The sequence below is a fragment of the Oryza glaberrima genome, chromosome 9 (assembly GCF_000147395.1).
Source record: "Oryza glaberrima chromosome 9, OglaRS2, whole genome shotgun sequence".
Lineage (NCBI taxonomy): Eukaryota > Viridiplantae > Streptophyta > Magnoliopsida > Poales > Poaceae > Oryza > Oryza glaberrima.
Window position 1 is genome coordinate 15,983,972 of NC_068334.1, and position 66,629 is coordinate 16,050,600.

The following is a 66,629-nucleotide window of genomic DNA, read 5'->3' on the forward strand; positions in this document are numbered from 1 at the left end:
AGTGTGTCACATTAATCATTGTGAAACAGATAAGTTGGCAACTGGTAATTGGGCAACATATCCCATGCACACAGGTCTTCACGTGTACATACGTGCACACCAATTAAAAAATGTCACCAAAAAATTTAGAAAAAATCATACACATATTTTCAATTGTATTACACCTAGGGTTAAAATCTTAACATCAAATTCATTATATTTTAGCCGTAACAAAAAAAACAAACAAATCTGACAGTTTTAAGGTTGCAATTTTATCAGAATTTTATCTTTTTTGTTATTCTCTATGTAGAATGAATTTGAAGATGCGACTTTGCACATAGATGTAATACTATTGAAAGTACATGTATGAATTTTCCTAGAATTTTTTGTGATAATTTTTAGTTGGTGTACACGGTGTGTACACGCGAGGGCTTGTGTGTATAGGATACGCTCCCTGGTAATTGATGGTTAGTACATCCCAATTGAATGCTAATGGCTGAAAAGTCTGCTGCTTGTGCCAAGTCTTCTAATTAGAAATCTAATCTTCTTGCTTTGCTTGAAAAATCATTACATCGGTTGATTTTACTGCGGAGAAATCAAGCAACCTTTCCATGGTTGTTGCTCCCGCAGCCCGGGCCACTGCCCGCCCAAGCCGGGCGGTGAATCCGCCGCTGCGCGTCTCCATCTCCTGACTCTGATGGAAGTATGGAACTAATCCCGGTGACGGCCGTTTCGTTGGCTGCTGCACATGGCCTCGCCTTGCTTACAAACCCTCCCGTTGTTTCAATCAACGTTCATTTCGAACTTTGTCGACCTACTGCTATTGGTACTTCTGCTGGCTGAAACGCTGAACTTGTGTACTACCTTCCTCCCTAAATATTTGATGTTGGTTAGTTCGATTTTGAGCCTTCTTTAAACAACTTAAAACTCATCTAGACCTCGAGGAGAATGTGACATTTTTTTCACCTTATGATATATTAGAGTATAAACTTATAGGATGTAAATCTTTGGGTTATTAACCTTCTTGCGTTTGTTCGGTCGAATTATGACTTCTGAACTGAGATCCTTTTGTATCTGTTCCTTTGGTTCAGATTTCAGAGTAGTATGACTTGTAGGATCGCTACTGGATATAATTTTTTTTAGATAAATATGACAAGAACTTCGATAGGCGAAATAAGCACACGCTCGCGACACAGATCTCTAAATCTCCTACCCTAGCTTGCGTTGATTGGAAGGGACGGAGAGTTTGAATAATATTGCATCATTGCAAGCTCCCCTCGTTTCCATACCCAAATTCTCTGCTCCATGGCCAAACCACCATAATTTAGTACATGAGATGATGAGAATGAGGTGTATACACCCCATTAATCCAGCAGTTCGCTCAAGCACAAGCAAAGCCCTCATGTCTTCAGGGTCAGTGTCGAGTCCTACACTCGTGCATGGACACGGTATAAAACACAAACCCAAGAAGCCTTGTATCTCACTACATTCTACATCCCGTTCAAGGTAGTAGGGTAGTAGTAGCATTTGCTGCCGTGATACGCTCTCTGCTGCTCCAGAGAATGGCAAGCATGGCGGTGTTCTTGCTCGTCTTGCTGGCAGCGCTTGTTTCCGTGGATGTCGCCGCGGCGCATTCCGGTGGCGGCTTCGGCTTCAAGGCGACGCTTACCCACGTCGACGCGAACGCCGGGTACACGAAGGCGCAGCTGCTGTCCCGCGCCGTCGCGCGGAGCAGAGCCCGCGTGGCGGCGCTGCAGTCGCTGGCGACGGCGGCGGACGCGATCACCGCGGCACGCATCCTGCTGCGGTTCAGCGAGGGGGAGTACCTGATGGACGTGGGCATCGGCTCGCCGCCGCGGTACTTCTCGGCCATGATCGACACCGGCAGCGACCTCATCTGGACGCAGTGCGCGCCGTGCCTGCTCTGCGTGGAGCAGCCGACGCCCTACTTCGAGCCGGCGAAGTCGACGTCGTACGCGTCGCTGCCGTGCTCGTCCGCGATGTGCAACGCGCTCTACTCCCCGCTCTGCTTCCAGAACGCGTGCGTCTACCAGGCGTTCTACGGCGACAGCGCGTCGTCCGCGGGCGTCCTCGCCAACGAGACGTTCACGTTCGGCACCAACTCAACGCGTGTCGCCGTGCCGAGGGTCTCGTTCGGCTGCGGCAACATGAACGCCGGCACGCTCTTCAACGGCTCCGGCATGGTCGGCTTTGGCCGGGGCGCGCTGTCGCTGGTGAGCCAGCTCGGTTCGCCCAGGTTCTCCTACTGCCTCACCTCCTTCATGTCGCCGGCGACGAGCCGGCTCTACTTCGGTGCGTACGCCACGCTCAACAGCACCAACACGAGCAGCAGCGGGCCGGTGCAGTCCACGCCGTTCATCGTCAACCCGGCGCTGCCGACCATGTACTTCCTGAACATGACCGGCATCAGCGTCGCCGGCGACCTGCTGCCGATCGACCCGTCGGTGTTCGCCATCAACGAGACCGACGGCACAGGCGGGGTCATCATCGACTCCGGCACGACCGTCACGTTCCTGGCGCAGCCGGCGTACGCGATGGTGCAGGGGGCGTTCGTGGCGTGGGTCGGGCTGCCCAGGGCGAACGCCACGCCGTCGGACACCTTCGACACGTGCTTCAAGTGGCCGCCGCCGCCGCGCCGGATGGTGACGCTGCCGGAGATGGTGCTCCACTTCGACGGGGCGGACATGGAGCTGCCGCTGGAGAACTACATGGTGATGGACGGCGGCACCGGCAACCTGTGCCTGGCGATGCTGCCGTCGGACGACGGCTCCATCATCGGGAGCTTCCAGCACCAGAACTTCCACATGCTCTACGACCTCGAGAACAGCCTCCTCTCCTTCGTCCCTGCGCCGTGCAACCTCAGCTAGCTAGTCTCAAATTTCTTTGTGTCGATTTGGTTCATGATCTGTGTGTATCATGTAATGGAGGGTTTGGTTTATTAGGATGTTAATTTGGTTGTGTCCTCTCAGCCACAGTTGGATTAGTGGACTAATAATTAAGGAGCTCATTTGATTAGTGTGTGTATGTCTTCTCCATGAAATTTCATTGCATTAGACCATTAGGTATGTGTATGTACACTAAAAAAATCAACCATTAGGGAAAGGGTTTTCTATTGGTTTCTCATGTTCGAGATTCTGCGTTTCTCGAGGCCCAGCTAGCTCTCAGCTTAGTACTGTAATCCTTCAGTTTCATTTTGATTTTTTTCTATTTAATTTTTATTAACTTAATTAAGTTTATACATATAAAAGTTTAGTAACATTTAATCACCAAATTAATTTCATTAAATAAAAAATAAATATATCATGATGATATATTTGTTTTGTGTAAAAAATTTCATTATATTTTTTATAAATTTAATTAATTTTTTTTAAAAAATTAACTAGAAAAAAAGTTAAAACGTGGAGGGAGTATCTCACGAGAAAGAAAAAGCTAGCTCTCTAGTCCCACCTTTCAGCTACAAAGGCTAGGAAAAAGTACACCCTAAGGTCTCTCAACTTGTCATCGAATTACAAAATCATCCTCCAACCATAAAACCGGATACAACACGTCCCCCAACTTATAAAACCGGTGCAAATTAGATCCCTAGATGGTTTTGACTCCGGTTTTATCCAACGTGGCAGCTGACTCAGCTTGGGACCCACATGTCAGCCCTTATTCCCTTTCCCTCTTCCTCTATCCTCTTCTTCTCTCTTCCTCTCTCCTTCTTCCCCTCCCCACGTAAGGCAGCCGGTCCGTGGGGGAGCGCGGGAGACCGGCGGCCGGCGACGGGCGATGGGCGACGAGGCGGCGGCGGCGGCGCCGCATGGCCTCCCGCGCCCGCCCTCCCACGCCGCCGCCGTCGGGGGAGGAGCTGGGCGCGGCCGTCGGGGGCGGAGCGGGGCTCGGCCGGCGGGGCGGAGCTGGGCACGGGCCGCAGCCGGCGGTGGAGGAGCTGAGCGGCGGCGCCGTGGGAGGGCGGGCGCCCGATGGCCTTGATGACGTCCTCTGGCCAGCGGCATGCCCATCGGCTCCACCCTCACGAATATGGTGGCCTTTGTCGACGACGACTTCGAAGTCTACACCGTACCTAGGCCCACTTCGACCTCCCGCTGCAGTCCACCACCTCACCGTCGCTCGACGGCGACACCGACGACGAGTAAGACGATACGGCCGGCAGTGGCGCATCCTGCTTCCCGGACCACCCCCTCCAGTTTAGGCGGCGGCGGCGACGCCTCTGCAATTCGTGGCCGAGCCGGTGACGACGAGGTTGTGCTCGTCCGCCGCCCTCTTGTCTTCCCCTTTGGCTTCAACTCATGCGGCCCCGCCGACACCGACACGCATGACCTCATCGCTCGCCTCTTCGCCAAGGACCCCGCCGCCTGCCTCGGCTCCCCCGGCGGCGGCGGCGTGGGAGGGCGGGCGTGGGAGGCCGTGCGGCGCTGCCGCCGCCTCGTCGCCCATCGCCCGTCGCTGGCCGCCGGGCTCCCGCACTCCCCCACCGGGCGGCTGCCCTGCGTGGGGAGGGGAAGGAGAGAGAGGAAGAGAGAAGAAGAGGAGGGAGGAAGAGAGGGGAGGGGAATAAGGGGCTGACATGTCCCACGCTGAGTCAGCTGCCACATTGGATAAAACCGGGGTCAAAAATGCTTAGGGATCTAATTTGCACCGGTTTTATAAGTTGAGGGATGCGTTGTATCCGGTTTTACGGTTGGAAGATGATTTTGTAATTCGATGACAAGTTGAGGGACCTTGGGTGTACTTTTTCCCAAAGGCTATTGTGCCAACATGCCGCTAGAGCCTCTAATCTTGATGGGCCTATATGGGCCGCAGTAGATGGGAGCCCAGGACTCACCGAAAATCTGTTTCGTAGCGGCCACGAACTCCAATTTCCATCGTGTGATTTATCTCCTTTTCTTTCGCCATTTTTTTTTGGGGTATGCGTAGCGGCTGCGTTTCCTCCTCCCTGTATAAAAGGCGGTGACCGCAGATGCATTCCATATCCACATTACCGCCTCCATTTTTGCACCGGCCGCCACTAATCTGCGGGAGAGAGCGTTCGTTCGTTCGCCGGCGAGAGGGAGAGTGGCAAGATGCAGATCTTCGTGAAGACGCTCACCGGGAAGACGATCACGCTGGAGGTGGAGAGCAGCGACACCATCGACAACGTCAAGGCCAAGATCCAGGACAAGGAAGGTATGCGCATTGGTCGCAATTTCTCCATCCGTTCAACTGTTGTTCTTCTTGTTGTTGCCATGTTATTGCTGATTGCTCCGTTGATCCGTACGTTCACACACCGTGCAGGTGCATATATCGCGTTTAGGCAACATATAGTGCTAGAAATCATGTCCTTTGCCCTGGTAGCGTGTAAACTGTAAGGTTTTCTCATTTTGTTTCGTGCAGTGCCCAAGTATATATATCGCACGTGAGTAGTAAGTGATAGATCGATCTGTTCATGTAGCGGTGTGTTTGTTACTGAGAAAATTAAGCAATATTATATAGCATTCTGGTTAGTCGTCTTCGTTGCGTGTTCCCTGTTGCCTTATTTAGGGCATGTTTAGTTCCCAAACAAAATTTTTCACGCTGCTACATCGAATGTTTGGACACATGCATGCAGTATTACATGTAAAAAAATCAATTACACAGTTCGCCAGGAAATTGCAAGATGAATCTTTTAAGTCTAACTGCGCCATGATTTGACAATGTGGTGCTACAGTAAACATTTACTAATGACAGATTAATTAACAAGATGAATCTTTTAAGTCTAACTGCGCCATGATTTGACAATGTGGTGCTACAGTAAACATTTACTAGCTTAATAAATTCGTCTCGCAGTTTTCTGGCGGAATCTGTAATTTGATTTATTATTAGACTACGTTTAATACTTTAAATGTGTGTCTGTATATCCAATGTAATATGCAGGGGCAAAAAAAATTTTTTTTGCCAACTAATCAGGCCCTTAGTCGCTACTATTTATTTGAAACAGTGCAGATCAGCAGATCGGTCTTGTAACGGAAGAAACCAATGCTTTTCTGCACATCTAAACTGTATCTGGAGAGTTTTTTGTACTTTTGACAGTTCTAGTTTCTAGGATTATAATTGTATTACGCTTCGATTTCATGATCGCATTTTGTCTAAATTTAAAATTCTCATAACACCAAATCTGCCTGTTAGGTATCCCGCTGGACCAGCAGCGTCTCATCTTCGCGGGGAAGCAGCTCGAGGATGGCCGCACCCTGGCCGACTACAACATTCAGAAGGAGTCGACGCTTCACCTGGTGCTCCGCCTCCGCGGTGGCAGCAGGGGCGGCTACCCCAAGGGGATCGAGCCCAACCTCCGCGAGCTCGCGCAGAAGTACAACGAGAACAAGCTGGTTTGCCGCAGGTACATTTGCTTCGCGTCGCGCGCACTCGACCGATCGATTCATGTGCATTTACGCTTGAATCGAATGCTTTCATAAGATTGATCCTTGTGTGCTGAATCCGACGCACTGTCTTCTCCTGCAGGTGCTATGCACGCCTTCCCCTCAGGTCCACCAACTGCCGCAAGAAGAAGTGTGGCCACAGCAATGAGGTAAACCTTCATTTGCTAGGTTGCCACTTGCCATTGTTCATGTTCTTTGTTTTGATCTGCTGTTGATGACTTTATCTTATCAAGTCATATATCGGCACTTCTCACTGTGTGTTGGAATAGTTGTGATTGGCTTGATCAGTACGCTCTTGCGATGCTATGCTTTACTGTGCTCCAGTTGTGTTGCACACATCTGATGTTTCTTTTCTTCGTCTGATTTTTCAGATAAGGGCAAAGAAGAGGTTTATGTCCAAGCTTTCGAAGTGAACCACTGGAAAGCTCCGTCGTGGATCAGTTCAATCGACCGCCTTGCAGCTTTTATACCTTCTTATTAGTTACTTTGTCTCTTCATGGAGAGATGCTTATGAGATTTTGCTTTCAAGTTTCTGTTACTGGATTTTGGACAAATCTCTATGAATAAAGTTTTGGTATAAAATTTTATTTACTGCCCAGCTAAATTCTTTTGGGCTTATGTGAACGAGCATCCATACTTATCATGTTGAAAGTATGTATTCTTAAATTAACAATGGAATAACAATTAGTATAAGCACTTTCTATTTTATCAGACTAGATGAATGGCCAAAATTATTCATTCTCAAAAGTAGGATCGGTTTGTGCATTGAGGAATGCACACCTAACTGGGCCGTCCTGTGCTCGTGCAACGCAAACCCTCAGGCTTCAGCCCATTATTCTCATTGTTCCTAGCACCTGAGGAGCCGCTGCCAATTTGGCCCGTCTAGCAGGCAAATAAACCTCCAAATGCCAATCCTAGTGTGTAAGCAAGGACAAATAATTTTCGAATTCCTTTTTTCGTACAAAGAAAAAGAAATTAATCAAACATCTACATCTGGTATATAGAGACTATGGTGGTGTTTAAATCTCCTGAAGATGAAGATAAAGATCAAGTGTTTCATGCAAAACGAGGTAATAATAACATGTGATTAATTAAGTTTTAATTATTACAAACTTGAAAAATGGATTAATATGATATTTTAGAGCAACTTTTATATAGAAAATTTTCACACAAAACGTATCGTTTAGCAGTTTGAAAAGCGTGCCACGATAATCTAAAATTTCATCCTCTGCTACGAGCAGAAACGAACAGGGCTATGTACAATATAAACTTGCATTAGGTCGTTAATTGGTGAACGGGATGTACTGAAACATGTAAGAGAAGTATCCGCTGGTGCCTGATCAGTTATTCAAAACTTCTTTTTTTTTTTTGTTTCACCCATCTCAACAACACCAAGTGCCCACCCGTTTTGCAAGTTACAGCCCTCTGTACTATCTGAAAGTTCTTTTGAACTGAAACTTCTGGACCTCTTAACCTGACGCTTGCTTGTGTCAAAGAGTCAAAGACCTTGCATGGATAGCTATTAAGCTCATAGCTGGTGGCCGGCCGGTGCCGTTCTTAACTTGTTAATCTCTCGTTGGTCGCCGCCGTGCACCCGAGTACCTCACTTGCGTCGTGACTAATCCTCCAAAAAATTGCATGCAGCAGAGCACATTCTTGGCTACGTTACATCAACATCACACCAAGCAACATTCCATTATGCAAAGGAAGGCATAATTCTGATGGCAAGCTTAGCCCAAGTAGTGGTGCAGATGAAATGGGACGGCATTTTTGAACTCGTACCCACATATGCTTTATGTCTAGTGCTCCAAATTCAGTAGTCTGCAAGCCAGGCATATCGTGATTAGATCAGAGAAACGTACAGTAGATGACCCCATTTAACCTGGACATGTCATCTCCAATCAATTTACTAGAGTCAACTGCATGCTCGGATGAAAAAAAAAAATCCCCTTCGATTATTGTTACTTTTGTGTGTGTGCTGATGAAAGATTTAGATTAGGTCCGAATTAGATCCCCGGACATCACTCTTCAGAGCGTCTAGCTAGCTTCAGAATATATTTGGCCTTGCAGCAGGAATCCCAGCATTGCTCTTTTCACCGGGAGGCCTAAAATTTTGCAGGATTCGCCTCAGAATTCGGCGGTCACATCAAGAATTTCTAGCCGCGATCGCTGTGGCCTCGCCGGTGAGTTACAGGTCGCCAACACGGCGATGCCCCAAGAGCATTGGTGCGAAAGACTGCCGTGCAGAAAAGGAATTTTATAAAGCCTCATGGCCCCTTTTCCTTTCGCCGTTGCTTTCGTGCACAGCTTTCGCCCCCGATGCGTTCGCGACGGAACGGTGCAAGAATATTTCGAAGCCTTTTGTCAATGACAAAATCGTAGAATCTCTTTTGGTTCTATCTATCTATATATATAGGTCACTCGGTTGCACGAGCTGATTAACGGGGCGTTTTGGTTAGGAGATAATTAGACATGCGGGGGGTTTCGGTGGTGCTCGTGCTGATAGCTTGTTGGCTGTGTGGCTGTCCGGTGGCCGGCGAGGCAGCCTTCGCCGGCGACATCCGTGTCGACCTGACGCATGTCGACGCCGGGAAGGAGCTGCCGAAGCGCGAGCTGATCCGGCGAGCCATGCAGCGGAGCAAGGCGAGGGCGGCGGCGCTGTCCGTGGTGAGGAACGGCGGCGGGTTCTACGGCAGCATCGCGCAGGCGCGGGAGCGGGAGCGGGAGCCTGGCATGGCGGTGCGCGCGTCGGGCGACCTCGAGTACGTGCTCGACCTCGCCGTCGGCACGCCGCCGCAGCCCATCACGGCGCTGCTGGACACCGGCAGCGACCTCATCTGGACGCAGTGCGACACGTGCACGGCCTGCCTCCGGCAGCCCGACCCGCTCTTCTCCCCCCGGATGTCGTCGTCGTACGAGCCCATGCGGTGCGCCGGCCAGCTCTGCGGCGACATCCTGCACCACAGCTGCGTGAGGCCCGACACCTGCACCTACCGGTACAGCTACGGCGACGGCACGACGACGCTGGGGTACTATGCCACCGAGCGGTTCACCTTCGCGTCGTCGTCCGGCGAGACGCAGTCCGTGCCGCTCGGGTTCGGCTGCGGCACGATGAACGTCGGCAGCCTGAACAACGCCTCCGGGATCGTCGGCTTCGGCCGCGACCCGCTGTCGCTCGTGTCGCAGCTCTCCATCCGGCGATTCTCCTACTGCCTCACGCCGTACGCCAGCAGCAGGAAGAGCACCCTCCAGTTCGGGTCCCTCGCCGACGTCGGCCTCTACGACGACGCCACGGGCCCCGTCCAGACCACGCCGATCCTGCAGAGCGCCCAGAACCCGACCTTCTACTACGTCGCGTTCACCGGCGTCACGGTCGGCGCGAGGCGGCTGCGGATCCCGGCGTCGGCGTTCGCGCTGCGCCCCGACGGCTCCGGCGGGGTGATCATCGACTCCGGCACGGCGCTCACGCTGTTCCCGGCGGCGGTGCTCGCCGAGGTGGTGCGCGCCTTCCGGTCGCAGCTGAGGCTGCCGTTCGCCAACGGGAGCAGCCCCGACGACGGCGTGTGCTTCGCGGCGCCGGCCGTGGCGGCGGGCGGCGGGAGGATGGCGCGGCAGGTGGCGGTGCCGAGGATGGTGTTCCACTTCCAGGGCGCCGACCTCGACCTGCCGCGGGAGAACTACGTCCTGGAGGATCACCGGAGAGGGCACCTGTGCGTCCTCCTCGGCGACTCCGGCGACGACGGCGCGACGATCGGCAACTTCGTGCAGCAGGACATGCGCGTGGTGTACGACCTGGAGCGGGAGACGTTGTCGTTCGCCCCGGTGGAGTGCTGAGAGGGCACCACGTGTCAACTGAAAATCACTGTAGTTATTTTTTTTTTCTTTCTACTCCTAGTTGACTCTTTTTCCTGGGCCGTACGATATGCAGACCGAATCGTGGAGCGGTACTGGTGTCCTATACGAACGACGAGCGAGCACACAACAATAAATGTAGCCCCTTGAAAACACGTTTAATACAGGGGTTAATCATAAAATTTTAAACCCCAAAAATTTGAATTCAAATCATGGTTACTGGGTGAACCATCCGTTTCATATACTCGGCAATTTTAACTTTGATCTAGTTTGATCACTTCTATTTTATAAATAAACTGGAAATATTTAAAAATATATTATATTATTGGAGTATGATATATGATAAATATAAAAATATACACTACATCTTGTTAATTATAATCAAATGATTTAAATATAACATTGCTCAAACTAGAGCAAACGCAAGTTAAAATTATCAAATATTATAAAACGGAGAGAGAGTACTTGCTTGCTCGAATAATAGCTATTGTGATTACTCAATTTAATTTTCTTTGGGGTTTCACATCATTTGCCCACGACCTTTTATTGCCCAACGCTGAAGGAGAATATGAGTTTAGTTTTCGAAAATTTTAACGGGTTTTTAAATCTAGGCCTTTCATTTCTTTTTGCCAATAAACTACAATGATAATATCAACTCAAACTCGTAGTAGAATCAAGGGATAATTATTTCTACTAGTGATAGAATTTATATCGCTAGTAAAATTACTAGACCATCGTAAGATACAACTAATCCGTAGTTAAATATATGACACTATTGATTTTATTTTTTTTTCAATTCTGAACACTATTTTTCTACTAGAATATATAATATACTAATAAAAATATAATTGGAAAAATATTTATAAAGAAAAATCTATCCATTTGATTTTTAAGTTTTCAAACTAAATATTTTGAGCTATTAATGGTCAAGTTTTTGACCAAATAAAATTAACTGCAACACATTTAAATATGAAGAGATTATGATTTTGATGTATGATTAGTCAGGCGGCTCAGGTCTCAGGCGAAGAACTTGGAACTCTGATGGAGACATGAAGCCCAAGGCTTAAAAAAAAAACATACAACTGACCAGAACGGTGTTAGGACATCACTCAAGTTTGTATTGCAAAAATCATAGTATGATTGTAGCATATATTTTCGCCAGACGATTGTAGCATATATTTTCGGTCTCCGCATGTACTTAAAATGGTCGCCACAACAAGTTCAGATACGGACTAATCAGATTTCATACTGACGAATGAATTAATTTAATGTAACCATTTTTCTTTCTGTACTATGACAATCAACATGTGTACTACCCACATTCCCCTGAAGAATGTATACCCACGTCTTCAATGTTCCATCCTAATAAAGAAAAAGGGAGGTGGTGTCTAAGTTCAGTTTATCGTTCTGCCAATTCCTTCATCAGGTGTATGTATATGTTTCTATCTCTTCTAATTCTTTTCCCACTGCGATTTGCAAAGCTCTGAACTTCAAGGAGACGGATACTGTCTGCACAAACGTATGATTATATGAACCCATCTCTTAGTCTGTGAAGCTGTGAAAGCTTGTTAGCATCTCGTCAGAATGAAGCGCTCCAAATTGCATCATCTCCTTCACTGCATCTCGAGTGCACATACTTCAACCTTTCAACTGGATTGCAGACCCCACTACACTTCCAGTCGAATGATGCAACACAAATATTTCCTGCTTGCGCTTTCCATTCGCAGTCTGCAAGTTTCACAAAGCACATATTAGCAATTAGTACCGTAGTGAATTAGTGATATTCAGAAACAGAGCAACTGAAGAAAACTGACCTGGTGGTGTTCCACAGCACATGTCTCTGTCGTCGATGTGCTCCACGTCTAAACCGATAAACCATGCGCCAAGTGAAACGTCTTCGTTTGCATATTTGTGCAATATAGGCCTGGTTATATGGTGGGACACAAGAGTATCAGTAACAATTCAGTAAAATGAATATTTTGTCTGAAGAATCATGTGCAGCCATTCTCTAGGCTTACCGGTTGATCGAGATGTATGTGGCAAGGTCCTTTGAGATGGCATATATCTGCCCAGTGGCATGGCGGAAATACTTGTTCCCGTCTTCGCCAAACTTCCAGAACTCAGGCTCGTGGTATTTCACATTTCTGATAAAAAGATGCAGGGAAAAATGAATATTAGCATCTAGAGATTTCATACGATGGAGCTTCCAGAAGTACTTTTATGTTGTTTCCAGAATATTTACTTGTCAGCAAGAACTGGTCCTGATTTCATGCACCCAATATAAACCCGGGGTTTCAATTTATGCCGACCAAGGGTTGTGATCAGCATTCCTGCATCACTCCCATCAGTTAATTACTGAATAACAAATCTCTCATCAAGGTCAAAGGCTAAATAATAAAGCTTACCAAGGTTGACATGAACATCATCATCCACCTTGACATAGAAATCAGCATCCCATAATGCCACAGCAGTGGAAAAGAATATCTTGGTCTTTGCAGATAGCTCGTGATACCCTTCAACATGGTCCTACATACATGTGTGGTTGCAGCAGAATAAACATTAGTATGGACTACAGCCCCAATCACAGTAAAACAGATTTTGGTTTAACAGAAATAGGTAAAGAATGATGTGCTTCTACTTTTGGTGGATGTCACCATACCAGCCTAAGAAAATCATGATGAGCGGCATCCTCTGCGTCTATTTCTTTATCAAGCACATTGTTTGACGTAGCACTGTAATACATAAAAAGTAGTTAGTATTAGTTGATGCATTCGTATTCATTATGCTGAGAAATAAGTAGTAAAATCCCATGAACCTCTAGCAAGAATTTTGAAATCAATTATGTGCAGTATGAGCTGTTGTATGCACATTTTGCATTTCCTAATAAACAATATAAGTTTTTAATGGTCCCTGTGAAATTTCAAATCCAGCCATTAGTTCACTGTTTGTTTATGAAGTTACTAGAGCTCAAAGCTACTCAATGAAAAATCTGTCTTTTCGAGTTTGAGCAAAATGACTAACTACAGTCTAATCTGGGAATCACAAGTCCAGTACTTTTTTTTTCGCCCCTAAAACGGAAAGGTTACTACAGAGATGTCTAGAAAATCTTTGTTTGTATCACGAATAATGAAACAAACTGCAGATGATGTTACCTATGTCCTATCATAAACCGAATGATGATTCCCTTCTCCTCTTCCAATTTCTTGAGTTCCTCACCTGAAAATAAGAGTGGGAGATATGAAATTAGTCTTACAAGCAATGAGTACAGGAGCACAGCAAAATACAAACAATTGTCGCCTAACAAAATGATTCATTCATCGGAAAGGCTCAAATTTAAAAGAAATTGTGCAGGTGACAAAGGTACAACTGCATTTGTTTTATATTAGAAGGCTTATATGATGATAAATATTCCTATTTGACTAGATATCTGCATGATCATTTTCTATATTTCCTTGTTAGCTGCATGATCATTTTCTGAAAGCAGGTTAGGTGCACGATCGTTCTACTTTGATCAAATGCACAAATCTTCTGCATGGCTTCTAACTATGAATAAGAAATCCAGTAAAGTTAGTAAAGCATGCAAATAGCCATGTCTCATTGCAGTACTATGTGTTGCATTGAAAAGTATGAACCTTGAGGCATCCAGGTCTGCCGAACAGAATCCCGACGCTTCCTGCTACTGAATGCAGTGTTGATCCCAATCACTACAAAAGCTTTCTTCCTTTGCTGGCTTATACCATTTCCATTGCCAAGTAGCTCGAGTGTGCTGCGCTTACCTGCCAGCTCCATTTGTAGAGTGGCAATGGACTTATCTAGATATCTGAACAGAAAACGCTATCCAAATTAGTCTCAATAGAATAATCCAAATCTGCAAATAGGTAAGGAAGAACATTTTTTTCAGGATGCATGTAACGTACTGTATGGCTTCATGAGTCTTTGTTACTTCGCTCATCACGTCTCTGTCGTCCGTTGGTTTCTGAATTAAAGGTTGTTAGAAAAGAATTTGAATTAAGTCCTTCTTTCAAAAAAGAGAGAGAATAAGTCAGAAGAGGAGACTCAAGAGAGGAGTTTCATATTCAGATAGCCAACTCTACTCTGCATTGCATTCATGTAAAACAGCTGGCTTCAACCTTATGTTCTTTCTTTTTTTTCATTTTAAAAAACTTGCCTTTTCCTTTTCTTTTTATTACAAACCAGGTACTACCATGTAAAAGAGGTGCAATCAAGGGGTGCCTTGCGAGTGCTTAATTGTTGAAACAGCTGTTTCTGCATGATAATACGGCCAAACTTTTACAGGAAAAGGTATTATTTTTAATTAAGACACTCATGGATCATGACACTACAAAGTTACAAACAACAATGTCTGAAAAAACAAGATGATCAATTGTTCGATAATGGGGATATTTCCGGGGATAACAAGATTGCAATATGGTAGGGGAAAAAAATCGTCTAGAAAAAACAGAGAGAGGTAGAAGCAAAGGCAAAGACTTATGGTTCATAGTCCCATAGGTTAGGTTAGTCAGCCTTACCGGCTTGGCAACAAAATCTTCATCAAGGATCTGCAGCTTCCTGTCCTGCACCCGGCGCTGCGCCGCCAACGGTTTCTGCCACTCCGGCACCGATCCAAACCTGATCACCGGAAACATCCAAACATCAGTCGCACCAAAGCAGAGCACTCTCTCCCATGTCGCTCGCGCGCACGGCCGCATGGCGACAGCAAAACACAAGAAACCTGAAACCCCAACACGGGGGACGGCTGAACTGAACTAATCAAGGCTAGGGGATCGACTCGATCACTCACTGGTCGGAGAACAGCATGCCGAGGCCGAAGCTGAACGCGCAGAGGAGTATCCACCTCGGCGGCAGCCTCCTGTCCGCGGCCGCGCCGCCGTTCTTGGGCTTCATCCTCTTCTCCCTCGTCTCTCTGTCTCTCTCTCTCCCGTCTGTGTAGGGAGCTCGTCGTCCTATGCCGCTATGCGTTCTGGTATGAGGAGAAAGGAAGGATTTATGGATGGAAGGTTCGAAGTAACCGAAGCTGCTGTGGAGGGAAACAAAGAAGAGGAGAGACGACTAGTTTAATGGCCTCAGAAAATGCTACGTTCACACTTCACAATGAAGTGTATGAACAAAGGACGGCTGTTTTTTTTTTCCCCTTTCCTTTGTCAATTGGCAGGCGGCGACGGACGATTACTTTGGAAGTTGGGATAGCGAACTCAAACAATTGCACCGTATGGAGAAGTGAGTTAACGAAATTCCTACTGTGGATAATTCAAGTCAAACATGTTTATTTTTTTATCATTAATTTTAGAAATTTCTATAGTTTAAAAACATGTAAATTATATATATGCAAGTATTTTTCGTAATGAATATAAAAATATAAATCTCATGATGTTAAACTCATATGAGTTTGTAATAATTGATGGTCAAGTTTTTATTGTTGGACTTAAGACAAATTTAAAATGACAAGTAATTTGAAGCGAATGTAATAGGTAGTTGGTAATTAATGAATTTCCTTTCACATAGTGAAATATGCACTTTTGTAATTCCTTCTAAAACAAAAAATGTGATAGCCAATCACAATTTTCCTTAATTATTATAACTATTATGCAAAATCCAACGCCTCGATGGTACGGTTGTATCACAAGATTTAGAGGATGTTAGGTTAGTGATTAATTTTATGACAACTCAATTTGCTATAAGTTTTGCCGTCGTTCAAAAAAAATTGGTACAAGTGAAACAAGTCACATAAAAGTGTGGTCAATAATGTTTTAAGTACAAATGTCGTAAAACTTTTGCTAGAAAATAAAAGTTGGACAAGTTTGGTTTTAGGGTAGCGAGTCATAACTAAGTTTCACTTAGCGACTCTTTATAAAAAAAACAATTTGTATGTTGTCGCTACTAATTTTTGCACGTTCGCGAAAAAAAAATGTTGTCGCTACTAATAAGTCACATGTTGTGAAGATTTTGTACAATTTAATGACAGTTTTTTCTTGGGATAAAACTTATCACTACTATCCAGGGTTCACCAAACCGTTTTAAGTGGGATTACCGTTACCGCACGGTTTAGTGGTTAAAAAACCGTGGCCGTGAGGTATAACGCAGTTTCAAAAACTAAGAAGATTATCGCACATAATAACCGCGTGATAATCATACGGTTTTATAAACCTGCTACTAGCAGGTAGCAGCTCTGTGTGTTACTAGCAGTACCAGGTTAACAGCAAAAGCTCCGTGGCTAAAACGAACTGTCGATGGCGGAAGGGCGCACTGGAAACAGGCCAACCCGGGAGTGCGCCCCGCCCACCCCGTCCGCACTCCGCACCAAGGGATGAATTAGGGGGAGTTCGGCCGTTTTGTCTCCGCGCGCGGGGGTCCCGTATCAGCAGAAGAATATCGCGGCGTTCGATTCGATCAATCGATCGCGGTCGCGGTCGGGAGTACGCGGCACGGGGAGAGGTCGTCGAGGCCGTGGAGTCCACGCGAGTCGGACATGTGGCGCGGACGCGGTAGTCGCCGTGACACGCCCACGCCCCGCCCCTGCCCGCCTTTTTGTTTTTCTGCCTTCGGCGACTGTGCGCACGCCCGACCTGGCTGCGGCTGCCTGCCTGCCTGTCTCTGTCGAGCGTACGAGCCCTCGAAGGCGTCGCCGCCCCGACCTGGCGGAAGTAGCCGGCGATGCGTTTCTTCCTCGCGAGAGCTAAGGATTTCTCCTCCCCGCAACGTGCTTGTCGCGGATTCGTCTCTTTGGGACGAAATGCTAATTTGGAACGTAACTCCGCTTCGTCTCAAAATAAACCAATATAAAACAGAATATGATATACTCCTTTCATCCTAAAATATAAAGAATTTTATATAGATATGATGCATCACAGAATCAATCTTTTAAGCTTTAAGTAAAACCGGGTAAAATAAGAACTATCACGAAGCTATAAATTTAGATGGGTATTACAAAACTATAAATTTAGCATTAAAATTGTTATGAACCCATAAATGCATAGCATCGTAAAACTACATATTTAGTGTAAATTTTATTACGAAACTATATTGATTATAACTCAAACACAATACTAATACTAATACTATGAATCTTAACTCAAATATACTCTCTCTCTCTCTCTCTGTTTCATATTATAAGACGTTTATTTTTTTTAAATCAAACTTTTTTGAGTTCATTAAAAGTATAGCAACATTTACAACAATCAATTAATTTTATTAAATCTAGCATTAAATATATTTTAATAATATGTTTGTTTTGTATTACAAATGTTGCTATGTTTTATACTTCCTCCGTTTCACAATGTAAGTCATTCTAGCATTTCCCACATTCATATTGATGTTAATGAATCTAGATAAATATATATGTCTAGATTCATCAACATCGATATGAATGTGAGAAATGCTAGAATGACTTATATTGTGAAACGGATGGAGTAGTAACTTGTCAAAACATCTTATAGTGGGAAACGGAGGAAGTAATAGTTTTGTGATAATTATATTACTAAATCTATAGTTTATGGTACTTTGTGTTGGGCGTATAGTTTCATGGTAAATTCGATGTTAAATCTTTAACTTTAATTAGTTCTGAAAAAAAATTCTGTAGTTATACAAAATATATTCATTAGGAATCCTCCTACATGCCGCGGCTGTTGGTAGTGAAGTAGTGAACCACTGAACCCTAGTCGGCCGGCCACATGCCCACACAAGGTGTCTCCTGCACCATGATTCATTGATTCTTTTGGGGGTTAGCAAGCGACAGTTGTTAGTTAGTTAAACGATAAATTCGTTTATAATAAGCTCAAATGAACGAATTAATGGATGGCGCTCCTAAAAAAAACAATGTGATGTTCCAGTCAAAATCAACCGTTCAGCGAAAGCGACGAAGCTTAATCAGGGACCGAAAATGTCACGGAAGAGCGACACATGCGGATATCTGTTTTAACGGAACGGCATCGTGTAAAACTTCACTAGCTTATCAACGACCAAAACGTCACGGATTAAGCGCTGCTTTGATCGAGACAACACGGTACGGATGGTTCCAGATCAGCTTGCCGTTCACTTCACCCGTTGCTGCGTGGCCGGTCCAGCAACCTGGCTGCAGACCATGGCCTCGTGCCGCCGGCAGCTGGGTCCCACTCTGTCTACAAGGCGCCGGATCAATTAGGCCAAGTTTGATGCCTCGAGCAAATCAGAAAGATATAGTGAGTGATATGCAGATGGAAGCTTTTGGTCAGCTACAAAAAAAAAAAGGCAGTTTCTTCGCCGGGAAATAAAAGAAAAGCAGTTTCTATGTGGTTTTGATGTAGGGAGTATTATCAGCACAAAGTTACTAGTGGATGTTGGAAAAACTGAACCTTTGGAATTGGCGATATTCTCCACTTAACCAGATGGTAAGCATAGGCATATTATAATAAAGATAGAGATGTAAAGATTAGTACAATCAACTGATGCACTATTGCAATCCCCAAAAGAAACCCACCAAGAAGTTATTTTGGTACTGATTACAAGCACCTTGAAAGAATCAGCGGCAGCCGCATCTGCAGTTGGAGTCAATTGAAATTTGTCACGCCCTAGGCGAGGTGGTAATAACTTGTTAGGGAGCACCATCCACGGCACTGTGGCAGTTTCTTAGTTCATAGTAATTCAGTTTCAGATCTAACCTCAAGATAGAGCATCAGAAGATTCAGAAACCAAAACTTCAGAAGAAAATATGACAAACACGTACCAATGTTAAGGATCGTTTCAGAAAGTAATCAGTTATGCACAAATGGACATCCCGTCTTCCCAACACGAAATGAGCATATTTTTTGTACACAAAATCACATTGACACTGGCAGAAAAGATTTCTTCGGAGCATTATCACCACGACCTTTCACCCTCGGAAGTCTTGCAACATTCTGGCCCTTAGTCCTCAGAGTGACACGTCCAATATATCAACCCACTGCAAAAGATGGTGAAACGTCAGGATAAAAACTGACCAAATATATATAACACAGGGAGCGAGAGAGGAAGATGATTAATCACATGTTCACAACGGTATACCTTATCAATACAAGAACACATTGCAGAACACCAGCAACACCAGTCCACACAGATGGGCCTTTGTCTGTCAAGGCATCTTGCACCAACATACCCACTGATCCAGCTAGGCAGACGAAAGAGACAACATACGCCACAAAAAGCCAAAGCTTCACCCTGCAAATTAAGAACCATTGTAAAGACACAGTACAGCATCAGGAGAAAATATCTCTTCGTTGCAAATTCCATTTGCAAGTATATTTGATTGGTCTGTTGGTTCTCTAAACGAAGCAAAGAGGCTTAAAATATTGTGGCAGAAAATGTCTATAAAATGTGCTTGATTTGGAGATACAAATTGCTTTTGTGGTGACTTGCTGAGGGAAAATTAAATGCAACCACAAAGGCACAAAGTACAACGTTAGCACTTAGCAACTAAAGAGTTATTTTAGTTTAGAGTATACTTCATAAGTTCAAGATTCTGCACAAATAAATGATCCACAATACTAAAACCCTAAGCTCCATATTGAACATAGATGAGAAAGTCTTCAGCCTTGTGGTACATTTTCTTAGCACAAAGGGCTTGGGTGAACCTAGTCTATGCCTAGATACTGAGATTCACTTTGTTCAAAACTTTCTTAGCTTTGTTAATATTTCTTGAAGCAATTTTATCTAGCTCAAGCACTGAACTTGTCTTCTTGAGAAACATGGTTTGTAGTACGGTTACAATCTGGTACACTATGCAGGGAATATTTTGAGGCAACTTAAATTCCCCTTCTGTCTCCCATTGCACACAGGATTCTAATTAACCATGCAAAATATAATGTAGCATCCTAACATGGATGTCAGTCATGCATTCACTATGTAGTGGATCATAGAAACAAAGTCCAAAGATGATATATTAGTCCAAAATTAAGACAATTTAAACTCAGGAAAGTTAGTGTAATCAATGAGTTCAGTAGAACAAGTGTCTATAACTTCATGGAAACATTCAAAAGCAATGTCCACCAAAAGAAAGCATTGTTATGGCTTTTCTGGATGATTTAAACTCTTCAGATTAATCAACATTTTAGTCAATTCAGGAAGATGGAACTCGATCTAATATGGTTTATACATGGCAGTTAAAATCCAAAAGCAAGAAAACTAGAATAAACAAAATGAAGGGTAGATTGGAATCATCCTAGCTGAACTACATCATAGGGAATTGGAGATGTCGGTGGGCATTTGCCTAAATGCATATCTGCTCAGCATGAAGTTTAATGTCTCCATTCATCCACAAACAACTTGTTATCTCAGAAACAATCAACTCAACATAACATTTCTTTCTTAAATAGTACATTGCAGATAACGTGACCATGACACTACGCTGTTCACTCCGCAAAATAACATCTAAAGGTTCCAATTCGAATATCCAGACTTCACTAGCCTATACGCAATTCAATCAATTAGGTCCTAATCAAACAATAACCTCACCTCCACTCGGAATCGTCCCCGTAGGGCGAGTAATAGTCGTATCCGATCTCATCCTTGTTCACGGCGTTGAACATGAGCGCGGCCAGCGACGCGAATATCCCTGCAAAATTGACACCCATCACCTCCCATCCCAAGGCCGTACAGGGAAGACAACTTCACCGAATCGAAGCGAGGGGATCTGGCCGTTCCGGGTCCTCACCGGGTAGGTAGTGGAGGAAGGAGACCTGGACGGAGCTGCAAACGACGGCGTCGACCCAGAACCACCACCCGGCGCCGAAGACCGCACCGGCGACTCCCGGCCCGATGATCCCCCAAAGCAGCGCAAGATTCTCCATGGCGGCGACCTCTCCTCCACCACCAACTCCCTCCTCGTCGACGAAGCAATCCCCTCGGCTTCCTTGTCGCCTTTTTCTCCGATTTTTTTTTGGGGTGTCTTCTCTCGATTTCTCAAGTCGAGACGACGCAAGAGATGCTTCTGGGCCGAGAGGGAAAAGAAAAGGATTAAAAGTCTATCGAGCATCCCCAGTATCTTACTAATCATCACCCTCAACCGTAAAATCGGGTATAATATCTCCCTTCTCTAGAAACCATACAAATCAATTTATCTACTACTCCCTCCGACTCATAATGTAAGAGAATTTGAAGAAATGTGACGGATGGAGTAGTAAGAGCAAGTTTAATAATACAGCCAACTACTAGCTCCAAATCATCTATAGTCGATGTAATAGTCAATTCATACAATAGTTGCTTACTATACTATTAATATCTGGTCTCACATGTCATATATACATCACGTCTTGGAGTCCGTGCTACAGCTGGCTACAAATATGTAGTCTGCTGCTCTTCTCTCTCTTCCTTTATCTTTTTAAAATATGTTTATAACTGGCTTATAGCCTGCTAAATATGTTTATAACTGGCTTATAGCATGCTATTGTACCTGTTCTAAGTGGTTTCTGCAGACAATGTTCGGCGGTTGACTCGTTTGAGTCAGCAGTTGAGGGAGGCGATTCAATCCACAGGAAAAGATACCAAATATACTTATATTCTAAAAGAAAATGAGGTTTGTTCTTAGTTTGGAGCAGTTTAACTAACCCGTTTGGGGCCAAAATGTTCATGGGCCACACGTACGCGGAAATCCCGGAGGGACTCACTGTACAGTGGTCCCCATCTTGGGGCAGCGTTGGAGGTTGGCGCAAACAGCGCACAGGGGAAGGCGATGGCGCGACGTGGCGGCGCGTGGGCGTGGACGGCGACGGCGGCCGCATTGCTGTGGTGGATGGCGGCGGGAGCCGGGGCGGTGTGGCTGGAGATCCCGCCGTCGGCGACCAAGTGCGTGTCGGAGGAGATCCAGTCCAACGTCGTCGTCATCGGCGACTACTCCGTCCTCTACGAGCACCACCTCAACCCCACCGTCACCGTCAAGGTATGCGCATTGTGCCGGGGGATCAATCTGGGGGTTGTCATGTTGTTCTACGCCGATGAATGGAATGACGGCAATTCATTGGGGGGGGGGGGGATTCTGATCCAGATTTTCTGGGGTTATATATGTTTGCATGTATGATTGGAAATGTAAATGGGGAATGAACTGCGTCATTGTGTCTGGGTTGTTAGTTGTTACACTCGTGCCGTTGTGCGTGAACTCTGCATTGAATCGGTTACAATTGGGTCCACAAATCTGGGTATGTTGTGGCAGGTAGTATTAATCATGGAAAAAAATAAAGAAAGTATTTAGTCATGAAAATGGTAACAATTAAATTGCTGGTGACAACCTCAGCACATTGTGCATGTGAATATGTGATTAGCCCTTCGTAGCAAGATTTTGGAAGGATATCAGGAAAATATGCAATTGATCAATGCTCATGTGCGATTGCGCTTTCTGTGTTTATAAATAGTGTGATCTGCTCTTATTTGACATTGCAAGCGTACGTAGTGGAATAGCTTTACAGACCATTTCGCTAGCTAAAATGTCTGATGCATTTGATTTTCGGGAATACGCAAGGAGCGCATTTTTTCCATTAAGAGAAATAAAAGTTATTTACAAGGATAAAAGGAAAACAAGCAGTGGACCGATACAGGACGCTATGAAAAACTATAGGAATATCTCGCGCTAAATTTGGCTACCACGACCTTGTAAAGGCCAAACAGCGGGGATTCCGTGATTAGCTGACTTCCAAAGCATGGCCTCCTCCGCCATTGCTTTCGCCACTTCGGTCCAAGACCTTTGTTGTTGATTGAAGATTCGGTTGTTCCGTTCCTTCCAAATTGTCCAAGCCACCAGTGTCACGACAGTGTCGAAGCCTTGACGATGCCACTCCCCAATCTTCATTCGGCTCTCACAGAGCCAATTGTGGAAGGATGGCTCGTTGACAGGTAAGCAGTTCGGACTCTTTATCGCCTGAAGCGTCCACCACCATAATTGTCTCGATTCAGGGCATGCTACCAAGATGTGATCAATGCTTTCCTCCTGCTGATCGCAAAGAACACAGCGATCCGGGTGTGGCAACCCTCGACTGCGCAGACAGTCAGCGGTCCAGCATCTGTTCATTGCGACCAACCACAAGAAGAAGCGGCATCGAGGCGGAGCGAGTGACTTCCAAATTGGGGTGGAAAGGAAGGCGACACGACCAAAAAACAAGGCCTTATAGGCAGATTTTGAGTTGTATTGGCCCGAACTCTCCCATTTCCAGATGATTGAATCAGGAGTAGTAGGATCAAGATCCACCATTTGGACAAGCGACCAAAGCTTTAGATTTTCTAGAATAGGTTGGATCCCAAGTGCTCCTCGGATGTCTTTGATCCATTGGCGACCTGTTAGTGCCTCAGCCACCGTCCGACGCGGGTGCACGTGTGGTGGAATTTTATCATAGATGTTCGGAGCAAAGGACCGAATGCAACCCTCTTGCAACCAGCTATCTTCCCAGAAGAGGATAGTTTGTCTGTCTCTTAATTGACAGACGGTAGAGGCTGCAACGAAGTTCCTTTCCTTTTGCGACCCCGAAATGGCTAGCCCGTGCCAAGGTTTGCTTGAGGAGGTCCGTTGCAACCATGTCCACCTGGAACGAAGAGCTATACCCATAAGCTCCAGATTCGGTACCCCTGCCAAGGTTTGCTTGAGGAGGACTGTAGTAGTCTGATGCATTTGTAAACAAGGCAAATGATCAAGACTTAAGATTTACCATGCAAGAGTATTTTTTCCGTTTATTGTTGTGTGCTGTGGGTAGAGATCCAGCATTTTTTTCCCTGTAAAAACAGCTGAACCTTGTTCTTCTGAGGATTGGTTTGTTCCACATTTTATTTATCCCCTTATTGTTACTAAAATTAAGTGGGAGCACTTGTTTTATTTTCGCCTCGTCTGTTCTGTGAACTTATCCTTAAACCTTCTGATGGGAATCACCCTTGCAGGTTACATCCCCTTTTGGAGACATTGTACATCATAAACAAAAGGTTTCCACAGGCCAGTTTTCATTCACAACTGCAGAAGCAGGAAACTACTTGGCTTGCTTCTCGGCTGATGGTCGGAACAAGAGGTTAGTGGTGAAACTAAATCTTGACTGGAGAGTTGGTATTGCAACAAAAGATTGGGATTCTGTTGCTAAAAAGGAAAAGCTCGAGGTAATGTTCATGAAATTAGGATATTATGCTTATGTTCTGCATTTTGGTGTTATTCCTCCTTAACAACAACATTCCTGAACAGGGAGTTGAACTAGAATTAGTCAAGCTTGAAACCTCTGTCCAAGCAATACATGAAAACCTGCTCTTGCTGAGATCCAAGTAAGTACACTTCCTTTTGTAGCTCAAAGAGCTATCCATGGATTTTAATTTGATCGATAACTAAGGGCATAAATAGTCTTAAAAGGTTGTTCTCAATGCAGAGAAGCAAATATGAGAGATACCAGTGAGAAGACGAATGCTAGGGCTACATGGTTGAGCATCATATCACTCATTGTTTGCATTATAGTCTCAGTTTTGCAACTTTGGCATCTACAACAGTATTTCCGAAAGAAGAAGCTCATCTGAAATTATATCTGTAACGTAGTCCACCAAAACATGCGTACCCTACTTCTATGTTTTATCTATTGAAGATAAGGCTTGGCTATTTTGCCATCACAAATGTCAAAACAATTGTTTAGTTGAACTGATAACTTTTTTCACCCAAAATAAACAAAATGAGCATGATGTTCTCACCTAAATCCTATTCTCAGATAACATAAAACTGCTGTTTTTGATGGTCAATTTGCTCTTACATGCAAAGCAGTATATGCACCCTTTACTTTCCCTAGATAATTCAAGGATCTCTCTCCACAGACTTCATGAGGCCCTTGACCCCTTGGCCGCACCTAAAAGAAAGTCTCTGTAATCATTCTCAGGCAAGCTTTCAAGGATGAAATCCTCAAGGTCCTTTCCATAACTACTTTTGAACACTGACTTGATCTTGTCCATATCGACATCGTCACTGCCCAAAATAGCCCTTGTAACCAACCTTTTATTGGTCGCTGAGCATTGCAGACTTCTATGCAGCAGCTGACGAGACAAAGAAATAGAAGGATGGGTCAGAGACATGATATGAAGTACAAACTACAAACTGCAAATTTTCAGCTGCCATCACCTTGGAGAAATACATGGAAGGATTGTAGATGCACTTCACAACAACCCTCAAAGATTGTTCAAACTCACCGAAGCCATTTTTCTTCAGTGCCTGCATACGCATTGTTGCAACGATAAGCTCAGAAAACAGTCATCATTTCAGTAGTTTGGCAGATTGTTTCAAGATAACGTCCGAAGGCAGTCATTTCAGTAATGTTGTATGCGAAGTGGATGCCATCAGGTTATTGAGTTTGCTTACCTTGGTGTAGTCATGCCCATATATGTGCTTGTAACTGCAGAATGCTAGCCTGAGCTGTGGGATGCTCCTCTTGCTGAACATCTCAAGAATGACAGCCTCGTCGACCGATCCCATGCCGCTGTTCTTCGCATCATACAGCCTCCTGGCGTCACATTTTGCAATGTGCCGACTAAGTTCATCGTGGTGCGACTTGTGGGAGGTTGCAAGTGCTACCAATAGCTGCTTGAATTGTCACCAGAAAGCAGGGGAGGAGTTGAGCTCAGCTGGCTAAAAGGTAAAGAACACAATTGGAAACTGAGGTAGAATGGTAAGCAACAAGCAAGGGCTACCCTCTGGTAAGGATGAGACGGCTCTGTGACCATGTCCTGCTCCAGGTTCTTCTTGAACCTGGCAAGGTATGCCTGATTGGTGAAGAAGAGCTGGTTCTGCTTCCGGCGTGTGAAGATCTCCACCAGGACCCGGTAATCCGTGGCGCCGCCATTCTCGACGGCGTCCCGAGCCATGATCGCGTCGCGCTCCGACGGGTCGAGCACCCACAGGTAGAGCAGCTTGCAGAGCTGGGAAGGGAAAGATCATGGAGAGGTAAGAACTTGAAAATCAGTCTGAAGCAAGGAGTGCAAAACCGAGAGGGCACTTACCTCATCTTCCTGGTTGACCATGAGGATTTTCTGCACTTCTCCGGCGAGATCTTCGCCGAACACTGTACGGTAAGTCGCCTTGATTTTCTGCCTCTCCGATGGGCTCCGATGAGCCAAGAGAACGCTCAAACGGCGTGGCTGGTTGCACGCATCATGGATCTCTCTGCACTCATCCTCAAAACCTGTGGTAACAAGACACCGAGAGGCCATGTCTACTCAAACCTGAAGTGTTCAATGTAGAGAACTGAGTTTGCTTGGCCGGCCATTGCCCAGGTATATATGATGGCAAGTATTGCTAGCTATTGGTTTCCTTTTGCTAAAGGATGGATAAAGCTATCTCAAATGACCAAAAAGGAAGCAAGAGAAAGGAAATGGTAGGAAGGAAGAAAATCTGCGTCCTACTCAGCAATGGGATCTGAGGGCATGAAACCGAATTTCAGTGATGGACGTTTCGACTTTTCAAGACCTTTTGAGCTTCTTTCTCTATCATCAATCACTCAAATCATGTTTTGTCTCTAGATATTCGTATCGTATGATCCAGGTATTCCTTGCGTATTACTGTTTCAGATTGCAATGAAACTTGAACGAAACTTAGCACTCCCAGAAATAAACAAAGTTGTAGCTAGGAGTAGCGTTTTAGGAGGGTGTGATTATCTGGATGACTGGATTAAGCAAAATGTAACGACAGGAGAAAAGATCCTGGTATGTGCTAAATCTGTAAAGTTAACACACTAAACTATAAGGTGCAACAAAGGATTCATAAAGATAGCCAATTCTGTTGCTACTGAACACAGGCTCAGAATACTACATTCACCAACTTTTGCGGCTGGTGGTATATTTAAAGCAAGTTTAATAGTATAGTCAACTACCAGCTCCAATTCATTTATAGCCAATCTACTCCCTCCGGGTTAATAATATTTGTCGTTTTGGAAAAGTACACGGTCTTTTAAAAACAACTTTGACCATTATTTTATATTATAATATGTATAAAAGTGTTAACAAATATATGATTTTATTAAAGTATTTTTTAAGAGTAGTCTATAATGTAGTCATCATATTTGAAAAACAAATATTTAAAAAATAATTCATAATCAAATATTCTAAAGTTTGACCTCACCTTTGTCTAAAAGGACAAGTATTATCAGTCCGGAGGGAGTAATAGCTTATTTATATAATAGTTACATACTACATTATTAATACCTAGTCCCACCTGTCATACATACACTGCGTCTTGGAGTCCGTGCTACATCTAGCTATAAATTTATAGCCCGCTGCTCTTCTCTCTCCTCATTTATCTCCTTAAAATATATTTGCAGCTGGCTTATAGCCTGCTATTGTACCTGCTCTTAGTGGCGCTACTGGCATCCATTCCGTTCGTGCCTTCGTGGATTCCAAGTTGGCTCCATGTCAATTCCCGCCATCTTTTTCAGTCTCCAGCCTTTCCTTTTGCCGAACTGAGACGAGAGCCCTCCACTCTTTTCATCAGGTCACAACTTTGTTGGCCTTTCTCCCCCTTTGTGTTTTCAGCTCGAAAAAAGTTTGGTGTTTGTTTTGTTGGCATCGAAAGCTCGATCTGCCTCATGCCGTCCAATGTTCGCCGGTGCTTTTTCTTCTCTTGGGCCACAGGATGGTGAGAGAGATCGAGTGGATCGGGGTTGACGAGTGGTGGTGGTGCGGTGTGGTCTGTCGGGTGAGTGGAGAAGGAGGGCGAAGGCGCCGTCGACACGTCGTGCCGCGGCGGCGCGAAGCGGCACCACCACCGGCGAGTTCCGCCGCCTCCCGGACTCATCGTTTGGCGGAATAAACCAGCGGTATATTTGTAAACGAAAAATACTCTGTGAATAAAACTTTTATATACGTGTTCTTAACGATCTAAAAGTAAAGGCTATATAATAAACTTTGATGAGAAAACTTCAAGGTCAAACTCTAAATTTAATATTAAAAATTTAAAGTTTGGCTAATCAGCATAAGCACAAGCGAAAAGATGGGGCTGGAATAAGATTTGGGATGGAGGGAAGGTGAAACTGTGGGTCGCTACCATTGCTCGCGGTCGTAAATTTTGCAAGCTCATCCCTGTTTTGGATCCGTCGAGATTGCAATCAGTTCTTCCGGGATTGGATCAATCATGATTCTTGACTTCTTTCGGTTTTCGTCTACCCGTCCTAAATCTATGCACTTTAGTATATTTCATATTATAGGAAGCTTTAACTTTTTATAAGGTTAAAATTATTTAAGTTTGACTCACTTTATAGAAAAACACAGTAACATTTTCAATAAAAAACACAGTAACATTTTCAATACAAAGCAAACATAGTATCATTTTCAATATATATTGATGTTAAAGGTTCATGGTTTCAGAAAGCCTTTCGGGCCGGACAGATTACAGCAACAGCAGCAACTAAGCAACAGTACAGCTTAAAGGAAGCGGCTATTTCGACAAGCATACGAAATAATTCCAGTAAAATGAGAACCACAAGAAACAATCATAGATCTTCAAAAATTGCTTTTATATGATTCATTTTCATGATTCCAAGTACAACAGAGTATCTCCTCTTATGCTGGAAACAGAACAAAATAATTGCTCAGCTCTGAAGCAGAAATGCTCCTTCAGCAGTTTGCTCTGTACAGATAGGAGTCTCTTTTAGCTTTGCATGCTATAATATAACAAAGATCTGCCAAACAGGCAGTTGAAAAAACAAATTGGTCAGCCAAAGTGAATTTACAAACACTCTATAAACAACAGTGAGAGCTGTGAACTGGAGCTCGGCTCATAAGTGGAGCTCCACAAAAGAGTATGACACATCGGCTATCCAGCATGGCCAGAAGGTCTGGATACACCTCACGACAACCCAGCCACAGAATATTCAGCGGGAGGCTCGTATATTGTATCTGTTATTCTTGATGGAGGCCAGTACCGAAACACAGATCTTCCAATAATGTTCCTCACAGGAAGAGGCCCCCTGAAATGTCAGATTTGATTCGAATCAGATCTAGCATATTCTATGAGATGAAAGCTTTTGATGCAGATTTGAGTTTAGTTTTGACCATACCAGTTATGGGAATCGAAGCTGTTGTTACGGTTGTCTCCCAGCACAAACACATAACCTTCTGGAACAAGCTGCAGGAACAATAATGAGCTATTAATCAACTGAAAACAGAAGGATTATATTGCTAAAACTGCATTTGATGAACCAATATGCCAAACGAATTACAAATGCTAATTAATAAACCTAAGAAATATATAATACTCGATTGGATATTATGGTATACTAATATGTGAACTCAACACTGGTCCAGGAGATCAGTCACTCTGGAAATGCAGCTAAATTGATACTTTGATTACTCAAGTGTGCAATCTAAAATTCTACATTTTGATTGTCAAATTTCACATTAGTTTACTCCAGTGATAAAAATCAAACATTTCAATAAGAATCTGCTCAATCTAGAGTACTACTATGCAAGATCGAAATGAGTATAATCATGGAAAGATGCACACAATTTAGCATAGGAAGAAGACACATACCATGGGTTCCATCTCGTAGTTGTGAGGCTCCAACACAAATTCCTCATCCTGGACTACTCCGTTGACAATCAACTTGCCATCACGAACCTATCAAAGAACAAAGAGAGCAGCAATTATAACCCAACCAATACAAACATTTTGCAGCATAGCAAGTTAGTAACACAGACAAACAGACAGATGCCACTACCATTGAGGTAAATGCTTACTTCGACATAGTCGCCTGCCTTGGCCACAACTCTCTTGATGAAAACATCACCCGAGCTGTAGCCCCAATCCTGCAGTAGCATTCCAATTCAATCATCACATTTACATCAAGATCATTATGAAGTATGTGAAAAAACATGTTACAGAAATCAGAAATTATACCTGAAGAGCTGGTGGTGCACGGAAGATCACAATGTCCAAGATTTCCGGCTCCCGGAATATGTACGAGACCTGAAGATCATCATAGAATTAGACACTCAGAAAACATGGCACAGCAAGACAAGATTACCAAACTAAACACCAATTTCAACAAGCTCTACCTTCTCGGCGAGAATCCGGTCACCAACATCGAAGGTCGGGTACATGGACTTGGACGGGATGGACCTCGGCTCGGCCAGCGACGAGCTGTAGAGCAGAGGCACAGTCACCGCTGCGAAGGCCGTCTTGGTGTCGTCGGAGCAGGAGCTCATCCACCTCGACAACCAGTTGCTCCTGCTCATCGCGGCACCACTACCACCACTGCTCCTCGCAATCGCCGGGGAGCTGGAAGCACTACTCACCAACGCCTTCTTGGGACGAATCGAAGGCGCCGGTGCGGGAGGAGGAGGAGAAGGAGAAGGAGAAGACGGCGTCGCAGACGAGGAGGTGGCAAGGTCGCTGCAGGGGAGCCACTTCGAGGTCTGCAGGAAAGGGAGGAAGGAGGCAGGGTTGAACCCGAGAGAGATCGACGACGACGAGCCCGACAGAGACGCGGCGCCGTAGATCCCACCCTTCGACCCCGTCGCCCCCTGCGCGAGCACCGACAGCAAACCCACGGCCAGCGAAGGCGGCTGCGCCCTGGACGAAGCGTACGCCGGCGAGAGGAACAGCGAGTGGCCCCCGGCGGCGGCGGAGAGCGGCAGGGCCTTCGGGCGGTCGCCCTCCCCGGCTTCACGGCGGTGTTCGCCGCCGCCGCCGCCGTTCCGGTGGTGCTCGGCGTGGCCGCGGGAGGAGGAGGTGAGCATGCAGAAGGGGCGCCACCCGCCGTCCTGGAAGAAGCGGCAGCCCGCCGCCGTGGAGGCGGAGGAGCAGCGCAGGCCGAGCGACGCGGCGAGGCTCTGCGCCACGTAGCCGGAGTAGGACACCGTGATTCGGATCGCCATGGCGAGCAAGCAGAGGAGCCGTAGCGGGATCGAGAGGAGACGAATCGAGTAGCCCCCGGAAGCAGGCGGAGACCAAAGGCGCCGGCCGATCAGATGACGGGAGAACGCCGCCGCGAAGACAAGGTGGGAGGCGGGGGGGTTTCCGGCGAGGGAGACCTCGCCGGCGGGGAGGTCAACGGAGGAGGCGGGGAAGAGGAGCTGCGAAAGCGAGTACAGAAGAGAGAAGGTGGGAGGCGGAGGAGACAAGTGTTTTTTATAGACGCGTGGTTGTTCACCTCACCGTTTCGGCGTTTGGTGAGGTGGAGGCCAGAGGCCCTTGAACTTTGGAGAAATGATTTTGGAGTTCTTTTACATATTCGAGAAAATTGGAAATGCATTTACCGGATAATTTTTGAAAATAAAAAAAAACAGAATAAAGATAAATTAGTTGAGCGGTGATGGCACTGTGGTTGGCTTGTAAAAAAACGAAGTGAATACGATAAGGTGCTTCTGTTAGTTTCATGTGTCATGAAGTAGTTTGGATGATAGATTGGAGTACCATCAATGCCCTACGAAAACGGGGTTACGGTTAAGAGGGGCGTATGAGAAGGGAGACGTTGAGTATGCACAATAAATTTAGGTGGAATGTAGAATATTGACGCAAGCCGAAGAGTGTGGTGCATAGCTACATCCTTTTTACCAAAATTTTATTTAAAAATGAGTTGCGCTTAAAGGTAAAGAGTGGACAATAAATATTTACCAACGACAATAAGATATCTTTACATAATAATTCTATTGAATACTATCAAATTCTTACCCATACGTTTTCGGTCAACAGGTCAAAATAACCGTAATAACCACGTGTAAACTGATATTTACCAAGCATATTAAGATATTTTACCATTTTTAATACTATCAATTTTTTGTTTATAAGTTCATAACTCGAAATAACCGCAATAACTAAGCAGTTATCATCAATATTATAAACCCTGCGGTGGACTGGAGCCTAGAGACTGACTTCAGAATGCAATTAGGTTAAAAACACCGCCGCTGGCCTGATAGGGATTTTATTTGATCTATCGATCGAGAAAACAAGACCGTACTCCAAAGCAATCAAAAAAGTCAAAATGGACGAGCTGTGTCCCTGCCTGCTGTTGCCATCGAACGACGCCGTGGAACCGTCTCCGTTCATCCCCTGTGGTTTGCGACAGCACAAGCAGCTTAACGCCACTGAAATAATCGCCTCCTGCACCTAAAAGAATATGGCTAATGCTGACCTATTTCTACATGTGGTTAGCTTGGATGCTTCTCTGAAACTTCCACTGTCACGGTCGAAGGAGTTGGGGGTTTCAGTGATTGGGCAGGACACCTCATAGCTCGGTATGGAAAGCAAATCCAGTAGTTTATTAATTTTCAGATGGAACAGCGAGTGAGTTTCTTCCTTGCAGTAACATGATTTGGAATAAAGGGATCTGTATTCATATGACTGAGAATCCATCCTCTCCGTCCCAAAAAAAAAAAGATTCAAACCTTGGGTTTAAATCTGAACACTTGGGTTTGGTTCTTTATGAAACAGAATAGTATATATGAGATTTGGAATAAAGAGCAGTGTGTTCATATGGCTGAAAGAATCTATATATTATATATAGTAAGAACTAATAGCTCAACATCATTGATCTACATCACTCAAACAAGGATCATTGTTAGAGAGCCATAAGAAGGCCCCAATTGATGTGAAACTGATGCTAAAATCCTTTAATTCTTTTCTATATACATGTTATTTATCTTTGTAATTATGATGCATTTATGCAGTTTTAACTTTTAGTAGAAAGAATCTCCCAAGTGATTGAAGAGTTCATGTTCTTCAATTTTCTTTTGTTCGTACTCTTTTTTTCTTTAACTTGCATGTATTTTTAAAGCCATTTATCCATATATAATCATCCTGTAGCGACGCGGGGAGTGCTCTTTTAACTTGGATAAGAGTTCCATTCAAAGATCTGGATCAGCGCGTTCACATAACTATTGCCGGGAGATCTTGACTTTTTTAAAAAAGAAATAGACAGGAGAATATATAGCTAATCGTTACAGTGCATCTGACCTGACATATTTGATTGTTTGACAACCATATGCATTCAAGCCTAAAATTTTCTGTGAAAATTATGTATAAAGGACCCTTTATACATGGACATATTCCAGTTCACAATGTATCATGTAAATGAATCAGCAGAAGGAAATGGCCACAGCATGGTAAAAATATATAATCGGTCAAACCGAACTCTGACTATTCAAACAATTCAACAAATTATGCTGCGCCACTAATAAATTACGCATACTGACATGTGGGCCCACTGACGTCAACGCTTGACTTCCAAGCCCTTGACACAACTACCAGCAAATAATACCTGCAGAAAATGCCAATCGAAGGAACCAGCTCTATATAAAAACACACACAAAACATTAATTTTTGGGGACTGACATCCGGGCTGTCGTAAGCACTTACGTCTACGAGGCAAAGGAATCAATCATATTCAGATAATTAGAAATTAGAGGCTTATGAGACTAGGAACCATGAGCCATCACAATCAGACACGAAACGGAAACGTGCTACAGATTAACTACTGTTAAGTTACTACTCCCATATGTCTGAAGAATTCCAAACAAAATGACAAAAAAAAGTATTTAAGGTTAGAAGATGATCATGGGAAGAAATTATCCAGAAATTACATGGAGGGTGATGAGAGGTCCAACCCAAAGCTGTTCAACTATCTGTGACTGCGCCCAGGCGCAACGCGCATTTGTGAGGTGATAACTGATAAAGACAGTAGCTGAAAGCACAGCGATAAAAACGATCCTAAACACTACTCACCATTACCGGGAGTAGGATGCATCTATGCCACACCAATCACCATGATGTTGAAGCTGCCCATCTCTGTGCATGCTTCCTAACAACTGCACACTTCAAGATCATATCAGAGTCCAAACAAAAGAAAGGTCAGCCCACTTCTTGGACAGAAGGAGCCTTCAACGTTGCTTGCCACTAAGCACGACATGACATTCACAGATACTGACACACTGGGGTTCTGCAAAATCATAGGAAAGACAACCATATTCATAGAACAGTGCTTGATCTTAGTGTCTAAGTTTCCTGAATCGAGACCAGGCTAACTTTAGGTCAATAAGAGGCAATGAGGATTTTCATCACTAAACAGTCAACCAAAGAAGAATTAAAAAAAATAGACATTTGACATGCTTCATAACCAAGTCTCTGAAATGGCTTTAAGCTACTGGAAGCCAATGTCAACCTTGTTTTTCTATTATATAAAATATTTAAGTCTAGGTAAGAATTGGTAAGTTATAAGTGCACATTCTGATAGTACTGAAATGGGGCACATACATTAGAATCTATTAAGTGTCACAAAACCAATCATGCTCCACTACAATCACCGATAAATTAATTACAAGTTCTTTCCATAAGACAGGAGGAATATGAAGTCTGAAATATGTTTCCATAGTTCAGACCAATTTGTAACCACTGGTGAGAACCTTTCCCTCTGTCTTAATGAAAAGACGCAAATATTTTGCGCATTCTTGGAAAAATGAAAGACGAGGAAAAAGAGATACAAGAGGCACCCACATTTCACGCTCATCAGCTACACCTAGCGTCGGCCCCGAGGTTTTGACCGCACTTTCTGCACCATACAATACAAAAAAGGTGTTGGGAAATGGGAATTATATAACAATAAAACATTGACAATAAAAAGGACAGCTTATGCTTGACATGGTTATATCCTTTGCTATAGCTGAAAAGGGAAGAATACTGCATAAATTGATGGGATTATACTTACAGATGTACCACCAAAGCTGGATCCTGAAGCTGTAGCTCCACCTAAGGTAGACACAGGTTAGAATGTCATGCAATTTCCAAAAATCAGGATATCATAGCATGTATAGAATAGGAAAAGATATATTTGTAAGTTCAATTGGAAGTAGGATAAAAAGAAGAATATTGCTGGTGAATTTCGATATGGACGGTAACCATAGATGAGTAGAAACAGTGAAGGGCATGCACGGCAGGTGTGCCTGAGCTATATAACCCACTTGGAAAAATAATGGACAACTAAGTGTACTGTGCTGCCAATAACAAATTTCAGTTCAGACCAAAAACATAACAACAAATTTAGAGCTATGAATTGCCATGATGAAATCAAACTGTAGATGTGCCAACACTTCAGAAATGTTTATATACCATGACGAGATCATCTAAAATGAGAATTTCACAACATAAAAGTACCAAATTGTTTTCAGATAGCTACTGACTTATCATAAGCATATGACTATCTAACAGTTAGGAAATATAAATATAGTATGGTGAGAGTTTGTATACCTCCGAACGGCGTAGAAAACAGTGAGGTTCCACCTAAAGCGGGCGTTGAAACAAAAGATGGAGTTGTATTCCCAAATCCAGATGGAGCCGGCGTTGATCCAAGCGTCGGAGTAGAGACTGTCCCAAATGGTGTGGACAGCTGGGCTGATCCAGATGTACCAAAAAGGTTGCTGGATAGAGTTGGAGTTGTTGGAGTTGAAAAGAGACTTGAAGAAGATGGAGCGGAAGCTGGAGTGCTGAATGATGGAAAAGCACTTGAAGAAGTCGCTCCAGAAGGAATCAATGATTGCTGTGGTTGACTCGTCACTGTTCCAGCAATTTGAGTTGTGGGCTGTACAGGAGCAGGCAAATGCAATGTTGGATGTACCCTTCTGGCAGCTGCTTCTTGTTTAGCCGCTTCTCGTCTATTTGCCTCTAAAAATGGATCACTGGCATTACCCAATCGCCGCTGCTCATGTAGATATTCAGTTTTCAATGACTCAACATATTGATGAAGATTTTCCACCTAAAAAAAATACAAACATTAGAAAATACTGGGTATCGCACCAAGGCAGTGCAGCAAGCCTAAAAGTAAGCAATCTCTCTTATTTTTTTCACGAGATACAGCTGTTACAAAAAAATTTTGGTTGACTTACAGATTTACATTTATTTTTATGACTATATTACATAATAAATGATTTATATCATGGGGGAGAACCTCAAAATAAATGCATTTTAACAGTTCAACTGCAGTGTGTGTATGAAAAAGGAGATTTACCTTAGAAGCAACATAGATGAAATAATCATGCACATTCGACATAACCTTCGGTAGAGATTCTAATGAGGCTGATTGCCTTTTATTGTTCTCCATTTGAACAAGCTGCTCTAGCTCCGCGATCCACTTGCAGCATTCTCCAAGATACTTCTCAAACCTGTTGATAGTCTGTTGCATAAAATGGGAAGGCCGCTTTGGGATACCACTATAGAAATCAATGGTTGGAGCCAATGCTACTGGCTGATTGGACTGAGCTCCAGCAGGACCAGAAGGATTTGAGCCACCACCATTTGCTCCAGCACCTGGACGGATAAATCTTGGTCTCAGCATCATATATGACCTAATAGCAAATTCTGTGTTTCGCATCATTTCATTCACAACAGTCATTAACTCTTGTACGGAAGCCTTCTCTCTTTCCATCATGGTGGTTGTCCCTCCAAGTTCCTGTTAGAGCAGGAAATATTTAGCCATAAATTAAAGGATTGGTATAAGGAATATGTAACAAAATTGTGATCATAAATACATTACATGGTTAGACAAAAACATTGTCTTGGACATTGACACAGTTCCCAGACAGAACCTTAACAACTGATTCTATTTTAAAATATTTATAGAGTCCCGCAGAAATACAGTATTTTGGTTGAAACTTACCAAGAAAACTCTAGTATTCTACATATATGTTTTTTTTATTTTCCAATCTAAATATTGAAAAAGATTTTGATACTTAAAGTTCCACAAGTTTCTGACCAAAGTGGGTAGTAATTAGGAATGTTTTTTATGGATTCATGTGTTCGTATTTCATGAATCAGTAAATCCTAATAATTATCAACTAGTCAACTTATGAACTAAAAGAACCATGAATTACCACTAAATAAAAATGTGTGTTGTAGGAGATAGTTATGAACTTCATTCCCTCTCCAGTTTTAAGGTAAAACTATATACCCTTCAGCACTGATGCGTTGATATGCTATCCAAATTGAAGCTAATTATGATTTTGTGGCTCAGGAACATTTCAAGATTTAAGGGTAGATATTGATTTTGAATTAACAATGCCTGTTAATGATCTGATTACACTTACTGCTGCACAATCAGGATGGTGAACCCAACCTTGCTACAAGGGATAAGCTGATCATTTTCTTTATCGAGTTTCATTAACAATATACTCCATTGTGCTAATTTGTTCATTGTTCAGGGCAAAACTAAAGCATTACAGAAAATAGAGGTTCTTGTCATCTTCGCAGCCCAAAGTTTATATTTACTTTCAGTTAATCCTTAAAAAGAAGAGGAAGCAGAGACATAGTTCTCCAATAGAGAGCTCAAGGTGATTGAGCATGATTTTATAGTTTCTAATTCGCTGGTCAGTAACTGATCAATTTTCCAATGGGTACAATATATGCTTCTTTGAAGACAATGCGTGTAGGCATCTCATTCTTTCTACTGTTGACTATGTGAAAAAATACTGAAATATCTCTTCTAGAAAGTGTTCTGCTATTTTTCTAAACTGTCAACTGACAAAATCCCATATCAGTTACGAAATAGGACCAACATAATCAGTCTTTTACCCCTATGCCATTAAAAAAGTTCCTGCTTACCTATGTGCCACAAAAAAGTTTGGAGTCACCTGTATGCCATGAGAAAAACTTTCGTTGACCCGTGTGCCATTCCGTCCACCTTCTGTTACAACTTAACGGTTTTGTAGTTCTGACATGTGGGACCATGTATGAAAATGACTAAATTGCCCCTGAAGGATTTTCAGCTCTATTCTCCTCTCCTGCTATCTCCCGTGGAGTGCCTGCTCTCTCCCCATTGCACCGCACGCCGCCGCACCCTAACCCTAGCCGCACGCCGCCGCCGCCGCCTAGCAGAGCCGGACCCGTCGCCGCCGCCGCCTGGCCTCGCCGGACCCGTGTCACGCCCTAAAAATCGCCTAAATTAATAATCCATATTTTAAATCATTTCTAGAAATTATTTTAAAAAAAAGCCTTCAAGTTAAACTCTAATAATCTAGGAGAAATTGTAACATAAAACTGAGTTAGATAAAATCTCGTTAAATACTTTGCTTGTTTATCTATTTTCTAGATTTTTCTGGGAATTATTTGAGCAAGGAAAGTATTTTTAAATAATGAAACATCATTTCACGAATTATTTTAATTGGAAAAGTTTTTAAAATCCTCTCCTAAGCCATTGGGCTGATTTCAGCCCAACATCTCTCCCCCTCGTGTGCGTGCTGTGCAGCCCAAGCCGGCCCAAGCCGAGCTGCTCTTCCCCTTCTCAGCCCAGCCGAAAGTCTAATTTGCCTCCCTCGGCACTGTTCATCTTCTACCTCTAGCAGCCGAACTGAGACCGAATTGGCTCGGTTTTTCTCCTCCAAATCCAACCTTTTCTCTTGTGTTTTCCTAAAATTTGTTGAGGGGAAATATTTCCCTTATCTCCCTCTTTCGTTTCCCCTCAAGAATCGGAGCAAACCGTTGAGTAATCTCTCTGAATCGAGTTCGTTTTCGAGTTTATCCCCAAAACCGAGTTTAGATTTTCCCGGGTCGATTTCTTGCGGTAGGAGTCCGATCTCTTCAATCCAAGGCTATAAATAGGACCCCCTAGTCCTCCTCTTTCGTTTGCCCCCTTTCCCGAGCTCTCTAGTGCGCCGTAGAGTCGCCGCTGCGTCGCTTTAGCCGCCGCCGTCGCTGGCCAACCACCAGCCGCGCCGCGCCGTCGCCCTAGCCGTCACCACTGCCTCCTCTCGCCGCCGTCGGGTGCGCGTGACCGAGGGCTAGCCCGGCCGCACCTCCCTCTTCGTCGCCGGCCGCCGTAGCTCGCCGTCGCCGGTTATCCCGAGCCGCCGCCGTCGCCCCTTCGTCGCCGGCCGTCGTCGGTCGTCATTTGGCACGAGGGTGAGTACCGTTGGGTTCGCCCGTCATCCTCTACATGTACATGCCCTCCAAATTCGCAGCCGACCATCCAATCTCCGGCAAGGTCGCCATCTTGGTCCGGCCATTGATGATGTCATCATGACGTCATCATCGTTTTTCTTTTTCTCGTTTTTCCAATAGATTAAATCCTCGGAAAATCATAACTAAATAACCGTAGATCCGTTTCAGGTGGTTCAAGTTGCTAAATTTTTCTAAAATCAAGATCTACATGTTAAAAATATCCACATGTATTGTTCATGCTTGTTTTTGTACTGTTTTGTTGATTTTGTTTATTTGCTTTAGTTTCTGACGTTCCGGAGGAGAGCGTTTCAGTTGAGGAAGGTTCAGAGGTTTTTGTGGAAGCTCAAGGCAAGTCACACAGATCCCAAACAACCCTTTGAGCATGTTGAACCCGTTTAAAGCTAATGTTTTATTTCAACTTATGCATTATTTTCGAATGTCCTCGGGTGGTGAGCCTTTTCCCATTTAATTATGGCCGAAGATGACTTTATTTTCCTATGGGTTATAATTTGATTAGCTAGAACCTTATATATTGGTTTGGTTCAGCTAAATGCTATATATGTATAATTGCTTAGCCATGCTTAGAAATATAAGCTCATTAATGGGATGAATCATACTACATTATTATTCACGATTATATTTAATGGTAGCTCACGATGGTTAATCGTGTTATGTTAATTAATTGATAATTAAAACCTGATTAAGGTGGGTTGTGAGCATATGGTTTTGATGGTCGTGCTCATGACAATTAAGGACCGGTTCACGAGCTACTGTTGTGAAACATTTACCGTGCCAACCACAAGCCAGCGTGGGCAATGGCTTTACCTTTTGTATAGCATGATTCATTATGGGGTGCCAGACTGAGAAGCGGCGAGAAGTCCGTGAGGGTCACTGGGGAGTCCATGTCTCTGGTTGTAGAGGGGGTGATTATGATCCAGGTATGGTGCACTGTGGTGAGTTGTGTTGTGCGAGGGGTATTGTCACAGTTCCTTTCCGAGGTACCGTGGTGGTATTGAGGCGCATGGCAACATGTTGTGGAACTGTCTTGTGGGTACAGTGGTACATCTCTGGCCAGAGTAAAACTATTCGAATAGCCGTGCCCGCGGTTATGAGCGGGTCTAACAATGTTTTTCGTGATTAGTCTCACATTATTCATTGATAATAATGTGATAATTAATTTGACTCCTGGTTTGGAATGGTATATTCCTGGTATGGAGGTTTGATTTGTACAACCGGGGTTGGTTGTTCAGATGGGGTTGGGCCTATGCAACACGGGTGTGTTGTATAGTGTTTACTTAATACTGATTAATTATTCAACTGTTGTACTACTCTCTTAAATATTTATTAAATGTTGTTTATGCAAATGAGCTATATTATGCCATCCTTTGTTATCCTGTGCACTTGCATATTTGCTGTGTGGCTTGTTGAGTATGTCATATGCTCATTCTTGCAATATTCATTCATCAGAGGAGGAGTACTTCAGTGAAGGTGATGATCTGGAGGACTAGGCTTGGTCCGGGTTAAGTTGCCTGTGGAGTGGAGTCGCCATAGATGTTCCGTAGTTTGCTTTAGTTTAATTTTCCGCTGCGTAGAATGTTATTCTTTGAGAGGAACTATCCACCTCTGTAATAATTTGCTATTTTGCGAATATTAATTAGTTGTTTAAGAGTACTCTATTATCAATTTGTTATTGTGTGCCTCGACTGATTCCTGGACGAGGATTTAACACACATGTAAGCGTTTGGAATTTTGGATAGAAATTCCGGGCATGACAACCCGTCGCCGTGCGCCCAGGCCGGCGAGATCTCTCCAGCAAGCACCGGCCGCGAGGGCTGACGACTGATCTCTCCGGTGACCGGAGCGCGGCTACACCGTCACCACTTGTAGCATCGGGCTAGCTAGCGGCGGCGGGCGGCGGCGGCGCGCCGATGTGCGCGAACGGGTGCGGGTTCTTCGGCAGCGAGGCGACCAAGAACCTCTGCTCCAAGTGCTACCGGGACCAGCTCAAGGAGGCGGCGTCATCGGCGGTGGTTGCCGCCGCGGCGCCTAACGTCGCGAACAAGGAGGAGGAGGCGAGCACGGCCGCCGCCGCCGCCGACGAGCAGCTGGCGCTGTGCGCGAGCGGCTGTGGGTTCTTCAGCAGCAAGGAGACCAAGAACATGTGCTCCAAGTGCTACCGCGACCACCTCAAGGTGACGTCGCCGGCCACCGCCACCGCCTCCACTCCCGACATCATCGTCCCCATGACTCCGGCCGCCACGGCGCCGACGTCGTCGCTCAAGGGGAAGGAGGAGGCAACCGCCGCCGCATCATCGTCGACGGCGCCGGCGAAGCCGAACAGGTGCGTGGCGTGCCGGAAGAAGGTGGGGCTGCAAGGGCAAAACTGTCTTTACACAGCCCCTAACACCTCTGTTATGTCTCCATTCATCCAAAATGGCACACGAGTCAACGAAAGTTGGGCTCATGGCATACACGTAACTCCAAACTTTTTTGTGGCACACAGGTAAGCAGCAACTTTCTTAATGGCATAGGGGTAAAAGACTCACATAATCAAGCATCTCATGTAAGACTGACAAAAGCAAGAAAAACAAGTCCAACCTGAGCAATTTCACTTGCATCATTCTCAAAATTGACAGTTGAGATTGAAGAGTCATGAAGGCGAGAACACTGATCCAACCTCTCGCTCTCGTCCCTGTACTCCCTTATTTTATCCCTACAAAATTCAAAGTGAAAAATTACACCAATAGCATGCCAAGTCCCAAACAGGTAACAAAAACAGAGAAACTGAACTCTCTAACCCTAAAACCCATGTATTGACCACATCAATGCAAAATGAGGCAGTAGCTTAAGTAATCCGTAGCAAATGGCATAGATCATAGAGCACAAAACGTGTTTCCCCTTCCCCTGAAACCCAAGTAAACAATGATCTGCTAAACCATCAGAAACAGTAGCCCTCCATAGTATATATTGCTAGAAGAACATATTTGTTTAAAGCAAACTGATCTCTGAGAGACTGTAAAGGCACAAGCTTATCGCATAAAGCGTTAAATCTAAACCACAGACAGAAAAAAGAAACTACTTTTCCACCTTATCACCAACCCAGCAGCAGCAAATTCCACTAGGGCCTAAGCTGACTAGTATACCCATATAACAAAAAAATAATAATAGCATACCAACAAGGATTGCGTTTACCAAGTCAGATGGAGCAATTTTAGTTGACTACAGATCAAGAAAAAAATTGCAGTGCAAAGACGCTTAAACACTAAGTTCAATCACGAACAAGCACTCTCATTTGCCACAAAATAGGGGAAACCGGGGAGGGAAACCATACTCGATCTGGAGCAGCGCCTTCTGCGACTCGGCGTGAAGCTCCTCCCACTTCGTGTTGTACCCCGCGGGCTTCCCGTCAGTCGTATATAGCATCAGCTGCTGCTGCTGCTGCTGCTGCTGCGGTTGCGCGGCCGGCGCCGCCTGTTGCTGTGGCGGCGGCTGCTGCTGCTGCTGCTGCGGCTGCTGCAGGTTGAACTGAAACGGCGAAGGCGACAGGGACGGGGCCTGCGCCGGCGTCTGGAACGGATTCTGCGGCGCCGGTGAGGCGAAGGAGAACGCCATTGCAGCGCGGCGCGGAGGGGGGCTTGTCCCCGGCGGAGGCGGCGGGAGGTCGCCGGTGGGATCGAGGGGGGCTAGTGGGCTCTGGGCCGGACACGGTGGGCTCGAAGAGTTCTTAAACCCTAAAAAACCGAAAAGGTTTGAGAGGGCAGTGTTAAGATGACGGTTTTACCCCTGGAGGCAAAACGGGTCGGAAGAATTTCAAAATTGAATTTCACGTTTGTCCTTTCCATTGTTTTCTTACTAAGGAAATTTCTACATACTGTAAGTTTTTGCCGTTTTATTTTGCAAGGAACATTACATTTTAGATATTTTTTGCCAATGCATTCTCTACTTTATAGGTTTACATGTAGTTGGCGCAGCAAAAGCCAGTCACTCAAAATGTGGTTAAGTGAGGTAAAGTCCTTATCAAACATGGTTAGCTTTTGCTCCACGCGATGGTAAGATGGTCCACGCAGTGGTAGAGCTAGATTCGGACCTCCCTACCGAGATCATGCGTCATTTCCCAAAGGTGCTCAATGTGTGCCATGGCATGCTCCTAAATAGGACCTGTTTGCCACCGCTTGTCTCGTTGAGCGTACTGAGCCATTATACTTTGTTGGGTGAGCAATGATATCATCCTGACTACAACTAGACATGCTTGACCCAACATTTATTTTAACGTTACACTCACCTCGCAAAGACGGGTACCAAGAGTATACTCCAATAACATTTCACTTGGCCTAATTGGAATAACTCAAGGGTATTTCAGACCTTCACGCATCTCCTCACTCCTCACCATGCCAATATAATAAAATATTGGTAACGGTGTATAGTGGCAAAAAGGCTGCAATTTATAAGTGTATTTCTCCAAAGATCCAATTCTACAAAAATCTCTACAGCTAAAACCATGAAGCTAAAACGCAATACCCAAACAACAAATTTTGCTTAAATTTCACTTTGGAAAGGCTGGAATCAAAGCTCCTTTGTACTCACCTTTTTCTATTTCAAATTATCCAAAACAACAAAAACGTAGCTCGAAACATTTAAAAATCATGGTGACAATTATGCTACAAATCCTTAATATACCACCAGCAATACCTTTTCACAAGGAAAAATTATACTCTGATTACCATTATGAATGTCCTCAAAAAAAAAGATTACCATTATGAAAAAAAAACGAAGGTTTGGTCACGGATCCACATTGAAGACGTCAAAAGAGTATCTGGAGGACCATATTGATACTCATAACTAATATAAATTGAGATGCGTAGAAGTTCAATTTATCACAGATTAACTGAAGAATGAAAACCAGAAGACAAAAACGAAGCTCTAAGTTCCATCTGATGAAATCTCGCAGTAACTGAATTTCCAATACGCAGTGCTGTCACAACCTGCAGCAGATTTCCAACCTGTGCTTTGTTACAGCCTTCATATCAGCAGGGACATATGGTCATTCAAGTAGTGTCCAACTGTTCCATCCACTTCATGACGCTAAATTCACCTGACCCACAAGGTCATAGCTATCACTTGGGCAGTCATAAGATGCAGATTTTAAGAACAGAAGGATAAAACAATAGTGTGGTGCAAGCAGCCAGATAACTAGATAAGGTATATTTTGGTCCGCTTCTGTTATGGTGCAATTGCCTTAATGCTCCAAGCCAAGTGTGCAAGAGCTTTGTTCCCCCTAGCAACCAGTTATATCAAATCAGCTTTCATATATGACATAGCATAAGTAAATTTTGGTAGTACTATTAACTTGACATGGAAACGAGCATGAGCAGGTGAGGGCATGAGGCATCATCTAGCACATGAGATATTAAATATCAATTCCATGATTGAAAAACGAAGGTAAAAAAACATCAATTTCATTGTGTAGATAAGCAACTGAGAATTGAAAATGATCCAATGGTAGCAGCATAACAAAGATAAATTTTACCAACAAGGAATCATGGGCAGCACTTGGTAGCAGATACCATGCGTTGTGGACTTGTTGGACGTCAGAACTGCCCTCGTGATAGCAGATCAGATCATCAGACCATATTTTAGCCAGGCCGGCCTAAGATAGGCGGACCAAATTTACTTAAGAAAAGGGGTATTTACACATAAACAAGTTTCAGACTTCGACAAGAGGCTGTCGAAGTGAAAGGATGTTGCCATCGCAGCAACTTCCTAAAAGAAAAACAAGTTACAGAAGGTTGTTACTCTCCTAAAACATTGAAAACCCCAGCTTCTTTCCAGATTGCCGCTTCATCTTTAATTGCGCCAAACAGGAACCCCGCTGTTCGGCTCTGAGCGTTTCTTTCCTTCCAAATCATCCAACAGACCAGCAGCACTAAAGTGTCAAATGCGCTCCTCTGGCTGGTTTGAAAGACCTGCCACCACTCCAACCACCAATCTCCAAGGTCCAATCCGAGCTCCGCCGGCAGCTGGAACCCGGCACCGATCCAACCCTTGATCTTTCTCCAGACATTTGAAGTGTAAGGACAGGAGACAAAGAGGTGCTCGCAATCTTCGTCATTGCTCATGCAGAGGGGGCAGGATTGTTGGTGTGGCCATCCTCGCTTGGTGAGATTGTCGGCCGTGAGACACCTCCCTCTCGGCCAACCACATAAAAAATTTCACTTTGGAAGGTTCTCTAGTGTGCCAAATCAGACTGCCACATCTCGCTTCTGTATTTGCCATGAAGAACAGTTCGTAAGCCGAAGCAGGGGTGAACTTCCCATTTGCAGCCCTCTTCCAAACAGTCACATCCTCCTCTCCCCCTTGCACCTGCACCTCCTGGACTGCATCCCAAATCTGAAAATACTCCCCAATGGCTCGATTAGATGGCGCACCTTTGATGTCACACACCCACCTGTGGTTCCTCAACCCCTGAGCCACTGTCAAGCCGGTGCGTTCCACATGGCTGAAAATCAACGGGAACCTCGATTTTATGCTTCCCATTGGCAACCAGTCCGCAAGCCAAAACTTCGTGTTTTTTCCATCTACCTCTTGCCGTGATGCTGAGTAGTAGAGGTCTCTCAGATCTTTCGGCTCCACAGTCGCAACTGTTGTCCAAGGCCGGTCTTGCTGCTCACCCTTCTTAGCCAATCACTTGAGCCGAAGCGCTTTGCCAAAGAAGTCCAGGCTTTTTATACCCAACCCTCCCTTTTCAAACGGCATACAAACCGCTTTCCAAGCCACCAAACAGTGTCCGCCACTCACCTCCTCCTGCCCCTTCCACAGGAACCCCCGACACTTTCTATTAATCTCTTTGATCGAACACTGTGGCAGCTCAAGCACCGAGAGGTAGTGCACCGGCAAGGCAAACAGGACAGACTTGATCAGAGTCAGACGATCTCCAGTAGACAGGAATTTTGGCTTCCAAATCATCAGACCATATAACTGAGACTGATGAATTGTGAGCGTGCAACTATCTCATAAACTGTAGGGATATGCACATATGATTTTCCCCCAGGACATTCTGAGAAAAAAAAAGTACGAAATAGAAGTGTGGTACCTCAGATAATCTCCAATCAGTTGATTCCAGACTATTGCTGAAAAGAGAGGCCTGACATTGTAACATGTGCTCCCCATCTTTGGGCAATGAGTTTAAATTCAAAGAGATAAACAAGATGTTCATGTATCATGAATCATTTTAATTAGGAAAGCAGTCTCCAATGCTAATTCCTTGGTTTGCAAATACTTGCTCTCTTCTACAACATCTGTTGTCAGGTTGAGAATTACAGGCCGCTCTGGATCATAGCGAGTAACTTCTCGGACTTTTGCGACCCATTTAGCTGCTTCCCATACACCAAACCTACCATTTTCAACCACAAAACATATTCATTTCCAGGACAACAGAACTACAGAAGCAAACTTGCAATAGCCATTAGCCAGTTATCTTTTCTATTTATCTAGTCTAAGGTTATGTTGTAAATATTACAAGCTTCAATGCTACTCCCTCCGTTTCACAATGTAAGTCACTCTAACATTTCCCACATTCATATTGTTGTTAATGAATCTAGACATATATATCTATATAGATTCATTAGCATCAATATGAATATGAGAAATGCTAGAATGACTTACATTGTGAAACGGAGGAAGTAGAAGGTAGTAAGTCATACATAAAATAAAAAAATATCAAGTTGTTGAGCTATTGTGCATTATGCTGCAGAGGTTTCAGAAGGGGATGGGGGTAGTAAGTACCCACAAAGAAAAGTGTACCTTGTATTAAATGATGATGTCACAAACACTGCTGGGTAAGGAACATCCTTCTGGATGTTATCATAAGGAGAATACTTCCTGATTGAAAGGAACTCTTCATGGTCCACAGGAAATCCAAACTCTTCGTAATCAATAGCTGTAAGAGGTAGAATAGGGTGGAGAAGAGTATTGCAAACATCCAAGAAAGGGACCTGGGGGACAAAATGTAAGTCATGAATCATGATGGGCCATTGGTATAAATAACAAGATCAGTGGTAATAGTACAAACTGAAGATTACAGGGAAAGGATAACTAATACAGCAATCCCAAACTTGATGAAGAATTTGATAACACAAAGTTCCCTATGGATAATCTGTTACTTAAAATGCTTCATTAACTGATTTCATCTGTCACATCTTTTAATGACAAAGAAACAACATAAAAGAAGAGTTCGTGATGTGTGGACTATGTGAACTATTTGTGATGCCAATCTGCAGCAATTTAAACCAATTGTAATGTTCTAAAATTTAGAACAATTTTGATTTGGGGCAAACATATATAATGACAAAATGACTTGAAAATCCTTCCTAGTTCCCACGTGCATTGATGAATAACACCATAGACTAGAAAATAAGAAAGTAATCTTGAAAATCAGCTAATGATTTCTACACAAGCCAATCAGTTAATCATAAATACCTTCAAAACGACAGCACGAAACAAATCGGGCCGAGTATTAATTGCTGAAGCCACCAGAAGTCCTCCAGCACTATATCCCCATCCAGCAAGTTTATTTTCTTTTATGATACCCTTCTCAAGAAGAAACTCACCACAAGAGATAAAATCATATATAGAATTCATCTTTTTTGTACGTGCACCATCTTGGTGCCACTTCTTCCCATAACCTCCACCACCCCTGAAAAAAGATGTGCTGTTATGTTGACACAATTATTTGTGCGTCAAAATTCAGAAGACAAAAGTTGATACATTCCTTGATGCAACAAATGTTTAAACAATTTCTCGTACTTGTACAGCTTTGAGCTAGCATTTGTCAGTTATTTCAAGAGGTTGAGATGGTTATGTTCAATTTAACAAAATATAATAGGCATACCTGACATCAGCAAATGCAATCACCCAGCCACGATCAAGTAGGCTCTTTAACTCACTGCGCCAGCGCTTATCCAGAATCTCACCATAAGCACCATGTCCATGAAGTAACCCTGGATTTCCCTCTTGCTTGTGCTTTTGCGAATATACTAATGTAAGTGGAACCAAAACTCCATCCTTTGATGGAACATCATAGTACTCACAAGCATAGTATTCAGAGAGTTCATTCCAATCACAATCTCCAAAGTCCTCACTTGACAAATCACCTCCTTTTGAAGATGGCTTAACCATACTAGCAGCAAAAGCATTCCCATATAGTGCTTTCGTTCTTTCATGAAGCATGTTTTGCTGTTGCACTATTCGCCACTTACCATTCGGTAAGTTGTAGTCAACAACTGCATCAGGCATCTAAAATGACATGATCATAAAGTTGTCCAAAAAAGAATGCATCAACAAGCATGAATATAATCTAATTCATTAGAGTTCTCTAGAGCATGATAAGTAAAGGAGCCACCGACATTGTTGAGAAATTTTAGTGCTATGATGCCACAAGCAATGACATCATTGCAAGCACAACTAAATATCCTAATAATGCACATTGCAAGCAGATTGCTGTAACATCATGAGAAATACCAAACTGTTATCACTTAACAATCCTATAAAGGCATGGCACTAAATTCCAAATAAAAACACAATAATGCAGTTGAAAATGTAACATGATAAGGCTGACATAAAGAGGGAAGCACAAAAAACAGAGGGGATATTGAGAATGTTACAAGTGCGTAAGGAAAAAGCACTAGGCTGAACCAAACAATTTATGTTTCAAGGATAAATTTCCTCTGTCATAACATTATCCACATATAATGTTGCTTTATAACCAAAAAGAATCTTCAAGAACATATTCCAGAATAACCAGAGCTAATTCATATTACCATTCATGCAAATGATTGAGCAACATAGCAAAGAAAAAAAAATGTAATAAGCCATGGGAGTAGATAAGAAGTCATCTCAACAAAAAAGAAGGGATGCGCTTATAGATTGGAAAGTTGGAGAAGAAAGGATGTTATTCACACAAAAAGTGCAAGTAAAGCAACTCAGCATTTTCTAATCAACAGGACTTTTTATGGCTTTGTGCATAAAAGCCACAAAATGTGCATAAGTGAACTAGAGAGGATGAGATAAATAAATAACACAACATGTCCATACCACAGGTGATGATATTGTGAAACGCATTGTTGAGGAACGATAATCGTAATTTGGGCCGGGTAAAATCTGACACACATGATTTGGAAGAGACAAGTCAAATGGATGGAAATCTGACAGACGAGCAGGTACCTGATACATGGAAAACAAGTATCCAAAGATAAAAACAGTATCAAGCATCCAATAGGCAAAATAACTGTGGATTTCATTAATTAAATAAGCAAAAAAGATTTCCAATGTTATCATCGAACACCAGAGCAGCAGACTGTGAGGGTGTATAGAATTCCACCAAGAACTAAGGAGTAAATTTTCTCAGCTTGAATTGTATATAGATAAGGAACAACAATTGACTTACTCTGATGTGTTCAGGGAAAGGTAACTTTACTGAACAGAGCTTCAGCTTTCTGCCTTGTCTCAGAACAAGCACCATGTGAGTATCACAGAAGTCAACATCTTCAAGAATAACGCCTGGTTCTTCAAGAAAAACATCCTGATGCAAACATTAAAATGGTTCAAATAGATTAAACAAAGTCACTAATGCGAACTAATCCTGAGCTGATGTGTGCATTCAGAGTAGACTAATTTAATATGGCAAACTTCACACCTTCCAGCTCTTCGGCCCAGGAGATTCCACATCAGACAGCATTAGATAATGAGAATCAACAGGGGTGCCTTCTCTTGAAGCATCAGTAAATAAATATAGGCGTCCATGATGGTGTTCAACAATACAATGAACTTGGGATTCACCTTCCCAAACCAATCTCATTCTGGACAGGGGATCAGAAGCATTTATCAAATATACCTGGAAAAGGTTAATCGAGCATGAGAAAGTGAAGAGAAGAACAACTAACAATATTACAGGTATAGTGCACAAGAAAAAGTGCCTTTGAGTGAGTGTCTGAAAAAACATTTAACGTTATGAACCGAAAATCCTTGGTATGTCTGATATTTAAATAAATATTCTCATCAGGTTCTTCCAACATGAGAACATCATCCTTGCTGGATCCAATAATGCTGCAAAACAGCCTACACAGACAAAATTTAAAGATATAGTTGAGTGCAGCAAAGAGAAAAATGCATAGCAAAAAGAGAACAGATCCACCAACCGATATGGCCTCCTATCCTCATTTGTAACAATGTAAACCAGTGCTTTCCCATCCATAGCCCAGGATATGTTTGAGACCCGGTCAGCACGAGGTTTATCACAAAGAGTTCCTGTCACTAGGTCCCTGACCATTAAAGTGAAGGAATCCTTATCTTTATCATACATAGTGTATGCAATGAACCGGTGATCTGGGGACACTTCAGACAGTTCCTCGTATGAGTATCCTGCATATGAAGCATAGGATATAGCTTTTTAGAACTACATAACCAAGAAAAAATGATTAACTGACTCTGAGCACCCACTTTAGGACTAAAAAGATTGAACAATTGTCTACTTCCAAAACTGTAGTATTGCATATCTCCATTATGCAGTGATGTGTTCCAAAAGAGTATGTAAACCAAATTTTAAAACTTCCATACAGGTCTCCATCCATTTTGCAAAACATCCCATACAGGCAAATTGGAACATTGGAATGATGCTGATGCACCAAAATATGCTTACACGATCTCCCATAAAAGATTGTATATCCCAAAAAAAAATCTCAGCCTTCTTAATTTAACTTTCAATTGAAAAGCTGGGGAGCAACCTGTTTTTTAAAATATCCCAGCCTTCACTCGGTGCTTAATAACCGTAAATATTGGTACACTCGTAGGTCATAAGCTGGTACCAGAATAGTAGAGTAATATGACAACATAATAGCACTAGAAATTTCAAAGTCAGGACAAAATCAAGTATTGTGGTCATGGTTAGGAAACAACAATATGTGACACATCAACTAAAGAAGAATTATGCAATTATAATCTTCCAAAAATAGTTAATACTAAGCAGTAACAACTTTCAAACTTTACAAGGCCCTAAACTTTAAGTGCCTACATAGTCCGCAGGGTGAACTATCAAAGATGAGAAGGTAACAAGAATAGGCAGGTAAAGAATATCTAACAAGCATAGCATGTTATCGAAGCTTACAAATTACTAAAAAAAAAAACCTACTCTTTGAAGGTAAACTGAATAAATACTATAACTTCAATGAAAAATAGCAATGGAAAACCAATTAATTACTTCTCAGAATTAAATTGCAGTAGCAAAATATTGCGGAACACGCTGCTTAGGTATTGTCCATTGCAAGGTAAATAGCCAAGTAGAGGAATTACATATACTTATAAAAAAGGAGATTCACTGAAAAAAAAACTTAAATAAACAGCTGCTAACTTTAGAGCGCTAGTAATCAGATTATTATGTACGGGGTAAGACGAAATGGAATTATGTCAATCCCAATTTTATTTCGGTGGTTACCTCCGAACCGCTCGGCCTCCTTGTTGTAATCCACCAATTTCTGCTCGATGCGCTTCCCGGCGGTGAAGTCGAATCCGGCAGAGGGGTCGCTATACGAGATGAACTCGCTGTGTAGCGCCGCGGAGCGGCGGCAGAGCACAGGGTACTGCTTGCCCTCGTCCGCGCGGCGGTAGTACAGCCAGGGTCCCCAGCGGACGGGCGGCGTGCAGGCGTCGGAGGCGAGGCGGGAGGCCATCTCGAGCTGGAGCTTCCGCGCGAGGCGGTCGGCGCCCGCCGCAGCGAGGCAGGCCTCGGCGTACTTCTCCTCGGCCTCCATGTGCACGTCCATGTGGCGCATGGCGGCGGCGTCGGAGAGGGCGCCCATCCACGCGTAGCTGTCGTGCCACGTCTCCCCGTGGATGGAGACCGGCTCGGGCTTCTGCGGCGGCCGCGGCGGGGTCGGGGGCGGGGGCGGGGGTGGCGCGGTGGCCGGCTTGGAGCGGCGGTGTACGTGGCGCCGGAGGAGGAGGCGGGAGAGAAGGCCTACCTGGTGGCGCATGGTCGCGGTCGCCGGCGGCGCGGGGGTCGCCGGAGTCGCCGCCTGTTGGGAGAGCGGCTTGTGGTGGTGGAGGTTTAGGTGAGGGTTTTTGGTTAGGCGATTTGTTCTGGGCTTTCCGGCCCATGAAGAGAGCAAATTGATTGGGCCGGAAGTCGCTCCGGTCCACTAAAAAAACATGTCCAGGTTCAATGGCACGTGACAACACGCACGCCGATGCCACACACACACTTTGCAGTGCCATCTCCCCTCACTTCCAAAAAACCGGGCATATTCGAACGCACACTTTCCACGCGAAACCCCACCCTTTAACTCACAGACATGCGGGCTCGATGATTTCCATGGCCCACTCGTCACTGACTCTTGTACTAGTACCCACGCCACGCGTGCGGTCTCGCGTGTCTCGCCAAGTTCGCGACGCCTCCTCCGGCGCCCACCCGTGGCGGCGCGACTCGACCCGCTGCTGCTGCTGCTGCTGCTGCTCGGCCCTCCTCATGAATCTGGCCGGCTTTCTCGCCACGCCCGCGACCGCGACCGCGACGCGGCATGAGATGCCGTTAAATCCCTCCTCCTCCGCCTCCTTCCTCCTCTCCTCGCTCCGCCGCTCGCTCGTCGCGTCGCTCCGGAAGGCCTCGCCGGCGGCGGCCGCGGCGCTCTCCCCCATGGCCTCCGCGTCCACCGTCGCCGCCGAGAACGGCGCCGCCAAGGCGGCGGCGGAGAAGCAGCAGCAGCAGCCTGTGCAGGTGAATTCGCGATCCCCCCCCCCCCCCCCCACTGGTAGCTTGATTGCTATCTCTCTCTCTGTCTCCCTCTGTGGTTCTGAGATTTCTGTGGCTGAGATTTTACTGGGAGTGTCGTGTGTGGTTACGCTTGCGTACTCTCGGATGTGTAGCTTTGTGGCTGGCAGTGCTTCCTGGAAGTGTTGATCAGGATAACCTCGGTGTAGTTGAGATGATAGTTGAAGTTAGGTTCGGTGATTAACTGATTACTAATGCTATGCATTGCCTCGGGCGTATCCTGCAGATTTAGGACTTAGCATAACTATTGGGAGAAATTTATCACAGATTTTGTTGTTGCTAACGTAGTGAGCATAACTGCTTAAGGGTAGTCATTGCTCATTAATATGTGTTGTAGTATTACATTTGTATGTGTTGATAATACTACATTTAGTGTTGTATTCTCATCAGAGCACCCTGGGCCCTGGGGTTACAGTAAGAGTTCCCTGGGGAAACGTACACTAACACTCTGTTGTAGATTTGTAGTCACACTCCGTGAGGTCGTAATTTATCCGCAGCCTCCATGATTCCAGGAGTGTGAATGAACATGGGTCTAGCCATCGACCTTGTGATCTCAAAAAAATATGTTGCAGAAATCTAGAAAGAAAACAATGTACTCCTACATTTGTTGGGGAAAGAAAATGCAGAAACCTACAACATCAAGAACACCTTGGTGATTATGGTTGAGTGTAGTTTCTCTCTCATTCATTAGTCAAAAGAATGTGTTAAACTAAATTTACATAGTTTAATGTTCCAATTATTTGTATATTCCTGTGGAAAAAATTGCAGCTGATTAGCACCATCCCTATATTTCTATTTTTTGAAAGAGGTCATGAATCATGATTTGGATTATTTTTGCAGAATTTAACATAAGAAAGGGATACGGTTTAGGCATAATAGTGTAATACACTTTTTTAAGTTTTGATTTAGCTGGTTGTGACTGAATGGTTTTATTGGGGTGGCATGTTCCCTTCAAGATATCAAATTCTTGATGGTTGCACCCATATTACATGCCATTGCTACAGTATTCCTCATTTCTTCTGTCCAAATATGCTTGTATGATCTACTTCTGCTGTATACTGAGGTCCCATGTTAGTCCTCACAATCCATTCACATTGTTCAATAACCTGGCTATTCTTGTGCTACCTTTTACTCATCTGAATATCTGACTAAATCAGCTCATTGATTTCCCTATACATGCCATATTCTATTATTCCAGTGAGAACTATGTATGTTTCTCTTAAAATCCACTTCGAAGTTAGAGCTATCGTTGTAACTTTTTGTCAGCCTGTTGTTTTTTCCTTTTTGGAAGGTAGGGTGAAAACTCCTGTGAGATTCTACCAAAGGCATGTGGCACACTAGCACTACAGTATGATGCCTTATCAGGGGCAGTCCTATGTTCAGCTACCCTGGTGCACCGGACACCGGGTAGCTTGGCCATTTCTAACTGTGTTACGCTACCTTAATCACAATATTACTCAATAATTAGCTTATTAGTATGTATTGGACACCTGATTTTTTTTTTGTTCTGGGTTCGCAGCCTTAGGAAACCCGCCTTGAGAACAACATTTGAACCATATTTCCATGCCATGTTTGTGAACGTGTTTGATTCACCACCTCAAAAGAGATTACAAAAGCAGGTGCACTGAGATAAGAATCAAGCAGTGCTATGACATGGGACAGCTGAAGAGAAGGAGATTCAATCTGAAACCAATCCTTTATCCCAAACCTCTGAGTAAGGGTTTTGAGCTAAAGCTGCCAGACAGTGGTCCTAGGTATACTCACCAACTTATACACAAAAGAGTAGTTAGACCAGTGACTCAAATCCTGAGGTTGGATAATATGTTTTTGTTAATCTAAGATAAAGATTCCATGTTGGCTTGGTGATTTCTATGGTCAACCAATATCCACTGTATAACACACTATATCAATTTCATGTCCAGTGCCCAATACATTGAAACCTGCCTGACAAGAATCGAATATTTTTCTTTTAGAAATTCAGTCTTAATATACCAAACAAATAGGGAATTGTCTGTACGTATTGTTGTATGGTTTTGAGTAACACAGAATTTATTATATGCATTGTTTAATCAGTATAATTATAGTCAAAGAATACATACCCTTGAGGTTTATGTTGATTCCTCTCTATTGCAGGTTGCAAAGCGGTTGGAAAAGTTTAAGACGACCATTTTCACACAGATGAGTATGCTTGCCATCAAGCATGGAGCAATAAACCTTGGCCAGGGTTTTCCGAATTTCGATGGCCCTGACTTTGTGAAAGAGGCTGCTATTCAAGCTATCAATGCTGGGAAGAATCAGTACGCAAGAGGATATGGTGTGCCTGAACTGAACTCAGCTATTGCTGAAAGATTCCTGAAGGACAGCGGACTGCAAGTCGATCCGGAGAAGGAAGTTACTGTCACATCTGGATGCACAGAAGCTATAGCTGCAACAATTTTAGGTCTAATTAATCCAGGCGATGAAGTGATATTGTTTGCTCCATTCTATGATTCATATGAGGCTACCCTGTCAATGGCTGGTGCCAACGTAAAAGCCATTACTCTCCGTCCTCCAGATTTTTCAGTCCCTCTTGAAGAGCTAAAGGCTGCAGTCTCGAAGAACACCAGAGCTATTATGATAAACACCCCGCACAATCCTACTGGGAAAATGTTTACAAGGGAAGAACTTGAGTTTATTGCCACTCTCTGCAAGGAAAATGATGTGCTGCTTTTTGCTGATGAGGTCTACGACAAGTTAGCTTTTGAGGCAGATCATATATCAATGGCTTCTATTCCTGGCATGTATGAGAGGACCGTGACCATGAACTCTCTTGGGAAGACATTCTCTCTTACAGGATGGAAGATCGGTTGGGCAATCGCACCGCCACACCTGACATGGGGTGTAAGGCAGGCACACTCATTCCTCACGTTTGCGACCTGCACACCAATGCAAGCAGCTGCAGCTGCAGCTCTGAGAGCACCAGATAGCTACTATGAGGAACTGAGGAGGGATTATGGAGCTAAGAAGTCATTGCTAGTCAACGGACTCAAGGATGCAGGTTTCATTGTCTATCCTTCAAGTGGAACATACTTCGTCATGGTCGACCACACCCCATTTGGTTTCGACAATGATATTGAGTTCTGCGAGTATTTGATTCGCGAAGTCGGTGTTGTCGCCATACCACCTAGTGTATTTTATCTCAACCCTGAGGATGGGAAGAACTTGGTGAGGTTCACCTTTTGCAAGGATGATGAGACGCTGAGAGCCGCGGTTGAGAGGATGAAGACAAAGCTCAGGAAAAAATGATGCCAGCAATCACATGTGGCTATTGAATTTTGAATAATTTGCCTGATCAGAATTGCATTCAAAATGCATGTACTGTTCTAGCGATAGTGTTATCCTGTCAGTGACTTCATCTCTATTGTCGTTTGTATTTGGCTGTGCAAGCGAATATGATGGTTCAGGATTTGCTGCCATTACACTTTTGTAGCCTAAGTAGCAATCTGCGGCCCCTATTTGCTCAAGTTGTTTTCTATACCTACCATTTCACTAATCCACCAAAACTGTAGTGATTAAAGCAAAGCATTTATAACAGCAGAAAATTCATGCCTCTAACTTCCTGCAAGTGGTCAAAAAAATGAATTATATCATTACAGTTTTGCTGGAGGTACGACTGTTACTGTGAATCTGTGATTTCACTAACCCACTTTCTTTTACCTAACTGTTTTCTCTGGTGTCATGTGCATTGACATGTGATGTCTGGAGTCTGGACTACTAGTCATCACATGCTATCTCTGAGATAATTCACGATCCTTCGGGTAATTTTTCTTCTCACCAGAAGTTTTTTTTTTCTTTTGGATTTCTGAAAGAGACATGAGGGGCTATTCAGAAATCGTCAGGCTCAGGCAATCCTCCTTGAGCCACTGGTTCTGCAGGTGAAACAAACATCACTTGTTACATTCAACGGTGCACGCAATTCTGAAGCTGCTGTTAACATCTAGCACCATTCACCTGACCATCCTGCAGACCGGGGCAACTAAAACAGTTAGGAAAAAAAGATGATAAGATCAAAGAAACGTAGCACGACAAAAGAACCAACTCACCCAATGACTCAATCACGCATTCACACGAGGCAGTGCACGCTTAAATGTGCCCATATTCTCTTGATGCCAATCTTTTTCCTAGTTCACACTTCACACCCTCCCTCCATGGCTCCATGCATGTTTTACTCATTTTTTTATCCTTTTCTTTCATTTTTCTTTGTCTCAGAAAGAGACCGGTACGGTGAACTCACGCTGTCTTTGTTTTGGCACCGTCTGATTAAATCTTTAATAAATGGTGAATTGATCAAAATCTATCAGTAGTTCAGTACTACTAGTAGACAAGATTTGCGTTTTGGAAAAAAAATTGGCTGTCGCTGCATGGTTTGCATATGGACAAGGTTGTACCATGCTAACCTTGTCTGCCGAAACTGTATTATGATTGAAGCGTTGGTTGCCGACCTTGCATATAAAAGAATGGCACAGGTGAGTATTGTATTGTACGTACGGTTTCAGTCTCCAAGACCATATTTTTCTCCCATGACAAGTGCCGTTCCCAAGAGTCCGCATCCTGATGCAATGATCAGGCCTCCTGATTGGCCCTCTTGAGTCTTGAGTTTGTACGGGCTGGAGTGATGCTGCTTATATTAACTACAGTACTTAGTACTGTACTCCTACTGTTCTACAGCTATCATAATTAAGCAAAGAAAATTAGCTCAAACTACTAATCTGGTACTCATGTCATGTCCATAGCCTCTGCTTAAAAGCAATTACAAACTGACAACTAAGGGCTTATGTCAAAAAAAAAGATACACATTTGTTTACATGGTTCCCAGTATATTTCACTCCTTTCCTCGCCAAAAGAGAGAGAGAGAGAGAGAGTATATTCTACTCCTTTGAATATAGTGCTAGTAATAGGGAAGGATTGAAAATTCCCTTTGTCCAACTCCAGAATTCAATGTAGTCTGCAAGCACCTCTTCAAGGAATTAAGGCTACTCAACCAGTTCATCTGGAAGCCTGGATGTCAAACCACACCAACAGAATAGCTCAAATTCAGCCCCCTCTTTATCCATCTGTACATGTCAACAGTCAAAAAGTCTCAAGATTTGAAATGCATAACTAGTCCAATTGGCTTGCAGGTCAGACTAATCTCCAATTCATTTATTTAACTCACCAAAGCGAGTCCGTGTTACCTGGTTCCATGATCCACCACCCACCAGCACCACCCCAACTACTCACCCCGATCTGCAAAATTAAGCTGAACAAATGCACCACCAAGAAGCTGAAAATTAGGCAAAAAGATCAATACAAGCAGTTATGAATTAAGCTGACCTGCAGCATCATCATCTTGACATGAACAACGTTCAACCGTGAGCTAGCGGACCGAACCAGTCTTGTTTTCCCACATAATCTGAAGAAATCTGCATGATTTATCTGAAGCTCACACGGCACCTACTCCATGAAGCTGTCTGCATATATCATAGTATTAGACTACTAGACATGCCATTTGCTTTCTTTCATCTTCAAGCATATGGAAGAGATCACATAGGAAAAAAAAAAAGAAAGTATGGCGAAAAGTAGAGTGTTTCCTATGAAAGTGGTTGCACACTTGCATGCGCTTTGAACGGCTGCGACAAGCGAAAAACTACAATGCCAGGCGATCCTTTCCATGGCCGGCTGCCTTGGTTTTTACTACTTGTCGGAGCTCTCACACACTACGGCGCTTTCTTTTCCATTCTACTCCTAAACCACAATAGTATAGATCAATTAATTTCCTATGTCATGGCTGATGCAAAGAAGTAGGAAACACGGATACCTCTTTAAAATTTGGCGTATCCATAACAGATATGTATTGGATACTCGGATTTGTATTGAATGATGATTTCCATGCTTTTTTAAAAATAAATTAATTTCTGATGCTTTAAGGATACTTCGTTGATACTCCAGCGATACTTCTAGCTCAAATATCATTATGTATTTAAAGTGTATGAAAAAGTCTAAGTCAAGGTTATCAGTTAACTACTCCTATGTCCAAAATATAAGACAATGCATACATTAGATAAATCAATATTTTTAACTTCGATTAATAATTAAGTTAGCAATATATTTGTTTAATGACATATATAATACCATTAGATTTGTATTTGAAAATACCTTAATGGGATGTTAATCTCATAGTTGTTGATGATACATTATGAAGAAAAAATAATGGTTCGCTCAAAAAAAAGGAAAAAATAATGGTCGAAGTACAATATTGAATGTCTTGTAAAAACTAATACACTTTATCATTTGGAACAAAGGAAATATGTTACTTCCCCGATTATAAATTGAATAGACACATCTTTTGGATTTGAAAACAACATTTTCTATCTTTTTCCTATTATATTATTTTTATAAATTATTATTATATATAGGCATATCCATATATATCCATATCGGAGTATCTGGGCAACATGGTGCATGTATGTACATATGACGCGATGGAGATGAAAAATATTTGCAGGATATATGGCTATCACCTCAGTACCTCACTTGACAGCTACTGAATGTGATGTTTATTAGCATAGACGCCTTGTTTGAAACTGCAAAAGCAGAGGGGAATGAGATTTTTAGGCCGGTAAAGAAAGGGGATGAGAAATGGTCCATGCAAATGACCTCGCTTCCCACGCAAGCGAGCATCATGAAACAAACAGGATGAGAGTTTTTCCTCTTTCGCAGAGGAAAACACACACGAAAGAGAAACAAAAACAGTGCAAGATTCAAATGAAATGACCATCATGATGTTGCCACTTTGCTGCCGTCCCAGATGCTTATAGTTATATTAGTTTTTTCTTTCCAGCATGTCACGATGATTGAGCCCTTGGACATAGGATAATCAAACTATAATGTCATGTTAGGGGGTGTTTGGGAACTAGAGACTAAATTTAGTCCCTCTCACAGGGACTTATGTTTCTGTGAGAGAGACTAAAGTTTAGCCCTATTTTAGTCCCTCCAACCAAACACCACTAGTCCCTCTCAAAAAACATAAGTCTCGCACCCTGATTTATAATTAGCTCATGTGTGACCAATTATTATGTCTCGAGCCTGTTGCTTCTGCAGAGAGAAGAATAAAGGAAAGAAAGGAAAAGATCAAGTGTGGCTCCTGCTTTTTCATACAGATATACTGAAGAAGCTATTCCAGTCAGAAAACCAGCAGCCATTTCTGCTCGCTGCTCATCTTTTTGCTTCACGAAGAACAGAAGCTCCAGCCATGAACAGAGTCAGTGGCAGGCAGTGAACAGAAGAGAAGGTTCTTGCCAACATCTGCAGAGGTGACTTTCTGAAGGGAAAGGAGAAGGAAGGTTACTGTTACATGTGAGAGGTAAGCATAAGAATGGCTTGGATAATGGCTTGAGTCTGAACAAGATAGCACAAGGTTATCCTTTCCAACAACACAGGATCTTTGCTCATTCAATGCAGCCTGACAAGTTGATGCCCTAGATGAGATTTTTATTTAGGAATTGTTTTGGGTTGCAGTAGCAAGCCAGGTCGATGAACAATGGCATTGGGTCCTGCTAACTCTTCAGCACAGTGGAAGATTAACATAATCCTGGTTTCGTCCACATCAAAGCAGGATCAATTAAGTAATCGCAAGCTCCGAGATAAGCTCCTGTTCGGTCTGTCCTTGAGGCCACAACCAAACTGTCGAACACTCGAACCTGTGAAATGTTTCTAGGATACAGCAGAGATGGGCTTATGTTTATATGTCCAATGTCTCTGAATTCGACATTTTACAGGTCAAACCATTTTATCAGCACCCTGTTCCCCAAGTATATTTTGGAGTAATGACAACATAACATGATACGAAGATCAACACGTAAGAACAACGACAAAACATCCAGAATAATTGTGATATCTGACATGGAATGACATCTCAACATAATGTAATGGGGTTGCCGATTAGGATTAGTGTCCTGATGCAAGAACATTACAGCGACAGCGGCTCCCAGTCCCAGCACACAGCAATGCATTGTGCCAGCTTGACACTTGCATAATTCGTCACCAGAATTCATATTTCTGGTGCAAAAATCTGGAGCAGCAAGTGGACCCAAAGCTATGAATCGCCCCGAGTTTTGAAAAAAATGCAGTGGGCACAGATGCAGGGAATGGATAGGCAACACAGAGTGCTCAAATTACAATAGTACCTTGGGTCCTACTAATCACAGTTACAAGTTGCAGGACCAGAAAGAAATTTACAGTCTCCCATGTGCAGTACCATGTACCATTTGCAAATGGAGAATCACTGCACATGGGAGTACAACCTCAAGCGGTCAAGATTTAGACTGGAGAGGCAATGGAATTGTAGTAGTAGATGCAACCACATTATATGTGTAATGCAAATAAAGAACATAGAAGATGCAGTAAATGGCAAGAAGAGGGACTGAGGAAAAAAAGCTCACTCTTGCATTGATACACCTGGATCTATTTACAATTTACAGCTTGCAAGAAAGGGGGAAAGGGGGGGCCGCCAATCGCGATTGCGATGTTGCAGATTCTGAGCTGTTTTGCGAAACAAAATTGTCAGCTCCGCTCTCCCGGCGGCTCCCGTTCTTTGCTGAACTCTCTGACTCGGGGCAAGCGGTTGTGCTTGCTCCGGTCGTCTGAACTGAACCTCAACCGATTAGTTATTGTCCTTCGCTACCCTAATGTACAGTTAGAAGGAAGGAAAGCCATGGTTTCTTCACCACACACTCACTCACACATAGGTATCACAGAATTTCCCATCCATCCTGTTCTGGACCGCCTTGATCGCCGCTACCCGAGCAGCCGTGGCTGCCCTATTAGCAGCCATGACCGCCTTGTGAACCTGCTCGTCTACTCTCGGCAGGTGAAACGCGTTCTCCGCAGCTAGTTGCGCCGCCTAATTGTACAATGCAACCATTAGAACACCACAAGCAATTTGCAATTGTAACCCATAAGCTGATAGTTAGATCAATGTGTATATATATACCTGTACAGCACGCTGAACAGAAGGATCAGTTGGACTAAGGGGGGTCTTCAGAGTCCCTGAATCCCAGTCCCCCGATCGCTTGTCGCCGTTGCGGAATGTGTACATCCCAAATCCTTGCTTCTTGCCTTCATGCCAGGAGCCTTCGTAGCAGTGGCCATTGGCAAAGCTGTAGACACCAAATCCATGGATCTTGTCCCCAAAGTACTCCCCAGCATACCGATCACCATTTCTGAAAGAAATTTTAGTAGCACGCGTTCCAAATTAGATACAGATGCATAAATTTCTCACCGAGTATAATTAAGATGTGAACAAATAGGAGTAATTAGTGTACCAATCGAACAGTTGACATGAAACGGAACAGTGTGTTGCTGTGATGGAGTAATAAAGCACGAAATTTGGCGAGACGCTCACCTGAAATGGTAGCTGCCGAGGCCGTGTTTGACACCGCACTTGAACTCTCCGACGTAGGAGCTTCCGTCGGAGCAGGTCTGCGCGCCGATGCCGTGGCTCTGGCCACCGGCCCACTCGCCGGCGTAGCAGTCGCCGCTGTAGAAGCGGTAGACGCCGTGGCCGTGGCGGAGGCCCTGGCGGTACTGGCCGCGGTAGCGGCTGCCGCGCGCCCAGCTCTCGATGCCGTAGCCGTCGTACTTGCCGTCGACCCAGTCCCCTTCGTACTTGCCCTTGCCGAAGAAGTTGTAGACGCCGCTGCCGTTGCAGCGGCCCTTGTGGAACTCCCCCTCGTAGCAGTCCCCATTGCTGTAGAACTCCACGCCCTCGCGCACGACGCGGCCGTGCGCCCCGCCTTTCCCCTTGTCCCGCTTCTGAGGCTTGTCGTCCTCGTCACCGATGAACCACTGCACGGACCCGGATCCCGAGGAGCGGCGGAGCCGCAGGCGCCCGCGGAGGAGCCGCGCGGCTCCGGCCGCCGCGGCGAGCGCGGCAGCCGCGGCCGTCGCGAGGAGGAGGAGGTGGTGGTGGTCGTCGCGGAGGAGGAGGAGCAGCAGGAGGACGGCGAGGGGGAGCGCGAGGAGGAGGAGCGGGTGGGCCGGGACGGCGGCGGCGGCGGCGGCGCGGAGGAGGTGCGGGTGCAGGTGCGGCGGGGGCTTGGCCTGCGCCTGCTCCTTCTTGTCGTCGGGCTCCGGGTCCTCCACCACCACCGCCTGGAACGACGCGCAGTTGCGGACCGTCGGCGAGCGCAGCAGCGACGAGGGCGTCCGCGTCAGCTTCCCCACACCACCCGCACCCCCACCCCCACCTCCTCCTCCCCCTCCGTGCCCATCCATCCCTCGCCGCCGCCGCTCCCACCCCTCAATTTCCCACAGATCTTCTTCTTCCCCTCCGTTTCAAATCCCCCCAACCCAGACCGCCGCGCACACAGATCGAACAAAGAGCAGAAGAGCTGGAGTGGGTGGAGCGGAGAGAAGAGAGGAGAGGAGAGGAGGCGAGGCGAGGCGAGGAGGAGAGGCCTCTTATAACTACCGTGCAGGAGGACAGAGGGAAGCCGGTGAGGTGACCAAGCTCCGCGTGCGTCCCCCGCGCCGCGCCGACCTGTGTGGCTCGTCTCGTCTCGCGCCCGGTTCCGGTGGTACAGTAGCAGTGGTAGGGTATTGGGGGCGCGTCTCGCGGGGGTACTCGCGACGTGACGCGACGCGAACGCGACCCGGCGGGTGTTTCGCGTTTCGCGGAGCGGAGGTGTATGTCTGGTCCGTCCGATCCTGGAGCGTTTTGGTGGGTGGGGGGAGGTGGGGGGAGCCACGAGTTCCGGATCTGAGACGGGGAGGGGAGGGGTCGCGCGGCGTCGCGGGGTGCAGGAGTGGTGGTGGTGCGTACGAGCTTTGGGCACGTGCCGAGCGGGGCGGCCGCTTTTTCCTGGCTGGCTGGGACCGACCGGGGACGAGGTCGTAGTAGACGGGACGGGCCGGGGGCGCGCGAGACGCCGCGGCGGGGCCAAGCGGATGGGTGGATTGGGCGAATTGGCGGCTTGCGGCCGGTTTGGCGCGCGAGGGTGGATGGCGGTTTGGACGTGTGTGCGCGCGCGCGAGAGAGCGGGCGGCGTGAACGGCACGGCGCGAGGGCGCGACCAGGGTTGGGAACAACTGGTTTTGCTGGTACCGCGCGCGCGCGGTGGGGTTTGTTCGTGCACGGGCGGGCTCAGGTTCTTCGAGAAAATCATGCAGAGGATTGTTGAACTTGAACCATGTCGTTGCTTGCCTTCAAGCAAAAGAAACGCGGGGGTGCTCATTCACAGGAGAACCATTCCACGGTCAATTAAACAGCTTCCGTTTTGGTACGTTTTGGTACTAGTATTTTGGTACGTTGTTATGGAGGAGTAGTATTTTAAAGAGCACCCTGTTTTGAATTGGAAGGGAGGTCCTTGATGCCCAAGGAAACCGCGCGACCAGCCACAAACCGAACCGGTCATCCACTCATCCCCCCGGGCCTTGAGCAGCTGTACGCCGATCCGGGCCGTCCGGCCGTCCCGGTCATCCGCGCGACTCGGCGTGATGGTGATGATTTCACGTCATGTGCGGTGCGAGCCGCTAGGCAGGCCCGCCCCATATATGCCGCGATCCGGGACACTCCTCGGCCACCTTTCGAGACGTGCGAGGCGTACCGCGACGCCCCCGCGCCGCGCTGCACGCCGTGTCGCCGTCCTGCACGTATGACGACGTTCGACGTATCAGCGACCGAGACATCGAGCGTTTCGGCAGCAGCCGATGGCGGCATGGGTGGTTGGGGTTAGATGGGGCTAATTGGGCGGCATATCGCGGCGCCGGCGCGCGGGCGTTTCAGGGCGGCAGCCGAATCCATGGGCGAATTCGCCGCTTTGGACTATGCAGCGTGTTACTACTTTACGATTCCTAGTAATATACTCCCAGCTTTTGAGTAGCTGTATAGCGGTATAGGAGGTCTCATCTCCCAGCTTTTGTGTAGTAGACTTTGGGGGCGCCGACCTCGATCGGTGAATTGTTTAGGCCTTCTTCTCCTCCCGTTCTAGAAACGTAGGCATATGGGTGATACTACTGGTAAACCATACAAACCTAATTATTGGCTGGCACTTGGCAGCAATTATTGGGTAAGCATGTCACGTCCCTAACCTGATTTGGGCAAAGATGAAAATGAGTCTCCGAACTGATTTGGGCAGGAGGAAAATGAGATGACATGCTCTGTCCGCACTGCATTTTCCCGTTTTTCGTGGACTCTACAAACGGTGCTTCGACATGGCTGTAACATGAGAAAGAAAGAGAGAGACATACAGCGATGTGCATCGAGTATTCGAGTACCCGGCCACCGATGGGCCACATCATATACCTGAATTTTACAGGCACCACTCATTCAGATTCAACCATACGAGAGGGAGAGAAAAAGGCAGCGTAATCCTTTTTATACGTACATCCCTGCGCTACAAATCATGTGGCCTTTTTAACCCCCCATGGAGTCATGGACCAATGGACCATGCATCTTTGATTTCTTTCTTTGGTGGCCCTCGATTTCTCATCATCTTGCACTGTTGCACATGCTCTGACTAGCCAAAAAAGTATCTGAGGAATTGTATTTCTTGTCTTCTCTCCTCGCACATATTGGCGAGAATAATTGAACAGCAATGCATCGATCGATCTCGCATATACGAAGCATAATGTGCAGTTTTCTGTACTAGAACAAGAGTATGCAAGCCGAGCACATGTGAGAGTGCATGTAAATAGGGAGGAAATTGCAGTACATCCGGATGCACTGGCAGATACAATTTCACGGTATAGTGTCGGGTACTTTGTCATGAAGTACTCTCTCCATTTCACACCGTTGACTTTTTAAGTACGTGTTTGATCATTCGTCTTATTCAAAAAAATTTAAGTAATTATTTAATTTTTTCATATCATTTGATTCATTGTTAAATTACTTTCATGTACATATATAGTTTTACATATTTCACAAAATTTTTTTTGAATAAGACGAACGGTCAAATATGTGCTAAAAAGTCAATGGTGTTAAACATTTTGAAAATGAGGGAGTATAAGATCCGATAGTCAGTGCGAGGTGATGCAAATAAACTCATGACGAGTTGACGATAGCTCGGTATTGGCGCCAAACGTTTAGGAACAAACATAATACAAAATGTAACAACTTGTTTCTTGTACTATAACAGCGGACCGTCCAATGCTGAAAAACGACATACGCATGCTTCGAATTCAGAGGGTAAAAAGAAGCCCCAGAAACTAACCAAAGCGTCAAGGCTAAAAAGCAGACAAAATGCATACAGTTTTTAGTTCGCATTCGTCAGTCGTCGACGTAGTATCCAACATCGCCAGCCTTCTACAAAAGACTGAAAAGCTATGCTACCTTTCGGTTTGGCCCAAATGACCGATCGCCATGTAAGTGCAATACGGTAACTTTACCTTGGTTTTTTTTCCTCCTTCGGTTTTACTACTGGACGGAAAAATATCCAGGTGCAGTGGAGAAAAGAGAGGAAAAAAAAAGCTTTCAATCTAGCGGTGATGCTTGGCGTTGAAGAAATTATGGCGTCCGACATGCAGCAAGGAATGGACCATGCAGGCACTGACAGTGGCTGTTCTGTTCTCGCAGCAGGATTGTTAACAATCAGACGACTGACCTGCCGATAATTTGATAGTACCACACACATGTTCTGTGCTTTGGATCTAAGGTGCGTTTTGGTCTGCT

The 66,629-nt window shown here is 44.6% G+C and overlaps 12 protein-coding genes across 14 annotated transcripts; 5 read left to right on the forward strand and 7 right to left on the reverse strand.

Annotated features, from left to right (window-relative positions):
* Positions 1–1,481: 1,481 nt before the first annotated feature.
* On the forward strand, positions 1,482–3,075 carry LOC127785154 (aspartic proteinase nepenthesin-1-like). Its single transcript, XM_052312574.1, has one exon. The coding sequence runs from the start codon at positions 1,542–1,544 to the stop codon at positions 2,865–2,867; it is 1,326 nt and encodes a 441-aa protein (XP_052168534.1). The 5' UTR covers positions 1,482–1,541; the 3' UTR covers positions 2,868–3,075.
* Positions 3,076–5,015: 1,940 nt separating this feature from the next.
* LOC127784383 (ubiquitin-like) lies at positions 5,016–7,049 on the forward strand. The gene is made up of 4 exons (XM_052311674.1): positions 5,016–5,169; positions 6,148–6,358; positions 6,481–6,547; positions 6,770–7,049. The coding sequence occupies exons 1-4, from the start codon at positions 5,067–5,069 to the stop codon at positions 6,809–6,811; spliced, it is 423 nt and encodes a 140-aa protein (XP_052167634.1). The 5' UTR covers positions 5,016–5,066; the 3' UTR covers positions 6,812–7,049.
* A 1,798-nt stretch (positions 7,050–8,847) lies between these two features.
* Positions 8,848–10,495, forward strand: LOC127784381 (aspartic proteinase nepenthesin-1-like). Its single transcript, XM_052311672.1, has one exon. The coding sequence runs from the start codon at positions 8,871–8,873 to the stop codon at positions 10,230–10,232; it is 1,362 nt and encodes a 453-aa protein (XP_052167632.1). The 5' UTR covers positions 8,848–8,870; the 3' UTR covers positions 10,233–10,495.
* A 981-nt stretch (positions 10,496–11,476) lies between these two features.
* On the reverse strand, positions 11,477–15,291 carry LOC127784382 (beta-1,3-galactosyltransferase 7-like). The gene is made up of 11 exons (XM_052311673.1): positions 15,052–15,291; positions 14,780–14,879; positions 14,168–14,226; positions 13,883–14,070; positions 13,403–13,466; positions 12,910–12,982; positions 12,656–12,776; positions 12,493–12,580; positions 12,269–12,394; positions 12,065–12,174; positions 11,477–11,978 (listed from the first exon to the last, which is right to left on the reverse strand). Exons 1-11 carry the CDS (start codon positions 15,153–15,155, stop codon positions 11,830–11,832), a joined length of 1,182 nt encoding a protein of 393 aa, XP_052167633.1. The 5' UTR covers positions 15,156–15,291; the 3' UTR covers positions 11,477–11,829.
* A 3,650-nt stretch (positions 15,292–18,941) lies between these two features.
* Positions 18,942–21,168, reverse strand: LOC127783887 (uncharacterized). The gene is made up of 4 exons (XM_052311035.1): positions 20,932–21,168; positions 20,733–20,832; positions 19,287–19,439; positions 18,942–19,185 (listed from the first exon to the last, which is right to left on the reverse strand). The coding sequence occupies exons 1-4, from the start codon at positions 21,065–21,067 to the stop codon at positions 19,149–19,151; spliced, it is 426 nt and encodes a 141-aa protein (XP_052166995.1). The 5' UTR covers positions 21,068–21,168; the 3' UTR covers positions 18,942–19,148.
* A 685-nt stretch (positions 21,169–21,853) lies between these two features.
* Positions 21,854–24,749, forward strand: LOC127783964 (transmembrane emp24 domain-containing protein p24delta4-like). Its single transcript, XM_052311124.1, has 4 exons — positions 21,854–22,155; positions 24,135–24,344; positions 24,427–24,503; positions 24,605–24,749. The coding sequence occupies exons 1-4, from the start codon at positions 21,949–21,951 to the stop codon at positions 24,747–24,749; spliced, it is 639 nt and encodes a 212-aa protein (XP_052167084.1). The 5' UTR covers positions 21,854–21,948.
* A 235-nt stretch (positions 24,750–24,984) lies between these two features.
* LOC127783962 (annexin Gh1-like) lies at positions 24,985–26,820 on the reverse strand. Its single transcript, XM_052311123.1, has 5 exons — positions 26,214–26,820; positions 25,905–26,132; positions 25,576–25,794; positions 25,339–25,428; positions 24,985–25,253 (listed from the first exon to the last, which is right to left on the reverse strand). Exons 1-5 carry the CDS (start codon positions 26,421–26,423, stop codon positions 25,041–25,043), a joined length of 960 nt encoding a protein of 319 aa, XP_052167083.1. The 5' UTR covers positions 26,424–26,820; the 3' UTR covers positions 24,985–25,040.
* A 1,881-nt stretch (positions 26,821–28,701) lies between these two features.
* On the reverse strand, positions 28,702–31,317 carry LOC127784320 (thylakoidal processing peptidase 1, chloroplastic-like). The gene is made up of 6 exons (XM_052311539.1): positions 30,261–31,317; positions 30,103–30,171; positions 29,943–30,011; positions 29,737–29,823; positions 29,264–29,331; positions 28,702–29,173 (listed from the first exon to the last, which is right to left on the reverse strand). Exons 1-6 carry the CDS (start codon positions 31,080–31,082, stop codon positions 29,053–29,055), a joined length of 1,236 nt encoding a protein of 411 aa, XP_052167499.1. The 5' UTR covers positions 31,083–31,317; the 3' UTR covers positions 28,702–29,052.
* Positions 31,318–34,435: 3,118 nt separating this feature from the next.
* Positions 34,436–42,836, reverse strand: LOC127784319 (nuclear pore complex protein NUP58-like). The gene is made up of 6 exons (XM_052311538.1): positions 42,458–42,836; positions 41,725–41,839; positions 36,203–36,643; positions 35,446–35,950; positions 34,907–34,947; positions 34,436–34,750 (listed from the first exon to the last, which is right to left on the reverse strand). Exons 1-6 carry the CDS (start codon positions 42,736–42,738, stop codon positions 34,718–34,720), a joined length of 1,416 nt encoding a protein of 471 aa, XP_052167498.1. The 5' UTR covers positions 42,739–42,836; the 3' UTR covers positions 34,436–34,717.
* A 2,172-nt stretch (positions 42,837–45,008) lies between these two features.
* LOC127784179 (uncharacterized) lies at positions 45,009–52,353 on the reverse strand. 3 transcript variants are annotated; one of them, XR_008019459.1, is made up of 11 exons: positions 51,611–52,353; positions 50,319–50,541; positions 50,097–50,238; positions 49,817–50,014; positions 49,568–49,702; positions 49,216–49,344; positions 48,014–48,417; positions 47,602–47,818; positions 46,927–47,117; positions 46,217–46,516; positions 45,009–45,981 (listed from the first exon to the last, which is right to left on the reverse strand). XR_008019459.1 is itself a non-coding variant. In XM_052311373.1 (10 exons), exons 1-10 carry the CDS (start codon positions 52,146–52,148, stop codon positions 46,336–46,338), a joined length of 2,358 nt encoding a protein of 785 aa, XP_052167333.1. In that variant the 5' UTR covers positions 52,149–52,353; the 3' UTR covers positions 45,009–46,335. The 3 variants fall into 3 exon arrangements, 1 of the variants encoding a protein (XP_052167333.1); XR_008019458.1 differs by having other exon boundaries at positions 45,009–46,141; XM_052311373.1 differs by having other exon boundaries at positions 45,009–46,516.
* A 124-nt stretch (positions 52,354–52,477) lies between these two features.
* LOC127784180 (uncharacterized) lies at positions 52,478–56,531 on the forward strand. The gene is made up of 2 exons (XM_052311374.1): positions 52,478–52,888; positions 55,076–56,531. Exons 1-2 carry the CDS (start codon positions 52,478–52,480, stop codon positions 56,225–56,227), a joined length of 1,563 nt encoding a protein of 520 aa, XP_052167334.1. The 3' UTR covers positions 56,228–56,531.
* A 4,852-nt stretch (positions 56,532–61,383) lies between these two features.
* LOC127785453 (phosphatidylinositol 4-phosphate 5-kinase 7-like) lies at positions 61,384–63,445 on the reverse strand. Its single transcript, XM_052312904.1, has 3 exons — positions 62,364–63,445; positions 61,953–62,181; positions 61,384–61,862 (listed from the first exon to the last, which is right to left on the reverse strand). Exons 1-3 carry the CDS (start codon positions 63,233–63,235, stop codon positions 61,698–61,700), a joined length of 1,266 nt encoding a protein of 421 aa, XP_052168864.1. The 5' UTR covers positions 63,236–63,445; the 3' UTR covers positions 61,384–61,697.
* Positions 63,446–66,629: the final 3,184 nt, after the last annotated feature.

What these genes read in the sequence shown, in the direction of transcription:
- LOC127785154 (XM_052312574.1), top strand. Translation starts at nt 1,542, where the DNA reads ATGGCAAGCATGGCGGTGTTCTTGCTCGTCTTGCTGGCAGCGCTTGTT.
- LOC127784383 (XM_052311674.1), top strand. Translation starts at nt 5,067, where the DNA reads ATGCAGATCTTCGTGAAGACGCTCACCGGGAAGACGATCACGCTGGAG. An exon ending in CAAGATCCAGGACAAGGAAG is followed by an intron (nt 5,170 to 6,147) that starts GTATGCGCATTG and finishes TCTGCCTGTTAG; the next exon opens with GTATCCCGCTGGACCAGCAG. An exon ending in AACAAGCTGGTTTGCCGCAG is followed by an intron (nt 6,359 to 6,480) that starts GTACATTTGCTT and finishes CTTCTCCTGCAG; the next exon opens with GTGCTATGCACGCCTTCCCC.
- LOC127784381 (XM_052311672.1), top strand. Translation starts at nt 8,871, where the DNA reads ATGCGGGGGGTTTCGGTGGTGCTCGTGCTGATAGCTTGTTGGCTGTGT.
- LOC127784382 (XM_052311673.1), bottom strand. Translation starts at nt 15,155, where the DNA reads ATGAAGCCCAAGAACGGCGGCGCGGCCGCGGACAGGAGGCTGCCGCCG. An exon ending in AAGATTTTGTTGCCAAGCCG is followed by an intron (nt 14,227 to 14,779) that starts GTAAGGCTGACT and finishes CCTTTAATTCAG; the next exon opens with AAACCAACGGACGACAGAGA. An exon ending in AAGACTCATGAAGCCATACA is followed by an intron (nt 14,071 to 14,167) that starts GTACGTTACATG and finishes TTTTCTGTTCAG; the next exon opens with ATATCTAGATAAGTCCATTG.
- LOC127783887 (XM_052311035.1), bottom strand. Translation starts at nt 21,067, where the DNA reads ATGGAGAATCTTGCGCTGCTTTGGGGGATCATCGGGCCGGGAGTCGCC. An exon ending in CTTCCTCCACTACCTACCCG is followed by an intron (nt 20,833 to 20,931) that starts GTGAGGACCCGG and finishes TCAATTTTGCAG; the next exon opens with GGATATTCGCGTCGCTGGCC. An exon ending in TGTGTTCTTGTATTGATAAG is followed by an intron (nt 19,186 to 19,286) that starts GTATACCGTTGT and finishes CATCTTTTGCAG; the next exon opens with TGGGTTGATATATTGGACGT.
- LOC127783964 (XM_052311124.1), top strand. Translation starts at nt 21,949, where the DNA reads ATGGCGCGACGTGGCGGCGCGTGGGCGTGGACGGCGACGGCGGCCGCA. An exon ending in CTAAAAAGGAAAAGCTCGAG is followed by an intron (nt 24,345 to 24,426) that starts GTAATGTTCATG and finishes ATTCCTGAACAG; the next exon opens with GGAGTTGAACTAGAATTAGT. An exon ending in CTGCTCTTGCTGAGATCCAA is followed by an intron (nt 24,504 to 24,604) that starts GTAAGTACACTT and finishes TTCTCAATGCAG; the next exon opens with AGAAGCAAATATGAGAGATA.
- LOC127783962 (XM_052311123.1), bottom strand. Translation starts at nt 26,423, where the DNA reads ATGGCCTCTCGGTGTCTTGTTACCACAGGTTTTGAGGATGAGTGCAGA. An exon ending in ATGGGCATGACTACACCAAG is followed by an intron (nt 25,429 to 25,575) that starts GTAAGCAAACTC and finishes ATGCGTATGCAG; the next exon opens with GCACTGAAGAAAAATGGCTT. An exon ending in CTTCCATGTATTTCTCCAAG is followed by an intron (nt 25,254 to 25,338) that starts GTGATGGCAGCT and finishes TTGTCTCGTCAG; the next exon opens with CTGCTGCATAGAAGTCTGCA.
- LOC127784320 (XM_052311539.1), bottom strand. Translation starts at nt 31,082, where the DNA reads ATGGCGATCCGAATCACGGTGTCCTACTCCGGCTACGTGGCGCAGAGC. An exon ending in AGGCAGGCGACTATGTCGAA is followed by an intron (nt 29,824 to 29,942) that starts GTAAGCATTTAC and finishes GTTCTTTGATAG; the next exon opens with GTTCGTGATGGCAAGTTGAT. An exon ending in ACTACGAGATGGAACCCATG is followed by an intron (nt 29,332 to 29,736) that starts GTATGTGTCTTC and finishes TTGTTCCTGCAG; the next exon opens with CTTGTTCCAGAAGGTTATGT.
- LOC127784319 (XM_052311538.1), bottom strand. Translation starts at nt 42,738, where the DNA reads ATGGCGTTCTCCTTCGCCTCACCGGCGCCGCAGAATCCGTTCCAGACG. An exon ending in ATGCAAGTGAAATTGCTCAG is followed by an intron (nt 36,644 to 41,724) that starts GTTGGACTTGTT and finishes CTGCTCTAACAG; the next exon opens with GAACTTGGAGGGACAACCAC. An exon ending in GTTTTCTACGCCGTTCGGAG is followed by an intron (nt 34,948 to 35,445) that starts GTATACAAACTC and finishes TGTCTACCTTAG; the next exon opens with GTGGAGCTACAGCTTCAGGA.
- LOC127784179 (XM_052311373.1), bottom strand. Translation starts at nt 52,148, where the DNA reads ATGCGCCACCAGGTAGGCCTTCTCTCCCGCCTCCTCCTCCGGCGCCAC. An exon ending in GGAGGCCGAGCGGTTCGGAG is followed by an intron (nt 50,542 to 51,610) that starts GTAACCACCGAA and finishes CTTCATATGCAG; the next exon opens with GATACTCATACGAGGAACTG. An exon ending in CTTTCCCTGAACACATCAGA is followed by an intron (nt 49,345 to 49,567) that starts GTAAGTCAATTG and finishes TCCATGTATCAG; the next exon opens with GTACCTGCTCGTCTGTCAGA.
- LOC127784180 (XM_052311374.1), top strand. Translation starts at nt 52,478, where the DNA reads ATGATTTCCATGGCCCACTCGTCACTGACTCTTGTACTAGTACCCACG. An exon ending in AGCAGCAGCAGCCTGTGCAG is followed by an intron (nt 52,889 to 55,075) that starts GTGAATTCGCGA and finishes TCTCTATTGCAG; the next exon opens with GTTGCAAAGCGGTTGGAAAA.
- LOC127785453 (XM_052312904.1), bottom strand. Translation starts at nt 63,235, where the DNA reads ATGGATGGGCACGGAGGGGGAGGAGGAGGTGGGGGTGGGGGTGCGGGT. An exon ending in CTCGGCAGCTACCATTTCAG is followed by an intron (nt 62,182 to 62,363) that starts GTGAGCGTCTCG and finishes AATTTCTTTCAG; the next exon opens with AAATGGTGATCGGTATGCTG. An exon ending in CTGTTCAGCGTGCTGTACAG is followed by an intron (nt 61,863 to 61,952) that starts GTATATATATAC and finishes TTGTACAATTAG; the next exon opens with GCGGCGCAACTAGCTGCGGA.